This window comes from Adiantum capillus-veneris, chromosome 10 (assembly GCF_014529385.1).
Source record: "Adiantum capillus-veneris isolate H3 chromosome 10, ASM1452938v2, whole genome shotgun sequence".
NCBI classification, from domain to species: domain Eukaryota; kingdom Viridiplantae; phylum Streptophyta; class Polypodiopsida; order Polypodiales; family Pteridaceae; genus Adiantum; species Adiantum capillus-veneris.
This window is the reverse complement of record NC_140940.1, coordinates 111,880,442-111,952,530: the sequence shown is the minus strand read 5'-3', so window position 1 is coordinate 111,952,530 and position 72,089 is coordinate 111,880,442.

Genomic DNA, 72,089 nt, shown 5'->3' with positions numbered 1-72,089 from the left:
ACATCAATGTCGAGCCTACATCAGAAGGTAGGCGTTGAGCTAGCTCCAGACAAGCACTGAAAACAGCCCAATCCTTCTCACAACTGATGCAATGCCTATGTAGTAGTAAACATTGTGCTGCCAATGTCCCAACTCGTGCAAAACAATCCAACACAACATCTCCCATGTCTGTGAAGGTACCTAGTAGCCATATACAAAAAAAAGTAATCTTTAGATTTATTATACCTATGATTTTATAGGAACAATCAGAAAAACTTTCAAAAAATTTCTACCACATGGAAAACGCTGGACTCCTCTCAACACCTCTACGATAAGGCCGGCCCATACGATCAAGCGTCCACTATGTGGAATCTGAACATGGTAGCTTCTCCAACAACATGTTGTCATCTACAGAGAAGCCACATACATTTGTTGCAATCTCTCCATCGGCTCGATCATACCTCGGAAGCTGACACCCACCGGTTCTAGGGGGTGAAAAAATGACCAGCAACAAAGTACCAACCTACGAATGGAAGTAAAACATTATTATTTTGAAATGAAAACATCAAAGTTACTATTCATTATGAGAACAAAAAACAACATACCCCCTCTAAATAGTCATGAACAGTTGTACAACTAGACTCCGACAACCATATGTACAATATCCTCAACAACTGGAAACCAGCTCCCTCTGCCTTCGAAGTGACAATGGACAGATGTTCTGCATGACATGTTGGCACAACCATTCCATCAACCAAAGGAAACTTGGTTTCCAGAAGGAATGTAGCATCCACAAGCTCACTATCCCATTGGTTCCGTAAAGGAACCCCACCCATGCTAGCTGCATGTGGCCTAGTGTGTATGGGAAAGGCCATCTACACCAAACGTACGCCACCCAATCTCAATCTAGGGTTCATCTGTCCTATTCTTGATAGAGAGCCCAAGAATCTACATAGTGACTGCACAGAACTGCATGCAATCTTTGTTAGCACTAAGATTGTGCACATAACTATGATTATAAATTACCATGGCTTACCTATCATTGCACAACACATCTGGAATAGCTTTTGCCAACTCTTTAGCACTAGCATGCACTGGAAGGTGGTGTGGATCTACATGCATATCTGTATGTAGCAACATAAGATCAAATATATCTTTCACGCAATGCTAAAGAGAAAAACACAACATTAACCATTCTCACGTACCTGGATATTTATCTCCCACAACTCTGGCCATGTCTGATAGGTCCTCTCCAATCCTGCCATGTGATGGTGAACATGGAGGGGACTCCTGGATGCCCCCCACTGGTCTTGGAGTGAAGGATAGTGTCGGTACACTGTGGCTCATAGCATCAAGTCTATGAGCACTATTGCTGACTTCTACAGAATACTCCGCAACCACATGCTCGCTCTCACTATCACTTGAAACTACATCCCTCTTCTTTCTCTTCCCACATTGCTTGCCAGCCGGTTGTGCTTGCAAGTATTTCTTTGAGGTCTGTTTCTTCTTGTCCGGTTTCTTTGATGTGTTTGGAGATAGAGCATCCTCTATCACAAGTGCTTTCTTTCGTGATGCAGTATGCTCCGCTATTAATTAAAAAAGAACAGTTATTGAGCCCATGTTGTATTGCTGTATGGAAAAGGTAAAAACTATATAGAACGATACCTATGTATAGCTCTTCCTCTTTGGGTGGGTACTCCTTGTTCGGGTAGTCCAGCCACCAAGGACACTTGAGCCACGCTCCCTTTGGCCGCAAGTCGTCTATCCACTCATCAGGATATAAGCCCGTCTCCTCTCTCTACGACATGCACCATGCATCACAGGGGTGCTCAAGAATAGGAAAGACAAAAGCATCTCTCCACCATCTACAAGACAGACCACAATGTTTTGAGCCACCAAGAACAAGAGTAGTGTGTCCTACTAAATTCTTAATTTGTCAATTAAAGATGTCAAACTTGTCCTTTAAGTGTCGTGCCGAGCAAGCAAAGTGGGGTTGCTCTTCGGGATCCTGTGTGGACTTGATCCAAGCACTCCACTTCTTGAAGGCCTTCTCAAAGTGCTTGCATCTGTATGTCAGTAATGTGTGGGCAAGTGTGCAACCATGCCTACCTTCAGCCTTCTCATGTTGGATAGCAACATCATGATTCTCGGCCTCCATTTTCTCGGCCATCTCAAGCACTCTCCTGTAGCAAATAATAAGTCACAAGTTACATTATCAACAAATTGCTAGCTGGTGCACATAATCACTAAATCTAACCTTTCCAATTGCCACCAATACACGTGATATCGAAGCCACTAGATCCAGGCCTTTTCCGTCAAACCTATGCCATTCTCCTTCAAGGATGCATCACCACCTTGGAGTAAATCAAGCAACTAGTGAGGCGGTCCGGGGCGGGCAACAAGAAGAGTGGCCTCTAAGCACCCTTGTAGGCTCCCGTGCTGCTCAATTGGGTTGGGGTTGGAAAAAACAACAAAGACACACACAAACCCGCAACCTAACCCTACACAAATTCGGGGCACCACCTAGTTTTGGATGCGAACTAGGACGCGTAAAGAGAGAGAGACAGAGAGAGAGAGAGAGAGAGAGAGAGAGAGAGAGAGAGTGAGAGTGAGAGTGCTGCTTTAAAATGTATCAGCAATGATCAAGCAAACAAAATTATATATGTAAGAAAGAGAGAGAAGAGGGAGGGGGTGCTTGTTGCATTAATACCTTCTTACAAATCTGTCATGACCGGTCAAAGTGAGACTAGTATTTGTTCAACATAGCTTGAGTAAATTTCACCACGACACATCACAAGAAAAGCCACCCCAATCATTGTCTTAAGGCCAGGGTAGTCCTCTCCACCCTGTCGCCCTCTTACAATATGTGGGATTTATGGCTAAATTGATGACAACACCCAGACTCAAGCTATCAAGAACTAAAAATATCACCAAGACACTTACACATCATTGCTTTCCATTACTTCACGTTGGAAGAGAGACAAAGTATCCAAGCTAGGTCCAAATCCACCCTCCTTGATTCAACAAATGTTGGGCTTACACTAGTAGGAGGAATGATAGATTTTCCACTCTCAATTGAATGATTGCTCTCTCTCTCTTACAATGGCATAGAGTTCCCGTGCTAATCACCCATATTACAACACATGCACAAGCATACGACGATGAGCTTCCACTCAAGAGCTCCTTCTAGAGAGGTTGAGCTTGGCTTCTCAAGCTATAGCATAGTGCTCTTGCTTATGGCTCCCCCCTTTTTGTGCTAGCTACACCCTCCTTTTATAGCAATTTTGAGGGCTAGGGTTACTCCTCTAACCATGGTTGGGTTAGATTTTCAGCACTTATCTAATTTCTTTTGCTTGGAATTATCAAGAAGTTGGTGGGGATAGATGAAAAAAAGAGAGAGGAGAGAACTGGAGGTGATAGGACTTTTCATACTAGGTTAGTGTTAGTAAATTAGTAGAGTTAGTATTTTTATTGATTTACAAATGGAATTGGATATTTACAAGGGGAGTATCCAAGTAGGATACAAACAAGGAAGCAAAAACTCTTCATAGGTAAGAAAATATGGATTTCTTACAATGTTGATGCTCCAAGTGTCTTGAGTAGGGTCAATTTTGACGCTTGTTGACGGTCCACTAGCTTTGACAATACGTTTTTTCTCCACTCTTGACCTTCCTTGGGAGCCAAGGTAAATGAACATGAGTAATCAATCACCATGATGCTGTCTTTCAAGAGAAGAGGCTGAATTTTGTGCTTTTTTGATAGATATGGGTAATATGGATGAGGAAAAATCAGACTAGGTGGTCAATTTTGGAATGGAAGTGTGTGTAGGAGACATGAGTTCACCATGGTTTCTCTTATTCTTCAAGGTTGAGAAGAAGGTGAGTAGGGTGCAGAGAGGAGTGGTGAGAGAGGTGGGGATGATGAGTGGAGAAGTGTGTGTGAAAGAGGAAAATGATAAAGTGGAAGAGGGAGTGTGGCTGCATAGCATAGGCAAACTGGGGTCCACAAATAAAATCCTAGCTCACAGCTCGTAGCTCAAAAAAATATGAAAAATTTTGAGGTAAAAGTTCAGCTCACGATCTACAAATTTTGTTTGTATCATCTTTTCAAATTCGGGGAGCATGTGATCTTTAAAAATTCAGCAAAACCGACTTTTTTTTTCACTTCACAAGGTCCTTGTGAGGTCCTTCTTTGGATGATTCTTTTGAATACCTCCAAGAGTGAGCTCCCCATGGTGCATGCATGCATTCCACATACCCTTGACGTTATTTGGTAGGTCTATAATTGAAGATATTGTTGAGATCATGATATAAGTGAATAGTACAACTAAGAAAATCAAATATTGAGGGGTCTAAAAAAATATGTACATGTCAAATATAAATAATATAGGTGGAAAAAATATAAAGGGGTCAAAATAAATCTCTCTCATTATAAGTCTACCATAAAATGATGAATATTTTTGGTGTTCTAATTTATGAGAGTAAAAGAGAATAGATGTAGGAAGGAAAAATCACAATAGTGAAAAAATATACACATAAATAAAACTAGTTTTTTTGGATTTTTGTTGGGATGGAGTTACACCAAAAATAAGAGAAGCTTGCATGAAATTATTTTTATATGGAATAAAGAGTATGCAAAATGGTAAGAAAAAATATAGTAATGGTGAGTCAATGTACATAGCATAAATAACACACCATAGGTAGAAATATTTAAATAAATACCAAAATAATTATGAAAAATCCTTTTATTTAGGCCCTATATACAATGAAATATTTACACACAAATGGGCCATAATATACTTATATTTTTTATATTTTTATATTTTTTTGGCTCAACTAGCCCAATGACTTGCTAGCTAAGGGTTTTTACAAAGATATGGGAAAAGTCCCCTAACTCACACACACCTATATACAGTGAAATGGTAGGGATAGCCACAGTGTTTGGATGATTTTGGTAGGGTGGGTTAACTCACTATGGCAATTACGGAGAGCCGAAAAACGGCTATCACTAGCAAAGGAAAAGCGAGACTTATTTTTTATTGCTACATAATAAAAAGAGAAATATATCGAATAATTTAAATAAATTTTACTTACTCTTTCGGGCTAATGCGTGCATGCCCAACCTCTGCCACACTCGAGGGTGTTGAGAGAAGGAGAGAACACAGAAGTAGAACCCCAAAGTGTGTAGAATACACACATGAGATGATGTATATATAGAGGGGACCTGGGTGCCATACATAGAGAAGCCATATATTGAGTAGCTTCACATATAAGCTCAACACCCCCGCTCAAATAAGGGTCCCTAACTGTGGATGAAAAAACCCTTGGGGGATCAAGGGAAAAACCCACAGCTCTATATACACCCACCGTTATATTATAAAAATCATTAAATATACAAATGTTTACGAGGAGCTACATCACTCCTTTTACAATGAATGTTTTATGAGGAGTTACATTACTCCTATCCTATCAAATACAATAATGAATACAAAGGTTCAATAAAGAGGTATAAAAGTTATCGATTAGCTTGTAATCAAAAGTGTCTCCGTGAATCTGCTGTGTAGCTTGTCATCAATACCGCATCACCAAACATGTCTTCATGTTGTCATCAATATGGCATCACCAAACATATCTTCATAAATCTTTTATTGTCACCAAGTTTGTCTTCATAAAATCAATTCTTTGATCAATCCTACATAGATCATAGACTCCAAAAAGAACATGTCATGAAAATTATTAACATCGTTAATGAAATAATTACGTTCACAATGCCATAAGAGATGGTTCGCGACGCCACTCTTTTGACGACATATATACGCACGACAACATATGGTACATAAAGTATAAACGTAAAAGTACAAAATGTGTGATTACGTGATACAAATGATATGTGTATATACTACATAAAACAACATTTATCAATGTAGTGATCAATGAATACCATCAAAGTATTAACAAAATATCATCATTATATCAATAAAAATGAATAAATGACCATGGTATCAACGAAAAGCATCATGATATCACCGAGAATAATCATTGTATCAACGAAACAACATTATGGCATCACCGAGAATAACCATGGTATCAACGAAACATCATCATGGCATCACCGAGAATAACCATGGTATCAACGAAACAACATCATGGTATCACCGAGAATAACCATGGTATCAACAAAACATCATCATGGTATCAACAAAAATCACCATGGAATCAACGAAACAACATCATGGCATCACCGAGAATAACCATGGTATCAACGAAACATCATCATGGCATCACCGAGAATAACCATGGTATCAATGAAATATCATCATGGCACCACCAAGAATAACCATGGTATCAATGACATATCATCATGGTATCAACGAAAATCACCATGACCAAAGTATTAACAAAACATCATCATGGTACCATCAAAATCACTATGGTATCAATGAGAAATTATCAATAAAACAACGTAAACTATATCTCTAAAAGAATAATTATACGAGAATCAATGAACGAGTATATCATATAACAAAAGATCATGTACCAACAGTAGCTCGATAGAATTTGGACGATCATCAACGGCTCGACTGAATCGGAACGATGTGTAACTGGCTTCTGCAGCAAAGTTACGTCAGTAACAAATATATGATTGATGAAGAAAAATATAATTGAGAAGTTTTCAATTATGAGAAAAATCAAAAGCAAAAAGTAAAATTTTGATTTTCAAACATATTCGCAGTCCGAGACGATAACCCAAAATCGGTGCAGAATTTAGAGAAACTTCCTTCTGCAAAGTTATAGACCACATCGATTCCAGTCTCCCATAGCGGGTAGTTTCTTCTGCAAAGTTGTAGAACACATCGATTCCGGTCTCTCACGCGGGTAGTTTCTGCAAAATCGTTTTCAATAAGCAGAAAAATAAAAAACAAAAAACGGAAATTGCTTTTTATGTATGTACACAGTCCGCGAACGATAACTCAAAATTGGTGTAGAATTTGAAAACACTTCCTTCTGCAAAGTTGTAGACCACATCGATTCCGGTCTCCATAATGGGTAGTTTCTGCAAAATCGTTTCCAATTAGCAGAAAAATCAAAAACAAAAAGCGGAAGTTGCTTTTTAGGTATGTACGCAGTCCGCGAACGATAACTCAAAATCGGTGCAGAATTTGAAAACACTTCCTTCTCCAAAGTTGTAGACCACATCGATTCCGATCTCCTAGATGGGTAGTTTCTGCAAAATCGTTTCCAATTAGCAGAAAAATCAAAAACAAAAAGCGGAAGTTGCTTTTTAGGTATGTACGCAGTCCGCGAACGATAACTCAAAATCGGTGCAGAATTTGAAAAAACTTCCTTCTGCAAAGTTGTAGACCACATCCATTCCGGTCTGCCTAGAGGGTAGTTTCTGCAAAATCATTTCCAATTAGCAGAAAAATCAAAAAAAAAAAGCAGAAGTTGCTTTTTAGGTATGTACGCAGTCCGCGAACGATAACTCAAAATCGGTGCAGAATTTGAAAAAACTTGCTTCTGCAAAGTTGTAGACCACATCCATTCCGATCCCTCTCGCGGGTAGTTTCTGCAAAATCGATTTTGATCAGGAGAAAAATGGAAAACAAAAACGTACTGCTCTGATACCATGTTGAGAGAAGGAGAGAACACAGAAGTAGAACCGCAAAGTGTGTAGAATACACACATGAGATGATGTATATATAGAGGGGACCTGGGTGCCATATATAGAGAAGCAATATATTGAGTAACTTCACATATAAGCTCAACAGAGGGTGTCATTTTCGTGGTCTTCTCGCCCCAACTTGTAAATGATATACAATTCTGGAAAAAATCGTTACCATTCTCTAGATTTGCAATGGTGGCTATCTCAAGCCCTTTGCGCGTAAAGTATTTCTCCGTTTGATATAGCGCTAGATTGATGCTTTCCTCGTATGTTTCAAGTGCCAACTTGTAGTCAAAACTCCCTTTTGATGGCAGCCCTTCCGTTTTACTATTAAACATATGATCGAACTCTTCCTATCATTTGCCAAGGACTCGATCAAAATACACATAATAAGATTTTGCAATCAAAACATATTCTGATTTAGCATTGGTTTAAAGCATACCTTCCAAAGTAGTTGCGTAAGGACAGACATTGGCAATTTTAGACACTTTGACTTGTTTGGACCTCTAAAATTCAAAGCCCTTTCTGCTGCCAAACGCGCTCTTTTGGGGAATTTTTGCAAAAGTGAAGTAGGGTCTGCCAACCCCAGCTTTCTCATCATGAAAATATAATGAGCAGTTGTGTGAGGCACTGAAAGTCTGGTGGCCCTGTTTAACACTCGATTGTAATTTATATAGTTAAAAAAATAAGATGCATTTACATTCACACAAAAAAGCTGGGCTTACCTATTGATCATTCCCAAAACCAATAGAAACTGCGTTGTCTATGGGGCTGAAAATCAACTAGAACGCACTCCACCTTTGGTGCCTTCTCCATTGGGATGTCATTCTGGTTCATATACCGCATCCATGTCTCCAATCAGTGATTACCATCCCAAACCACAAAGTACCTCTTGACCATGTGACTAAGATCAGGCATTTGACGAAGCTCCTCATCCAAATCATATGACACTGCAAGATCCCTTGAAGCGTGACCACGACCAGAAAATTGTTTGTGATCCTCCCCAGGAATCTATTCACTAACAATAAATCTTGCCATGGTTGGTTGGTAGCTTTTGTTTGCAATGGAGAGTTGCAAATCGGCCACATGGTCATCATGCGTGCGAATGGCGGGGTTTGAAAGAAGTCGACATAGGGGCAAGCATGGAAGTTTGCCATCGTATGATGCTCTATGAGAATCAGCCCAGCCCAATGAAATGTGCTTGTTGACAATGTTACCAAACGATTCATCTCTTACATCTTCAATAGAGGTACCTGTTTCCACACAATGACTGGGTCCGGTGCTTGATTGTGTTGTTCCATCCACTCCAGTTACGGTGGACACAATGCGATCTAAAGAACTCAAGGCTTGAGATTGTTCGGTATCCTGTGTGCATAGTAGAGATACTTCTTGTGACATAGTAACACTAACCTCATCCATAGCACCAGTATATTTGGATTGATTTCTTGTTCTCATGCTTGCGCTAAAGAATTAAAGAAGATAGATATAGGTATGATTTATGAGAAATTGTAGGTAAGAGTTTGAGATGTGAACAAAAGAAAACTTGATAGTAGAGAGAAAGAGAGAGATCTGTGCAATTGAAGAAAATAGAGATGAGGAAAGTGAAAAGAGAACGTCAATGATCTTTATAAAGATTTGATTTTTATTTATTAATATTAATTTTATTATTTTGTCCTTGTGTGTGTGTGAGAGAGAGGAGGGTGAAGGTGTGTGTGTGTATGTGTTGGCGTGTGCGTGTGTGTGTGTGTGTGTGTGTGTTGACGTGTCCACCTATGTGTGTGTGTGCATGTATGCGTGTGCATGTGTGTGCATGCGTGTGCGTGTGTGTGCATATCGTCAGCATGCGCGAGTGTCTATATACACACACATACACGTTGGCGTTTGTGTGTGTATGTGCACACACACGCACTGCACTCAAGTGCGTGTGTGTGGTGTACACACACACACGCTGGCACACACACGCCAGTGTGTGTGTGTGTGTTTGTGTGTGTGCACACATATGCACCTATGTGGGTGCGTGTGTGTACATTTGTGTGTGTGTTCACACGCACACACACGCTTTTTGCAACGTGTGTGTGTGGACACACACATGTGGCAGTCCACGTGGGCATGTAGGGCCACGCATGCCGCCGCGTGTCCACGTGGACTCCCCACATGTACCTTTGGTGGACAACGGTACATGTGGCAAGCCACATGGCCACGTGCACTGCCATGCAAGCAGCGTGCAGGCCACGTGGCCTGCCATGTGGTGCCTAATAAGGCACCACATGGCGTGCCATGTGCACTGTCGACGGCTGGTAGTACACATGGCACGTGGCCGACATGTTGCCTGTGTGGCAGTGCGCGTGGCCACGTGGCCTGCCACATGTATCATCGGCTAACGAAGGTACATGTGGCAAGCCCACGTGGACATGCGGTGCCTGCGTGGACTTGCGTGTCCATGTGGACTACCACGCATGTGACTGTGTATGTGTACTCTCCCTATGGCCATACGTTGGCCAGAGGCGGACACACGCCCCGACGTGGGGGTGTGTGCCCAACCATTGCCAACACGCTGGCCATGGGTGCTTGGCCACCCATGGCCAATGCCCCGTCCTTCCCCACCTCTGCCCCCCCTTGTGTTACTCCCCGTCCCCGCCCATGGCCAAGGCTACGGCCCGCCCGCCTCCGCCCCACCTGCACCATTGTCCGCCACCCCCCCCCCCATAGCGCCCGTGCTCTTTTCTCCGCCTCCGCCCCAAGTGGCAGCCCTCCACGCAAACCGCACCCTGCCCCGCCCCTCCTTAGCCCGCCTTCGCCCCCGTTAGTGGCAACGCACACGCCCCCACCCCCCTTTCTCGCCGCCCGAATGGCATGGAAGGGGGGTGGGGGGTACTATCTCTTAAACGTCCCCGTTACTTGACTCCCGAACCCTTCGACTTCGACTTACAGCATCTTGCTCCCTATCCTTAGCACACATGATTACTCACACATCTCCTTTTTACACATAAACATTGAAAAAAAATTTAAAATAAATAAATTCACGTGATCACACAGTCACAAACAAATATTTGTAGCAAATATGTTTTAAAAAAAATATTTGTATTTATTTATTTATTTATTTAAAATAATAAAATAATATTAAATTTAAATTTATAACGGCTATATTATTAGACGTGAGTATATAAACAATTTGTTTTAGTTTATACAATGTGATCTTGTGCTTAATAATTTGCTTAGCATATTATTATGGCTTGCTCTTTAATTTCCCTGGGTAAAGAGATTTGTTATCCTTTTTACAATGGTAAATTTATAACATCTGAATCATTTCTTTTAGAATTAATTTCTCCAATGCAATTTACAACTTTAGATGCAGTCATCGAAGTTGGTGATATTGAAATGAATTTGCGTCTTGAGAGGAAGCTCAACAATTTGGGTGAATTCATGTATGTATTGGATGAACAGTTTTCACGTAAATACAAAGGCAACGTATCCCATCAAACACAATATGCAGGCTCACCTAGCATGACTCCCATTGCCATTGTGGATAGTCCGTCAAAGGTGCAATTTGGTCAAAAGGAGTTAATAGATCTATGTACCCCCCCTAGAGTTTTGCTCTCAAATAGCTTCAAAAGGAGTACAAGACAAAAACTCTTACAGGCCGAAAAGAAGGGCACATTGACAAAGCTTTCAATGCAAATACAACAAGTGGAACAAGTTACAGAGAGTCCAAGGTCTTACAATGGTGATCTTGTTCTAGAATTTCACCTACCATGGGAAAGTTGCACCGTATGGATGCGATGGAGCATAAGTATGATCCTCATTTGTGGTCGAAGCCACAAACATCCAATATTGTTTTTCCACGTGTAGTGCATCTTAGTCATTGCATAGGATCACTCAAGTGCATGAATGAACAATGTGTCCGCTTGGTTAATTATCATATTCCAAATACAAGTCATTTCAACGAGTACGTACAAAAGACAACTCCACCCGGACAATATTGTCAGATTGGAGATAAGAGCCTTACATGCCACTTTTGAAAGGCAATTTATTTTTGTATTGCAACATGTGATTGTGTAGTATACCATGTCATGCCATCCCATGAGACTGCCACTAGAGTCATGATTCATCGTGGCACACATCGACACGATGTGTGCAGCGGCACATCCAAAACACTAACAGACAACACCAAGCTGATAGTGCAAAGGATTTTGACTGTTGACCCACACAGAGGAGCCAGGAAGCTTCAAATGTGTTTGGCAAAAGTAATTATAAGTACAACACTTCTTTTCAACAACACCAACGAAGGAATTTTAGGCCAGCAACAACTATTTGCAATCGTTGAAAGGTTGGGGCCATTGGTGCAAGATAATTGGTATGAGCATTTCCTAGATTCTTATTTCGATGCAAAACTCTATGCTATTTTTTTTTTAATCTAAACACTTTTAACATTGACAGGTTTCAGAGGTCAGTATCTATTTTACGTAGAGGGGTTAACAAAGAATCTTTCGGCATTGATGCACTCCTAAAGCTGAAGCGAGACTGCACATATGAGTTTTTCCATGGAAGTCGGTATCCTGGTCAAGGTACGGAGGGGGATAAATGTTATGTCTTCAAAATGTCCACAATTGGTCCAGCATCTGGTGTGGACCTAGTGAATCGAATGAGACAAGATTCGGATGGCAATCTTCAGCGTGTTTCGATCCAGTTTGATCACACCAAACGTGTTAACAAATGGGTCACTACGGCCTGTCATGTCTATGACCCAAGGTACATGGCACACCTTAAGATCTTTGTGGCTTGCCTCGACTCTCTCTAAAACAATTTGTTTGCAGCATGTTGGACCTTTTGACTATTGCAACTTGTGAAATAAAACAGGAAGACATGGAAACGCAATGTTTGTTTTGGGAGTACCTCAATGATGTAATGATATCGTGTGGGTGTGACAAAGCTGATTTCTTTGGCTTCATGGCGGATGAAGCTCAAGCAAATTGGAATGCAGTTCAAATTGTTTTCAATGGTGGTGACAAGACCAATACAATGAGCGGTCGAGAGAGTTCTTGTCTTTTCCATTGGAAGCAAAGCTTGCTCAACACACAATGAAGTATGTGGTGCAAGCTTCTCAACACACACAAAGAAATGTGTGAGAAGTGGAGACAAGCACCAACAAAAGAGGCTGCAGTAGCAGAGGCTCGTCTAATATGCCAATGGTGGTGTAATGGTCATTGCATAGACCATAACATTCCATACATGTATTCATAGCTTAGTTGGTGGGAAATTTTGTATTGCACATTGGGGTGGTATTATGACATGCGTAGAAAGTATCTCTGATGCACCGAACGCTCCACGCACTAACCTTGCGGAGAGCAAGCATGGCAGCTGTCTAGCAGGAGAGGGTTTTCGTAAACGCATTTCATTATATGATGCATGTACAACCGACCTTGCGAATTTTATCTTACAAAGCACAAAGGCCATTTCATACAGCCATGGAAAACACATTGGGAAGGGTCCATCAATACAAAAGCTTACGGAACGCCATGAAAAACGTCCCATCCAAGTGATAAGAGCAGTGAATGCAGCTACTGAGGGCACTCCAATGTATAAACAACCAGCTCCATTGACAAGAGATAAGGACACATCAAGGCAAAAACGCAAGCCAAATGAGGTTATCAACGTGGAAGATGATGTATCGCATAGGCCCGAGTACAACGTGGTCACCAAAGATCACAAGAAGTGTTGAAGACCACGTAAGATCAAATTTGCAGAAAAAGGGATATCACAAACCCCAAAATGAAGTATAGGTTCTGACGGGCAGTATGTAGTTGAGCGCAAGGTCAATGAGGCAATGTGGGCCATACGTCGAACTCCACAAGATAGTAGGGTCACATGTAGCGTCACGCCAAGAGGAGGAAGCATGTGTGGATGTAGTATAGCAGGTTCTAGCCTTGGTATACCAGTCCCATCTTTTGAAGGATATCTAAAACATCCAAATGGTGTGGTGCGTCAATGGTTTTGGTTTTGTCTGGATCATGTCTTGCATTGCTATATAGCAGACCAGAACATTGAGCCGCAACCTCACCATCCACCACACACTTGGCCCGTGCATGTGGGCACCAACCTATCGGAGGATGAGGTGCAAATATTTCATGAAGGGGGGTATCAAGTGGAGATAAACAAAGGAGTATCTAATGTAACGCCAGTTGCTCCTGCACAAAATATGAACAACTCTCCTTTCAAGTCAAAAGATACATCCACTCTTGAAGGTAGTGCAAGACCCACAGTGCGAGATGGTGTGCGTGTACGGTATCGGACTTCCATTTCCGAGGATGCTACTTGCAAGATCAGTTTAGCACTAGCCCTCAGAAAAAAGGTCGTTGAAGAGATATGTGCAACAAATGGTGTTAATGAGGTCTTCAAAGTAGAGACCAAAAGTGAAGATGGTCCTGTCGGGATGTACAAAGTTTGTATTAGCAACCAGCCATCGTGCACATGTCCAGACTTCATGCAGTGAGTGTCAAAGGAAAAACCATATCTTGCATGTAAACATTTGTATTTTATTTATCTACGTGTGCTAGGGCTAAGCCAAAATGAGAACATGTTTATCCATCAACCAATCCTGGCAGATGCTGATATCTTCAAGGCACTGAGCCGAAGCCGGACTTATCCAGGCATGGATGCATAGCTTTTGTCAATTCTCACCTGGACAATTGTACTACTTTCTAACTTTATCTTATGATGGCCACATTTTGGTACATTCATTTGCAAATTTTTTTCATATTTGAGAACTGGTTGTTTATGTGTCAAATCGTGTATAAAGTAATATAATATTTCCACAGTGGCTATAAATTGCCATAGCTTTAATTATTTTTGTAAAAAGCGTCCACTAGCTTCCTAGCACACCTCTCTTTATTTTCACAATGTCCGGTGATCTTGAGAGTAAAATCAAGTCTGCATGGGATGCCATGAAAGACATTCCCAACGGAGAGGCGTTGTATGGAGCCGACTGGTTTAGGGAGGCTCTAAAGGCAACAATCACTGTGTATCGCCTCTATCAATGCCGAAGGAACTCAATATGCGGAGATTACTCAGCTTGAACGAGAAGGGACAATTTGCTTTCTCTTGCTGGAAGAAGATTGGGCTCATCACAGAGGAGGATGAGGAGGAAATGCCGCAGCAGTTAGGGAACGTGGTGAATATTCATTTGCCACTCGAAGGCAACACATCAACTCCTAAAACTGGGCCTTCCAGAAGATGAACGCTTCTTGCCTATGTAATGCAAGTGCAGTAAAATGTAACTTGCTATTATTAATGGGTGTTCTTGTTTTAAGTACCCTTGTCTCTATTGTTTTTGAAACAATTTTTTTAGCTTCCATATCTTTGACTATGTCTCAACCTCCCTACTATTTCTCTCTCTCTCTCTCTCTCTCTCTCTCTCTCTCTCTCTCTCTCTCTCTCTCTCTCTTTGTCTATGTCTCAACCTCCCTAATATTTCTCTCTCTCTATGTGGATCTCTTTCTCTCTCTCTCTCTCTCCCTCGCTCTCTCTCTGAGAGAGAGAGATAGAGATATGAAAAAGACAAAAGAGTCGACAAGGAGGAAGAGAGAATCTTTTTAGGAATCTGCTCACCTGTTTCCTAAAAAGCGCTCACCAAAAATTGCTCACTTGGAAATATCCCCAAATGCCATTGTGTTGTTTTTAATATGCGTTGTGGGCAAGCTCTATAGCTTTCCGTATTGTCGAATGTAGCTTAACCTAACTTAACCTAATGTAGCTTTACCTAACCTAAAGTAACATAACGTAACGTAACTTAACCTAACCTAACATAAAAGATAACCTAACTTAACTTAACGTAGCTTAACCTAACCTAACCTAATATAACTTAACCTAACATAGCTTAACTTAATTTAACCTAACGTATAAGATAACCTAACTTAACCTAACGTATAACCTAACATAACAATGTAGCTTAACTTAACATAACCTAACCTTATCTAACTTAACTGATAAGTTAAACTTAGCCCAAAACATAAACCCCATCAACTACATAATTTGAAAAACGACATAATTCAATAAAAAATTTCTTCAAAACGAGATTTTATCATAAACTTTAACAATTTTTCCCATAGTTTAAATGAAATTTCACATAAAAAATCCTAATTTCTTTTAAAGCATTGAAATTTTTGAGCATTCAAAGTTTAAAGCATGAAATTTTCTTTTTATAATATACAAAGTAATTTAAATAAACTTAATATGCATTTAAATGTTTGAGCACTTACATTAGTCCTATTTGAGCAATGAAAGTTGTCGCCTAAGTCGTAGAACCTGCAAAAATGCACACACAAACACAAACACAAAGTTAAGCCCTAAACCCTAAATCTACAAGAAAAAATGAAAATAATCTTACCTTAGTATTATGTGCTAACCGACAAGGAAGATTAGCACCTCCGATGGTGTGTATCGCAGCAGAGCTATGAGAGATGGTGAAGATGAGAGCTTGAGATGTGGCACAAAAATTAGTAGAAATTTGCAGAGAAAGTCCGCGATTTTGGTTTTTGCAGGTACCGACGATACAGCTGTCGGTATAGGCGTAGGAACAGCCAACGGCAGAGGCGTCGGAATGCGCATTCGCGTTGGCGTCGGAACACCCGCAAAATAGGCATCGGAATTTTAAAATTGAAATTTAAAAAAAAAAACTTGCCTACCTCCATAAATACACACACATATATCGACACCCGCCACTAACACTGGTAATGTGGCGCTGGATTTCAAGTGACCTCTTGTAGTGTGGCTAGAAGTTCTTGGGCTTCTAACTGGTGGGTGAAAGCATAGAATGTTGTCTAAATACTTGGTGTTTATGGACACCAAGTATGATGCTATGGATGGCACCATTACTAGTCTTTTAAGTCAATAATTTTTAAAAGAATATTGGTAAAAGAATATAGGTAAGATAACTGAATTCACAACTCCACTACTCGAATTGAAAGACATGGAGCGGTTAGCATGCCGCGACAGACGATGGAGCACAGCGAGAACACAGACCAACAAACTGTCAATCCGAGGACGTAGCTGACCCGACTAGGGAATGGAGGCAATCTCTGGGTTGTCAACCCTGAGCTAAACACTAACAACACTCTACAGTCACTAATCCTACCACAACACTACCATAAAGCAAAGAAATAGACAACGCATCCTACGAAACACTACAAGCTCGAAACAGTCTCAAATCATATCAGAATGACTTGAAATCCGAGAGGAAGACTCACAAGGACATATCCTACATGGCCAAACACGTAAACTCTGAAAACCATAACTGTAAGACCTCTAATTGCTGTCGCGATAGACTCAAAACAACAATTTCCAAAGTATCCGGAACTGATCTACAAAGACATCAACATGAAGAGCTTCTCACCCTGATTCTAACGACTACTTGATCATTCAGATCGGATGTCGTTTGAGCATCTGTGGCCAAAATACAAGAAACTGAGTCATTATACAAGCATCTTTGGCCAAAATACAAGTGCCGACTTAAAATGTGAGGTTCCCGTAAACATTACAAAAGTGGCCATAATGGCTCAGAATAATAATAACGGGATATTCGATGACGTCCATTAACTCGTATCTTCATGTTGCAGCATCCATCTTCATCTTCATTACTTCATCACCATCTTCATGTGGAATCTTTACAGAATCTTTAATGGAATCTTTATGGAAACGTTGTTGAAAGGGCGTCCTTTCAACACTCTCCCCCTTTGAATTCTTGTCGTCCCCGACAAGACCCTATGTCTTTGCTGGCCGTGACGAGTTCTTGATGTCTTAGTGTTGGTTGAAGTTGTTGTGGCAGCCTCTTCTGCAGGTGGTTGCTTTGCGTGATGTTAAAGTTGCCTTGAAGTTGTACCTGTAGTGTATCTGAAGCCCAGAACTCTCCCCCTCCGATTGGTTGTTGTATCTTGAATTGCATGAGGTTGTATCGACTTGTTGGTGCAGCAGGTCGTTGTCATTGTAGCTCGATTTTTCTTTTCTTGTGGTTGTTATCCGGAAGTCGTACCTGTAAGTTGACTTGAAGCTTTGTCAAGCTGTTTTTTGGCCTCTCCCTTTTGACTTGATAGTAGATTTGCAATTAGTAGTGTGGGGATATCGTGGTTCTTCTTGTTTTTGTTGTTATAAAAGGAGTAAAAGTAAAATGTAGCGTATGTACAAAATGAAGGTCTTGGATACCTGGATAAGACTAAAGGGAAAAACCCAGTGGGAAAAAATGTCTTTAGTCATAATTAAATGCGAGGCTATATGTACTTAGGTTCTGATGTTATAGAGTTATATATAAAGTATGGGCTTGATATACATGGATACGTGTTAGTAGCTTGAAGTCAGAGTCATTGTTGTTGAGCAAAGGCTCATAAAACCTGTTTCCGCTTGGTCATCGTCATTTGTTTGTGTAAGTGCATGGGTGGAATAAAAAAGAGTGCCTAATGCATATGTCCAATGATGGGACATCTATATGCTTGCACAAAGTTATGCATGTTAAACAAGATGCGGTGCGAGAGAAGAGTATTGATGGGTTCTTCATGGAGTTAGTGTAGCAAGCAAAACATATAGCATGAGTGCTTCAAAATCTTTCACTACTCACAAGAAGGGTTTTGCTGTCGAGGTTTCTCCACTCTTCCTCACTATGTCAAGTGCGTGAGTGTTTTTGTTTTGGACTACTCCGCCTTCTCCACCTTATATATTATATGTACTTTGACTCTTATGCTCACCTCTTCCAGCCTGAGCGACATGACTTTATATATGCTCAACTCTCCAGCTTGAGCTTATACCTATTAGCGAGACTCATAGACCACAGAAAAATATTACCTTGAAGCTTGGGTCTGACACTTTGCTCATTTAGTGGCTTAGCTGCCCGACTCTAGACTCTTATGCCATGTAAGTTTAATGGCGACTTGGACTTACCTGATCACGGCCTGAAATCCAATTCCATATGCTTTTGATGTTTAGGCCTTTCTCGTTAGTTTCTATTTGAGATGCCATGTTGTCCAATACATTGGCATATATCTGCTCTTTATTCCTTGGTAGCAAATTGTGGTCGCCTGATGAGACAGGTAATGATGTTGAAGCAATGGTTGATGAAGTCTTCTTCTTCCAGATAGTGTTCTTCAAAACTGTGACCTCCGCATTTATCGTTGCTTTCTTTTTGTTGTTAAGAGGCTATAAAGGAGTTGTCTATCTTTCTTGTTGTTGAGCCTCAATCGCGGATTTTGGAACCCACATTGTTCTTGGGCCTGGTGTGATCTCCTTTGCCACTTGCCTTGTTTCTTCTTTGACTTGATGGTACCTTGTCTTTAATTTCCAAATATGGCTGTTACTTTTGTAAAAGCCTTGCTCTTGAAGTAATTGATGAGGGATCCTTGTATAGGTTGTAGTACTCTTGGGTGTAGCGGGTGGTTGCTCTTCATTTCTTGATGTTTCTTGCTTTTCCTGGGTGATTCCTTGATAAGCTACTACCTTAGGTAACCAGATTTGAAAGTTACCCTCATAGAATCCTTGTGGTTCGAGTAACTCGACTGGAATGAGTCTTTGGACTTGCTTGGAGGTGATCTTCACTTGACTTTGTTGGGTAATCGGGTAGAATTCTGATTTCATTACCCAAACTTGTTGTATGGTTTGTCCAGTGGAAGACCTTCTCTTTTTCTTTCTGTACCTGTCCTTTCTCTTCGTTGAGTTATGTGATTGACGGTGACGACTTTGCTGATTCCTAACTAAGTGGTTGTCATGGGATGGATATCGCAAGGCTGTCATCTTGGGCTTGTTGACCCAAACATCTGAATTTTCTTTCTTGTAGCCTTGTGCAATAATTGACTCGCTTGATGTGATCCATCCTGTTACCTTTGCTTGTTGAGGTTGTTCCTGTGATTGTATCCAAATTGGATCATTAACTTTAATCTATGCGTTGGATACTAGCACTTGGTTGACCTAAATTGACTTCCTTTGGAGACTTTCGGGTGATGGAAACTTTGGTTGATAGACTTTTTGCTTGGGTTTCCATTGTTTTGGTGATGGTTTGGCTTTTGATGTAGAGGATTTGTCTTGCACTTGCATTGGCTGGGCTAGAGACAATGGGCTTAGCTTTGCCTTTTTTAATAGCCAAGAATCTTTGAACTGTTGTAGGCTTGACCTCTGTTGCCACTTGATAGCTTGTCGTGATGACCATTGTTAAAGATTCACGATCGTTTTCAAAGACTTGTGCCCATGGCTTGGAAAAAAATTAAGTGTGTTCCCATTTGTCTAGAATCTACCACCAAGAATGTTTCTTTGACATTATGTGAGTGTAGTTGGACAGTAGCTTCTGCAATCCCCATACTTATAACATCCACTTCAGGTGAGAGATTTACCTTTATCTGAATATCATAAAGCTTTGGCTTACCTAGAAGTAACCACATGCCATATGACATGACATTAGTCATGGAATTTGTATCGATTTCTGCCATAAAATTCATCTCGGCTCCGTCTTGTGCACTTAGAAAAAAGTTTATCGTCTTTGGTACTATATTGCATGTGTTCTCTTGAGTGACGAGCAATCTTTGGCCTGGACTCCTTGTCGTCTTCTTGTTCATTGTTCACACTTCTGAGTTCATCTGTGTGTTCTACCTCCTGCTTGACCACCATTTCCTCTAATATGTCTTTTGGAGAGACAAAATCAGCATTTGGTTCCTGTAGAGTCATAGGCTCTTCTTCCTCGACTTCAGCTATTGAAATGTCACCAATAGTATCAGAACTTCCTGTCACTTGCTGCACCTCTTATTTGATTGATTCCAAGTCTTCATATTGCTCGTTTGTAGGCGTTGAACCTGAAGCATCTTCTTTGGATCTTAGCCCGTCTTCCTGCGACTTTGCTTCATTGACTTGCGGCTCCTCCTTTGTACTATGCATTCAAGTTGGACAGTTTGTAATCAAGTGTGTTATCACACATTGATCGCAAAGAGCACCTATTTCTATATGACCAGTATTCCGGCTAGGTATCTGGTTTTGTGTTATCCCCATAGCTGATAACCCTGTTTCGAACTCATACTCAGATTCTTCATCTGTCTCACCCAGAACCCTTAGCATGTAGTAGGGGACTATGTCATACCCATTCTCATCGCAAAATTTTGTTGGTGTGGTCTCATTAACATAGACATCCAAAGTAGCCAATATATGAGTCCACTCTAGCGGTTCTAATGCCTCTTCTGGAAAAGGTTCTCTGATGTAAGCATCATCTTCTAAGACCCTCTCGAAGTAATTCTCATTTCTCCCAAAGTCACTACACTCCGATGCTCCACACATCCAGATTTCGTTCGTTTTTCCCATCCACGAATGGTCTATTGATCCACTTTGTGTTGCAGAATCAAAATCTTCCACGGGCGTTCTATTACATCTTGGTAACTCTGATTTCTCATATTTACACGTGTTGTGGTTTGAGCATGTCTCAAGTATAGATAATCATAACCCCAATCTTGTACCATCTTGAGTTGTCTCATGAATGGTCTTCCAAGGATGATTTCATAGTTATTTTTCTTGCCAAAGTCAACTATGGCAAAAGTATGTGCATACTCTATACCACAAGAAGACACCACTATCGCTTCTAGCAATCCCATGGGTCTTTCCACATGCCCATCCACTAACTTTAATTTTATTCTGGTTGTTCTAAAGGCGGGCCTACCCCATTTCTCCCATATTCGTTTTGTTGCTATGGCAATTCCGTCTCCGCTATCAAGTATAGCTTTGGTTTCAATCCCATTGTACGCGACAGGCAAAGTGGCATTACCATCTTCTCCTTCACAGTACTCTCCTACTTTGTTCATAGGTACCGGTCTTACATTTGATCTAGGCTTCTCAATCTCATCTAGCTCTTTTTCCTGGAACCTTAACAGGCTTTTGATCCCAAATTTTTCCAAGCATTTTCCTATATCCGTCCACATACTTGGCCTGATTTTCAAAAGTTCTGCCAACGTAATTGTGCACTTCACTGGCGTGGATAGCAAGTAAGTCAAATTCAATTTGTGTCCAATTATTTTGTTCCTCCTAGCCTCTGTGATGGAACTCTCACAATCTCAGAATTTGCCTCAAAATCTCCCATGTACTGTGGCAAAGTTCTTAACGATGCAGGTCTACTGTCTTCGGAGGCTATCAATCCTACGTCACCATAATATGACCTCACATCAACACTCATTTGTGGTCTATCTAATGTAATTTCAGGAAATGGTGCTGGTCCAGCATCCTCTTCTCTTTTTTGGGCATCTCGGACAGCCTTCCATAACTCCTCTGGCCACTGCTCCTCAACTATGGGAACATAGGGTGGGAAATCCCTCATTGATTCATCTGTTGTATTTTGGACTACCCTCGAGTCTTGCGACCTTGGCAGTGGTTCTTCCCTATGATCTACCTCTTCTCTAGGCAATTTGACTACTTTAATTCTCTCGTCTTTGTGCACTAGGGTGACTATCCTATCCTTCACTTCTAGTGGAGGTGGTTCTAGCAATGCTTGAGCAGTTTTAATGAGCTACTTACACATTTCTAGCCTCTGCTTCTCTAGTTCAGGATAAGGATAAGTCATCCATCTTTGTTCTAAGGTCTGTCTATTTTCCAATCTAGCCTCATAAGCCTGTAAAATCGCATCTAAAGGCTCATTCACTTTGTCCACTAGGACAGATCCTCCTGAACTAGCACTCTTGGGTGCTTCAATTGGTTTAAGGGTTTCAACTTCCCTTTGCTGTGTCTGTTGATCTTGAGTTGTTTCCAACTTAGCTGTAACAGCCTTTTCTTCCCCTTTTTCCCTTTCTAGTCTCGCTTTCATTCTAGTCCTTCTTGCTCGTCTAGAGTTTCTATGGCTTTTGTAACTCTTACTAGTCTCTCCATCTGTAGGCTTCTGCTCTTGCACTTTTTCTTGTGCTATTATGACAATGTTTACTGGAACAACTTGTTTACTTTCATCTTCTTGTTATTTCAGCACCTGTTCTTTTGCAATTGTTTCTTGCTCTGTTGTTGTTTTCGTCTCTCCTTTTGTTGCGGCTCTTTCTTTCTCTGATTTGCTGGTAGAAGGAAAGGTAGCATGTGGTTGCATTTTACCTTTCTTTCTTGGATTCTTAGGACAATCCAAAATCATATGTGTGATTGCACACTCATTACAATATACATTTATCATGATATCATGGTGTGGACAATCCTTAATCAAGTGATCACTACTACCACATCTGTCACATGGACGTATTGGTTGTTGTGGCAATACTTGATATTGACGTTGAAGTGGCCTCTGATCTACCGCATTTCTTTCTATTTGAAGCTCATGACTCACATATGCATTTCTACCAGCTATGGGTCTTTCACTTGAGAACACTTGTTCCACTATAGGATGATATCTAGGTGGTTGAGACATAACATGCTCAAACCCTGGTGGAGTCTTAAGTCTATAGTCAGGACAATGTTGCGTCGGATGGTCCCCTCCACATGCCATGCACCTTTGTCGTTGAGGAATTCTATAGGATGGTACTCTGTCAGAGCGGTTGATGCGTTGCATCACATTCTCTATGATTTTCTCCTCAACATTTACTTGGCTTTGTCCTAGATTCCCTCTTTGATCCTCAAGATCAGTGGTTTTCTTTTTCTCACTCGCATCATTCATCTTCTTCTGACCATCTTCATAGAATTTGCAATTGTCAACTAGGTCAACTGCCACTTTGGTCACATCTTCCAAGGTTTGGTATCTTTTCACGTATAGGTCGTTTTGGAGATTCTCATTCCCAAGCCCTCTGATGAAGCATAGGATTTGACGTTCTGGCGTGGGTAACTCTTGGGTAGGACATCTAGCAACATATTGCTTGAAATGCAGTATTGCATGTCGCAATGTTTCTGTTTCTCCTTGTTTAAATTCCTGAATCTTAGGAAGGGTGTTATGTTTTATTGCCCTCTTGGTGAATTCTTCAATAAATTCATCCAACATTTTCTCAATGGTTGTGAACTCTCTCCGGTTCAATAGTTCAAACCATGCTTGTGCATTGTCCTCCAATGTAAGTCCAAAACCCTCATACTGTGTGTGGAAGTCCTCTACTCGTTCTGCTCGTAGGACTTGCTTGAAAGCCAAGACATGGGCGTATGGGTCTCCTATGCCATTGTATTTTCTATTTACCCATTTTCTTAGTTGAGATGGTCTTATACTTTGGGGTGCAAAGTATGGAACCATACTCCTCTCTGGTATCGTTTCATCTCTCCTTATCGCTCTAGGAGGAAATCCAGGTGGTGGTCCCCTCTTTGGAATTCTCTTAGAGGTTCCTGTGTTTGGTGGATGTATCTGAGGTCCTTCATTGACCAAATATCCACTCATCTCTAATTTGGTTCGCGGATTTGTGCTTTCTACAGCTCTATATTCTCGTCCATACTTGTCAACGAATAAAGATGTCCATTGTCGGTCGACCTCGTATGTATAGACATATAAGAGCTTGTACTCTGTCAGCTCATCTGGGTAAGGCTCTAAGCAACTGTAAAGGTTGAATTGATTTCCATTAATATACCTATATAGTCCTTCATGGTTATACATCCAAAATCTCTCCACAAAATTGGTCTTTATGTATTGTAGGTTTGGAAGATCTATTCTGGGCGGGTGCTCATCTATCCCTGCAATCCATGTGCTTGTATAATTAAGCTGAGTCTGAGTCTGATGTAGACATGACTTCTAAGCTTAATAGCTCTAGCTTGCTATAGTAATACCTCTCTCAGTGTGTTCAAGTGTTTTGGTTAGGGAAAATCCAAAACTATGTCCAAAACCGTGAGCGTTTTCTCACAATTCTCTCAAATTGTCGGTTTTAAACACCCCTGACTTCCGGATGTATTTTGAGGCCTTAAACAACGTTTTTTTTCTAAAATGACCCAAATGGTTGCCAACGACCAAAATGTTTGCCGTTGGCAACCATTTTGGTCAATTTACTCTAAGATCTGTAGTGCTACTCTCAAGCTACGTTTTGATAAAAAAACGTTTTGGAATCGGAGTCCGTATGTGAAAGTTATGACCAAAACAGTGAGATGTAATTTGGAAAGTTGCTCTATCTGATGTTTTTGCAAGTGGTCATTTTGAGCCCAAAATTGGTGTGTGCACTCCTTAGGCAATGATAAACCCAGTGGTATACTTGGTTTCAAAAAATTTCTCAAAAAATTTTCCTCAGTTGTCTATCGCGATAGACTCACCAAGTACCCCTTGCAGATGTCCAAATGCACTCAAACTTTGTGTACAGGGTATAATGGGCCTTCTGAACCCAAATATGAATTCAGATTTGAATTTTGAATTTTCTACAGTGAATTCCTAAGTCTATCGCGATAGACTCAGCAGATTCTTCAATTTTCAAAATTTTCCAGATTTCTCTTCACCACTGTGTTCCCTATGCTCTGTACACCTTGCTCACCAATTTTCATTTGTTTTGGACTTTTTCTTAGGTCTCTAACTCCAACTCTAGAATTCTGAGTCTATCTGATCACTAGAAAATAGACTTAGGATGACTTCCCAAAGTCCAAAATCCACCAAATTTTGTGTGTAACCTCCTGAGAGGCTAAACAAGCTATGCTCCACAGGGTTTTGAAAATTTCAATTTCTTTGGCCCTGCTTTGAGTCTATCGCGATAGACTCAGCAAGTACCCCTTTTATAGTTCAAACTTGAACTTTGACTATACCACTGTGTTCCAAGACCTCTCCTTAGTCCTCCTACCAATTTTCAAGTGGTTTGGACTTTTACTTTGTCTGTTAGACCAGATCTGGTGTTTTCTATAAGATGAATCCTCTCAAATGGTCTTTAGACCCACTTTCTGATGTCCAAATGACTTTGAAATTTTTATGTGTCCTTGATAGCACCTTTCCAAGCTATGCCACAGAGGTTTTTGTAAAATTCTGTTTCTATCACTGGGTTCTTAGTCTATCGCGATAGACTCACCAAGTATGCTAACATGACACTTTTTTCAAATTTTCTCTTCACAGATGTGTTCCCTACCCTCTGTAGATCATGTATACCAAGTTTCACAATGTTTGGAAATTTGGTCAAGTCCCTTTACCCAATTTTGTCTCTGAAGTCTGACTCTAAACACCAGACTTGAGGTTTAGTGGTCAAGCAGGTGTCCAAGTACACTCAATTTTTGGGAGAAGCCTTGTATTGATGTGTTTTACCTGTGGTATGAGGGGTTTTTCCTGATTGTGAGTCTATCTCCAATTCATCAGTCTATCGCGATAGACTAGGCAGAGAGCCACTGGAAAGTATTTTTTTCTCCGTTTTTGGACAGTTTGGTTCCCAATGCCCTTAGAATCTTATCCCCAAAGTTTCATTCAATTTGGACTTCTTTTCCTTTGGATTCAAGCATTTCACGATTCACTTCCTTACACTCAGAAAAAGCAAACTCCCACTTAGATGCTCAAGCACTGATGCAAATGCTTTGAAATTTCACATACAAGCTCTAGAGCATATGCAAAACAAGGTCTTGAGGTCCAACTTTTTTGAAAATTGCAGATTTGGTTTCAGTTTTTTTTTTTTTGAATTTTTAGAGAGTTTTTTTTTTTTGGATTGGACCAAATCTATGTTTTCCCCCTACCTTAAGGTCTCCAATGCAAAAACAAGCACTCAAATCGGCTTTCAAACGACCATTTTAGAGCACTTTTACCATAATCAACACAATTCCGCCTTTTGTGTTTTCAAACACATTTTCATGTCAAAATTGCTCTAGATCAACATCAGATATCCTACACTACCTAAAGTCCTACTTTAGATGGTTGAATGGTTGTTTTTGCTTTCTGGCAAGCACACAGCCTCCTGCTTACCTTTTGCATTTTTTTTTTTCTCTTTCAAGTTCTTCACAACCATAAGTCACAACCAAACACACATAAAACCTAATCTAAACACACAATAAAATAATATAACCATACCTCAACCTCATGGTGGACCACCTCGGCAAGACGCAGGCTCCCTGGCTATCCCTCAGTTAAGAGATCCGCTCTCTGACTTCCCACTAAGAAGGCAAATTGTGACAGCACTCTAGAAAACTCTATACTGCCAAACACGAGTGATGCGGTCTACGCTAGTTTAGGCGCTTCGTCCCCGGCAACGACGCCAATGTTAGCGGGTACGCCGCGACGGACAATGGAGCACAACGAGAACACAGACCAACAAACTGTGAATCCGAGGACGTAGCTGACCCGACTAGGGTATGGAGGCAATCTCTGGGTTGTCAACTCTGCGCTAGACACTAACAACACTCTACAGTCACTAATCCTACCATAAGACTACCATAAAGCAAAGAAACAGACAACGCATCCTATGAAACACTACAAGCTCGAAACAGTCTCAAATCATATCGGAATGACTCGAAATCCGAGGGGAAGACTCACAAGGACATATCCTACATGGCCAAACACGTAAACCCTGAAAACCATAACTGTAAGACCTCCAATCGTTGTCGCGATAGACTCAAAACAGCAATTTCCAAAGTGTCCGGAACTAATCTACAAAGACATCAACACGAAGAGCTTCTCGCCCTGATTCTAACGACTACTTGATCATTCAGATCAGATGTCGTTTGACCTACTTATGACCAAATATAGCTCGTAGCAGGCGGGCTCGCGATGTGGTCCTCGGCTTGCATTGCTTGCGTCGACGCGGAGAGCTCCTCGATGCTAACACGCTGCTACTCTCATATCTACAATGTGATTAGTGTGCATGACGATGTGTGTGCGTGAAGCTCACTACTGTGTGCTGCAGAACCCACGACTGTATAGTAATTGAGATAACGTAATGTGTCCTTTACAAAGCCTTAGGTTTTAGCTTATATACCAAGCCTTCAAACCTAATGTCCGGCCAAATGACCTGAATTGTCCGTAGGCTTCTACAAAGCTTAATTACAAGAAACTGAGTTGGATTTACTCATTATACAAGCATCTGTGGCCAAAATACAAGAAACTGAGTTGGCTTTACCCATTATACAAGCATCTTTGGCCAAAATACAAGTGCCGACTTAAAATGTAAGGTTCCCGTAAACATTACAAAAGTGGCCGTAATGGCTCAGAATAATAATAACGGGATATTCGATGACGTCCATGAACTCGTATCTTCATGTTGCAGCATCCATCTTCATCTTCATTACTTCATCACCATCTTCATGTGGAATCTTTACAGAATCTTTGAGGAATCTTTAATGGAATCTTTATGGAAACGTTGTTGAAAGGGCATCCTTTCAACACTCTCTTGGATGGCCTCCAATGCCCATCTCCATCTCTCTCTCTCTCTCCTACTCTCCTGTTCAGAATATGGATGATGGAGACTCCCTTCCTCTCACTTTGGTTCCAGCTCATACCTCCTCACAAGCAGCAATGGAGCTTCTTGAACTCAACAATGCAGCAAAAATGGATTTTAGTTCACTATTACAATCAAGAATTTTTGTACGACTTCATTCATTTCAAACTACTGCAGACTGTTCCAGGATGGTGGACAAAGGATTTTATGATGAGGCACATGGAATAGATATAGTTCATACGCAAGTGCACTCTAAGAGAAAGGCTTGTCTAAATGAGGATGAAATTATTGCAGTGAGTAAGTATGAAGCACATGCTAAACGTGAGTATAGAAAGCGATGTCGTGCAAGAAACCAAGTATAGCCAAGCGTCAACATTGGAGTGGAAGATTGTCATAGGGAGGACATCGATGTACACACAAAGGAAGACAAGAAGCAACATACTATTCAGAATATTGTTCAACACATTGTGAGATAGTTGCATAGTTACGGGAAAGAAGATAAGAATGCAATTCTTCAAGGTGTTTTCAATGATGATAGAATCTTGCCATTCTGTGAAGATTCGTATCTTCTTGCAAATGGCCTTATTTCTGCACTCAAGGTCTCCTTACAGGAATTAAAGATTTTAAAATCAGCTGATGAGATGTTTTTAAAACGAAGCACATTCAGCATGCTTGTGAATGGATTACTGCATGATAATGGGAGCCAAGGTAGAGGTGTTACTCTGCATAAAGTGGCAAAGATATTAAATGTTCATCCAAGGAATTTATATTCAGCTTTGGGTAGACTTGACAGTGATTCTATGTCAAGTACGCTGAGGTTCGACTTATGCAAAAGGAATTCTGGAAATGCTGGGTCCTTATCGGAAGAATTGAAGCAGACAATTATTAGATTTTGGATAGAGAACAGTAGGGTGTCTCCAAAGAAGAAAGATATTTGTCAAAAACGATTGGGCTGAAAACATTATCAAGAGCATCCATACACTTACTTGATGAATCTCAGGTAAACATGTCTCATTCTTACAATGGATAACTCTCAAGTGAAACATCTCACTCTTATGAATAGCTACCCATTGGGTGATATGTATCCAAGTAATGTGTCGAAATAGTCCATTGTCTCTACCTATGCTATTATGTGTGCTATATTGCACAAGTGTAGCCCAATGTCCCTGTCTATGCTATAAGTGTGGCATGTAAAAGGACTCTACTGTAGTAAGATAGCAATATGTGTGGTGCTGTACAGTAAAAGTGTGTGTAAGAATAGCACAATGTTCTTGTCTATGATATGATGTGTGGTATGTGAAAGAGCTATATTACATATTGAGAGCACTATGTGTGACATATAACGTTAGTGTGTGTAATAAGAGGCCAATGTCCCTATCTATGATATTATGTCATAGTATTTCTTGCAGTATGAGTGCTATATAGCATAACTATGTGCAATAATAGCCCGATGGTCGTGTCTATGCTATTATGTGTGCCATGTAGCAGGACTCTATCGGAGTATGACAACATCATGTCTGCTATATAGCAAACATGTGTGTATAATAGCATAATATACTTATCTATGGTATTATGTGTGCTATCAGGTTATATAATATTATGAGAGCAGTATGTGTGCTACATAGCAGATCTTAGTGTAATAGTAGCACGGTATCCATGTCTATGCTATTATGTGTGCTATGCAAAGTGTGATATGTGTAATAATAGCACAATATCCCTGTCTATGCTCTTTTGTGTGTTATGTAGAAGAAATGTGTTATAATATGAGAGCACTATGTGTGCTCTATAGAAGACGTGTGTGATGTGTGTGTAATAACAGCTAAAAATCCCTATCTATGCTATTATGTGTTATATAGCAAAATTGAGCATGTAATGAAAGTTGAGTTATCTATCTATGCTATTATCTGTGCTATGTAGCATAGCTATATGTATTTATACCAATGCATCTGTAGCTATGCTATTATGTGTGATATATAGAAAAATGTATTTCTAATGCTTTTGTTTTTCAAGCAGACAGAGTATTTCTTGAAGTTTAAAGATAGCCACCCACATGTGACAATTGGGTAAAGGTCCTTTGAGAGGATGAAGCCTTGGTTCGTGCGAAAGTTGAAAGATTAAAATACTTGCTGTTGTGTTTATCATATCAAACTGACGTATCTCAAAGATGCGTTTAATGTTATGCGCTCATCTAATTTTGTTTTTCATGGGAGGTCATGTACATGTAAATGCAATGTTTGCAAATCAGATGGGGTGAATGCAGAATGTCTTGCTATTGAGCACTCGTTTTTAGGGATCACGAAGTTGTGGGAATCATGTGTATGTACACCTGCCTAATGGGCCAATGCAAAAACTATGGTGTGGAAAAGCTCATCCTTTATCCACGAGAATGTGCAGAGATGACAAAGATAGTTCCACTGCAAGTCGTCGAGGACATTAAAGTTCAAACTAAGCATGGTCTAAGTAAGAGAAAGATGTTGTCACTCAAATAGGTGGCTTTAAATGAGCTGACAGGGAGGATAAAAGACAACCTCAGAATCTTCATCGAGCACAATTTCACTTACAGATGGCAGGCACATCAATACAGAGAATGTTTGAAGGTGTTTCCTTCAGAAACCATTATATTTGTAGTAGACTTTGCTGAAAATTACTTGTTCAAAGAGCAAAATGAAGTACAATCCATGCATTGGCATACAGATCAATGCACCATCCCTGTTCACATAACGTACATGCGTGACAACAAAGATGACAGTATTACCAAGCATACGCATTTCTACATCTCCGATGATAGGCAACATGATACGCTATTTGTCCAGCATTGTTTTCTTCTTTGTGATCAGTGGCTTAAAGACCAGGGGCTGAATCTCAAGAAGCACTAGGTGTGGTCAGATGGTGAAGCCTCGCAATACAAGGCTGCAAGACCATTTTATTTTGCTGCTAGATATTACCAACTAACAGATATAGAGATGACATGGAATTTTTTGTCTCTAGCCATGGCAAGGGGGAGCATGATGGCACTGGAGCTGTGATAAAGAGAGCCCTTACACATGAACAACTCAAGAGTAATGGATTTGTTCTTAGGCAAGATGCAGAAGTGGTTGCATTTTTTACGAGAACAATGTACAATGCTGCATGTAGATCTTATGCACAATCCACTAAAGCAGGTCCTACTATAAATAGGAAATTTTGGCTAGTAAAAGAGACAGAAGTGGACAGGTCTAAACTATGGGGTTGTGAGAGAGTACCAAGATCTCGATCACTCCATTGCATTTTAGGCTTTTGTCCTACTCAATTAAGGACCAAGCGGCTTTCTTGTTTTTGTGATGCTTGCATGAAGGGCCATTGGAGGACTTGTTCCAGCAAATCATATGTAGGCAAGTGGACACATAAGGCATTGAAACCACTCTCTGAGGTACCAGAAGATGAAGCTGCAATGTTTGAGGGATCCCAGGATATGCTGAGTGAGTATCTCATTGAAGGTGATAACTTTGCAGTCAATGCAGACGCGGGCAATGCAGAAGGTGTAGAGTTCTTTCTTTTGAGATGTACAAAGAGAAAATGGATGACATATTGCATCTTAAGAGATAAGTGGAAAAACAAATGTGATAAAAACACTTATGTTGTCACAGGGTGTTATTATCAACAGCAAGAGGGGGACCCAAATTATTACACTCTACTTGATGATAGGAGAGTTACTAACATGTACTCTCACCTTGTTCGGGCAATCAAGTTTGACATGCCTTTGGTAGATGCTACCTCAAAGACATATTATTTATCTCCGGAACTACATGAAACCATTTACAATGCCATGCCCTATGAAGTAGCATGATACCTATTTAACATGCTTATATTATGTTATGTATAGCATTCACCATTCACTACCTCCTTACACATGTCCATTGTGCTATGTATCACATAGCACACAACCAAACAACGCACATATCACAGAATCACACATATTTCAGATAATGAGGTTACTATTCTGAACATGTTGTACCTTGAAAAAAGTTAACCAAGATATTTGTCGGAAACGATTGGGAAGAAAACATTATCAAGAGCATCCCATTCACTTTGTTGATGAATCTCAGGTAAACATGTCTCATTCTTACAATGAATAACTCTCAAGTTAAACATCTCACTCTTATGAATAGCTACCCATTGGGTGTTATGGAGTTGTGTACATGCTACTATATGTGATATGTAGCCAAGTAATGTGTCAAGATAGTCCATTGTCTCTACCTAGGCTATTATGTGTGCTATATTGCACAAGTGTGTAATAATAGCCCAATGTCCCTGTCTATGCTATAAAAGGACTCTATTGTAGTAAGATAGCAGTATGTGTGCTATACAGTAAAAGTGTGTGTATCACATAGCACAATGTTCCTGTCTATGATATGGTGTGTGGTATGTGAAAGAGATATATTACATATTGAGAGCACTATGTGTGCCATATAGAGTAAGTGTGTGTAATAAGAGGACAATCTCCCTATCTACGCTATTATGTCATAGTATTTCTTGCAGTATGAGTGCTATATAGCACAACTATGTGTAATAATAGCCCGATGGTCTTGTCTATGATATTGTGTGTGCCATGTAGCAGGACTCTATCAGAGTATGACAACATTTTACCACCAAAATAACTTACATCATATCACCAAAATAAAATTACATCATTCAATCATTAAGTTTAGAGAACTTTGAACAGGTCAGTTTTTTGTACAGTAATCGCAAGTACATTGAGTGCGCAAAATTCTGTATACATGATTCCATAATCACAATCAACCTTCCATACATACTTCTCATTGACTTCTATAGTGGCTGATGACATGAGCAGACACTATGTCCGAAGGATTTTCAAACTGGTTCATCTTTGCATAAGCATTAGGGCTGGGTGAGACTATCCACTTGACTAACCAAGGGAACAATGTGCTAATCAGGTAAATTGGGTTATGACAAAGGAGAGACCCAAGTCCCGGGAGGGTTGAGCAGACACTTGTAGAGTGTGTCATCCACCACCAGTGTATTATAAGAGATGAAATTAGGATAGTGCTTCCAAAAGTCTTCCAAGCACTTGAAAAATATGGGCTTTGCATTATCTCTACATGGAGGGATCCTAGGAACTTCATTTAGCTTGAAGCTCGCCTCTCTACACCTCTCTTGACCGATAATATCGAGGAAAAATTGTTTGCTCAGCCTAGGAAAGCATGCACTCAAAGAAAGTGTTAGATTGTTCTGGGTCATGCAGCTCCATAGTGCAACTTGTGCTCTTTGCAGAAGTGCATGCAAAAAGATTGATGCATTGGGCCTGACCACATATTCAAATTGCATCTTTCCCGTAGCATTTGGCCCAATGACTACCTGATACCTTGATCTTGCCCAATTAGGAGTACTACTTCTCGATATTCCTTTGTAGAAGGAGACCTTATACCTCCTTATGAGAAGCCCATTCACATCCAATGTGATGCATAAATTGTCCCTTCTCTTCTTGTCCTCAAAAGACACAGGAGGTAGTGCAACAATCTATAATGGCATTATCACAAGACACTCTGGCCTCTCTTGCCTCTCATATTCATGTCCATTTTTGGCCTCTTTATCAGCATTGTTTGTACCTGCCTCATTTGTATCTGTAGCAGCCGCTCGACCCATAGGGACCTCTGGAATTTTACCTTTGGTATTCCCAACAATGGGATCTATACAAGACTTAGTTGTATCATGTGTCACTGCCTCTTTCGTGTCCATAGCAGCCATGAAATGTTCTCGCATTGCCTCTCCCAATTGAGCTGCTCTGTCAGTGGGCACCTCTGTGCCTTTCCCTGCCTCATTGTTTTGCTCTATACATGCCTCAGTTGTATTATGTGTATTTTCTTCTTTCATGTCCGTAGCAGCCATGACAACTTTTCCCATTGCCTCTCCCGATTGAACTGCTCTTTCACCTGCCTCAGCTGTGTCGACATCACTGTCACCCACTACTAAGCCTATTCCAGGTACTCTCTTAGTGAGGTCCTCCTCACCCAAGCCTCCCATATCTTCAACAGCGGCATCTGTACCCTTTGCCTCCTCTACATCAACAATGTCATCAACTGCATCACTTGGACAGACCACCTCGGCTTGGGCTGTGACATCACTTGCACCCACTACCTCACGTGTTCCACCTTCTCTCTCAATGAGGACCTCCTCACCCATGCCTCTGGTATCCTCAATAGTGGCATCTGTACCCATCGCCACAACTGCATCAAGAAGGGCATCTATTACAGCATGAGCATCTGTGCTAGCTAGCATCAACTTCCATAGCATCCACAATGTCATTTGTGCAGGCATCAACTACCGTAGCATCAGCAATGGCATCTGTGAAGGCATCAGCTGTGGTAGCATCATCAATGGCATCTGTGTCAGATTCAATAGTGGCATCTGTACCCATAGCCACAACTGCATCAAGAAGGGCATCTATGACAACATGAACAATACCTTCTGTTCCACCGTCATTAACATTGCCATCAGCAGCAGCATCTGTGCTAGCATCAATTTCCATAGCATCCAAAATGTCATTTGTGCAGGCATCAACTACCATAGCATCAGCAATGGCATCTGTGCAGGCATCAAGTGTGGTAGCATCATCAATGGCATCTGTGCCAGATTCAACAGTGCCATCTCTACCCATAGCCACAAATGCATCAAGAAGGGCATCTATGATAGCATGAATAATACTTTCTGTTCCACCATCATTAACATTGCCATCAGTAGCAGAATCTGTGTTGGCATCAACTTCCATAGCATTCACAATGTCATTTGTGAAGGCATCAACTAGCGTAGCATCAGCAATGGCATCTGTGCAGGCATTAACTACCATAGCATCATCAATATCATCTATGCCAGATTCAATTGTGGTGGGGGTGGGTAATGTACCCTTTTCAAGTTTAGCACGGTCAACATCTGTATGCACATCATCATGCACAACCTGCACATCAACTGCATTAGGCACATTTGGACCAAATTCAACAGTACTAGTAGGTGTGCAAGGATCAACTGTATCAAAAGACTCTTTTTTTTTTCTGTAACCCCCCTGGAAGCTGTAGCACCCCCTCTTGGATTCTTCACAGGATAAGACTGAGCCACTGAACCTACCGTCCCCTCAACTGTATCAAAAGACACTTTTTTCTTGCTTGTAACCCCCCTGGAAGCTGTAGCGCCCCTTTTTGGATTCTTCACAAGATAAGACTGAGCCAGTGAACCTACAGACCCCTCATCTAGAAACCCTGAAGAGCGAGTGCATCTCATGCAAGTTCATCTTTTTTCATCTTCTTGATTATCTACGACAAGAGAAAGTAGAAACATATTACTAAACATGTACAAAAAATAAATCAAATAGTTTGCAACTACTCGATGCAAAGAATTAAGAGTCATGTCACTAAAAAATTCCAACACTTGATTCATCAATGAGCATGGATACAATAGGGGTGCAATGGATTGCACATGCCTTCTAAAGGCATCTTCTAATTGCATGAAGTTACAACAAAAACACACTCATTGCTTTGCATTTGGTTTCTTCCTCGTCCTAAATGAATCAAGAGGTATATCCATGTTGGGACTTCCACCTAAGTTCTTGGGAGTCGATTTCTTGCGTTTTGGTGTTGGCTTCTTCCCTGCTGGAGGGGGTGTTTCTTTCACCGCATCTGCAACTGCCTCATCTGATGCTTCATCTCTAGTGTCCACACTTGGTGATGCTTTGGCACTCAATGGAGAACCCAACAACCTTCTTGGAGTTAGTTGTTTCCTAGGTGATTTGACTGCAAAAGACTTTGCCATCAAGATGTCTTCAACTACTCCACGTACTGCATCCCCTACCGACAGAATCCGCTTCAAGGGTTGGCTGCATCCCTAGGGTAATCAGGCCATTCTTCCTTGTGGAATGCATCATCTTGTTGGAGCAAGCATGCGATGATTGTTCTACAAAGCAAGCTATTTACAAAGTCTCACTTGGAGTATCCCAAAATACACACATAAATACTGATTTTGGTACCTACCAGTGGTCTGCGTAGAGACTCTCTCTGTTTTTGTCCTCAATGATTCTTGTATATAGGTCTTTGCTGCGATGTCTGTACCTGCAAATCATTTCATTAAATGTAAGAGTTTAAACTACCAGTGAAAAGTGGGCCTACAATAGTACTAGTAAATAATTGACACAGTGACTACCTACACTTAATTCTTTCATCTCACTCTTCACCTTCAGACCAATCATATGCTTAGCTCTAGGGGTAACAGACATGTTGCAATCTAGTGCAACACAATAGCCATAGTCCCTACATACATGCGCGAAGCATAGCATATGGTACACATGGGTGCAAGGCAGGGAGAATACATCCAAGATTCTGGCATCGAATTGTAATCACAATGGTAGAACCCATTAAGTGCCACCTCGCTAATGCTCTGCTCAAAATCCACAGGAGGAAAAGGCTTCATCAAAATGGCCCCCACGTTATGTGAAGTCCTCTCCATGGAAACACAAAATTTAAAGTGTTGTGATTCCTGTGCTATGTTGGTCTCTACTTCTGCAAGTAGTGCCTGTGAAACAAAGAAGACAACACATCTAATTTAAGTCTCAATAACCCAACAAAAATAGATTGGTGATAAGAATATGCAGCGTGAATCTTATCCCTTATTTGCAATACCACATATAAGACAAGAACTTACTCTATATGCTATAAACACAAGCTTTATGTGGTATATGATATGCAGTGTGCTATGTAGCATATAGCACAGTCCAACTGTAATGTGCTATAAGTTCTACATAAAGTATGCACTGTAGATCATAGCGGAGAGACTTTTTAAAATACCAGATATAGCTCAAACATTGTCTCTATAAGCTATATTGCACAAGCTTGTTGGGTATATGATATGCAGTGGGCTATATGAGACATAGCACATAGCATATAGCACAAATATTGTGCTATGTAGCACATAGCACAATTAGAGATGGTGCTATGTAGCACATAGCACAATTAGAGATGGTGCTATGTAGCACATAGCAAAAATAGAGATTGTGCTATATAGCACAATTCACTATTCCACACACTCCAGGGCTATATTGTGAACATATAACACACAAAATGTTCTATTTAGCACATAGCACATAAAAAGATTGTGCTATGTAGCACATATCAATATTTAACACACACTTCAAGGCTATACTGTGAGCATATAGCATACAGGTTATGCTATATAGCACATATTACACATGTCCATTGTGCTATGTATCACATAGCACATAACCACACAGAGCACATAGCATAGAATCACACACATTCTAAATAGATGAGGGTACTATTCTGAACATGTTGCACCTAAATTGAACTATAAAGCACATAGCACATAACCACACATGGCACATAGAATATAACCACCCACTCTATGAAGATGACGGCTATGTTGTGACCATATAGCACATAGAAAAAATAGAATATGCTCATATAATACATAACCATACAATCCAAAAAACTCTAACCACATAACCACATGGAAGTGAACCACATACTCCGAAACAAAGTGAAGCACATGTAGGAGGGTATGCACCTTTGCTTTAGCCACATTGGCTTCTAATTCAGTAACGTTCTCTCTAGTAGTACTCGAGAATTGTCCAATCAAATCAATCAGGCGTTGTCGAGCTACAGGGTATTTCACGCAATCAATCTCCGTTTGCAACTTTATGGCCAAAGTGTTTGAGCTTTGAGCACCCTCAGCCCTATGCAATTCTCTGACTTGATCCTCTATCTGCTTCTTTGCACCCTCTAGTCTTGACTTATAGTCTTGCAATCTACCCTCTGCAACATTCTTCATTTCTGCAAGTGCCCTACTATCCTCCTCTGCCAATTGTATCAGGCATCCTCCTATAGGCACGCTTAACAATGGTACAGACGTACCTTCTGTTTTCAATGATGATCTAGTAGAGGCAGTAGTGGTTTTGGAACCTCTCCCTCTACCACTCATCTACTCTTCCCACCTCTTAATCTTGTTTTGAAAGTTGTGTCTTTCTTCTAAGGCTCTCATTGCCCTCTCTGCAAAGATAGCCCGAGAAATTTGATGTTTGCCAGATTCATTGCAGTTTTCCAATGCGAAGGCCTTTGCAAATTGAGTCCCTACTTCATACATGAAGGGACTCTCATGGTAGACATCCTAGTGTCTCCACACAAGCTTTTGTAAGAACTTCGACCGAGCATGGTATGCCTTCACTTTCTTCTGGCTACCCAGAACAGGCTTTGGGCATATAAAGACAGCTTCCCAGTCCTCCTCAGAGATGTCATTTTTTCTTGTCAAGCTACACGGATCGACTCCCTCCAATGGCAATCCAGGCTCCATATGAAATTTCTCGGCAAGACGACAAAACTTTGTATGCAGAGGTGGTTCGATGTTCCTAACTAGACTGCTGCTTGCTTGAATCGGATGCTTTGAGGAAGGTGCCATGATGCAGTCTTAAGTGATATACTTGCGCATCATCTAATGAACTTATGAGATGTGGTGTGCCCTCGCTTATCATCCCTGCTAAAAAGAAACAAGAACTTCATGGGCCTGCTCTTGTAAGAAAGGCATCCAAGGCGATGTGCTATGGGATTTGCCCCAAGGTTGCATGCAGCTTGTGGACTAGAAAATTACCTCACGAGTCTATGTCCTCTCATGCAGCTAGGAGCAGCATTAGGTTTTGCTCGCCTCTTGTTGCAAATGAGCAAGGTGTGGCATTCATGCAGCTCCAAATGCAGCTTAATGTAGCTAAATGATCCCAGGTGGGGCGCACGTGCTCAAGCAGTAGAGAGTGTACATGTTCAATGGGAAAGACATACCTCGAAGAGAAGAGGGCGGTTACTGCAATCGTCCTTGAAGCAGCCAAGCTTGCATAGTGGTAGCTCTAAGCATAGTAGACCTTGAGCATGCGCGCGTGAGAGAGAGGGGCGGGGGGTCGGGGGGGGGCATGGTGTTTGAAACTGCTAACTACTCATGAAACAAAGTGGGTGTGTGAAGGCTGAATTTTTCAGTATAACATTTTTTAGAATATAAATTTGGACGCCTGAAATATGGCACCAGTGACCACACCCCCAATGTCATGCTATGCTATTTAATTATATCACATATATAGGTTTCCACCTATTCATGCTTTCACCCTCGTGTAGCATTTTCTGGCACTAGAGCTGAGCTTGATGAATTTGCAGCTCCCCTCTTTGTAGGGTGCTCACTATAGCATGCTTCATTGTGAGAGCTCAAAACTGTTTGGCTCTAGTTGAGTCTTACCTTTTGGGATTGTGAACGAAAAATTTGGATAGCACAATTGATGTTTGCCATCTGTAAACCTTCTGCATAGTTTCCATATATCTCAATGAAGCATGATAGATTATTCCCCAAGTGAAGCTGTAGATAGCATTATCTTTTCCCTGATATTGTCTATCCCATGGGTCTCCTATGATATGAGCTTATGTGGTTTCAGGACCCAAGGCATCATAGATGCTAGACTCTCGTCTATATCTACGACTATTTTGGTCAAAGTATATGCTATTTTTGGTCACAACATCGAAGCTTAGTTTCTAATGCAGGAGAATTTGGCTCTGAAGAGATTTCTGGGTTCACTCTGGTAATATAGTTCAGCTCTAGAGAGGATGGGCTATAATAGATTCTTTCCTTTGAAATGAACCATCCTTTCTGATCTATCACTAGACGCACTTCTATGAGCTGTTATGTGGGCTATTCAAACACTGGTTGATCCTTTTTGTATTCTTTCCCTTTTTGGTCTACATAGTGTGCATATGAATTATGGCTACCATACAAAGCTAACATCATTCACAAATAAAGAGAGAGCTATGGGGTATGGTTACAACCTTGAAAAATGGGAAAGAGTACCTAATCGGTGCATGTGTGGTTGTAGAAATAGATTGTCTACCACTTCTTGGGATGATTACAAGCTGCTCAACGCCAGACATTGCTTTGTTGTGGTGGATTGCATACATTAAGCTCTTAGATCCCAAATTTAAGTGCATTGCAGGTAAAGACAATAGAGTGGCAGATATGCTATCAAGGGCAAGGTATGAAGATGAGTCACAAATGATTGGCGATAGAGATGATGTAGGCACAAAGTCTCATTTGAAAGGTAACAATGTTTACATGTCTAATCTACTTGAATTTTCCTTGAAAGAGATTTATGAAGGTGATTGGATTCTTATTGGAAGCTATTTGAGTACTCTAGCAAAACAGGATGATTGGTCTGAACACGAATTCAGGAGGATACACGCAGGAAAGCATATGGGTAGTTTTTGAGGGATGGTTACTTGTGGAAGAATCCTAAACAAAAGGGTGCAATACCACAACGGGTTATATGTAAAAAAGAGACTCAAATAAAGCTCATGCAAGAGTTTCATGAGAGTTTATGGGTTGGAAATAGGGGTGTGTGGGCAACATTCTCCAAGTTGAAAGAAAAATACTAGTGGGAGGGTATGTATAAATATGTATCTCAATTTGTAGAGTCGTGTCTAACTTGTCAAATGTATTCAAATGTCCAACATTGTGTGGATTGCACCCTACATATCCACTGGCCATGCACTATAAATGGGTTGTGGATCTAGTCACAATGCCTTTAGGACTTTGCAGATGAGATACTTGGTTCTTGCATGAGAGGACCTAACTAACCAGGTTGAAGAGCGAGCATTAAGAGAAAAAACCACAGAAGCTGTATGCAAATTCCTTCTTAATGAGGTGATTTTCCGTCATGGTTGTGTGGGAAAGATCATTGCAGATAGAGGTGAACTGGATGCCGAGGAAGCAAGGGAGTTCTTTTCCAGATTAGGAATCAAGCTTTCTCTTACTACAGCTTACAACCCTGAAGGCAATGGAAAGAGTGAAAGAGGGCATCCTCCTATCATAAAAGCTTTGGCCAAGTCTTGTGAAGGAAGAGTTGGTGAATGGCCAAAAAAGTTACCATATGCTTTATGGGCTGATCGTACAACACATAGCTCAATAGCTGGCTACATGCCTACGGAGATAATGTATGGTCAAAAGCCAGTGATGCCGATTGAAGATACAATTCCCACATGGAATGTACTACCTTGGAAAGAGGGGCTTAGCAGGGAAGGTCTCCTTGCATTGCATATAAGGAAACTAGAGAGAAGACCAGGAGACATCGAGGTTTCAAAAGAACAACTAAAAAAATGCAAGGTTAAAAAACAAGGACTACTTGATAAGCGACATCGGCTCAGGAGCAAAGAAATTGACAAAGGTGACTGGGTTTTAGTGTATGATAGTAGCCTTGATAACCAGCACACAGTCATGTGTAAGTTCTCAAAAAGATGGTTTGGACCGTATGTTGTAAAGCATGTACATGAAACTAATACTTATAGCTTGTCTGAACTAGATGGTACAAAAGTAAAAATTTCCATTGCGCAGGAAAAAAATATCAAAATGTCTAAGAGAAGAGGAGACAATGATCCAGAAGATGTTGATGAGGAGGAAGAGCAAAACATAGGTGAAGATCAAAGTGAAGATGAAGCTTTGAAATTATCCAGTGCAGACGAAAGCAAGTTAGATGTACAAGAGGGCTGATCTTACAAAGAGAGAATGTGGCACATACCGGAAGATGTGCAGGTTTAGCGGGGTGAATGTCGTGCTGTGACACGTACATAGTGGGAATGCATGCTACAAGATCTATCTTGTAACTTTTTAGATACATAATTATGTTTCTTATAATGTTCATATGCATATCTAAGTATAATAATAAGCTTTCTATCTCATCCTATTATTTATCTCAAGCGTAACATATTCTTACTTAACCATCAAAAAGTACTATGGAAAAAGTATCAATAGCTCCGCCTCTTTAACTTGGGGAAAAAAGTATTGATTCTTTTTTTCTACTATCTCATTATTATCTCATACCCTAGCTAGATACTATATCTAGGGTAACTTTCAATATATATATATATATATATATTCTATGTATTTTTTATATTTTTCATATATCTCTTTTTAATAGCTACTAGAAAGGAATCAAATCCTAGTGGGACACTAGGTCGCATGATTTTCAAAGATACACCTATTTTAATGCATTATTTCAAGCATGGCATGTTTACAAAACTTTGTCAAGGAGAAATGTCATGATCTCATATGGCATGAGGTGTCATTGGAATCAAATAGAAGTTTAGGTTAAGGGGACCACAAGAAGACTTTTGCTGCAAAAAATGTACCCTATTTTGATGATGTTTTACACAAGGCTCCAATCTGAATTGGAAAAAATATATAGAATGGGAGTCGTAGCTACTGAGATGAATTTTTTGCCCATATATCTACTTTCTTATTTGGAGCCATGGTTGAGGAGATATGATCAAAATACTGGACCCCAGTCTGCCCACATCATGCAGTGACAACTCATTTCAAACTTTGCCAGTTTCTGTTCAAACTAGCTCTTCTCTTCTTGTGTAAACCCTTGGGGATTCCCTTCACCTCTAAAAGGTAACCTCTTATTTCTTGAAAACCATTAAATCAATTCATGAGATGATCCATGAGTGAGTGAGAGGATTGTTCCTAGTTGTACTTAGCCATTAACATAAGCGTAAGCCTACACTTGCTCCTAGAGGAAAACTAGCCATACTTGTAGGCTATCCTTGCAAGATCAAGTATAATCAAATAAGGTCTTGAACTTGGTGCATCAATCAAAGTTGAAGTCTTTCCTCTTGTTCTCTCACCATCATAATGGTGAACAACTCCCGAGAGTTTGTCAAGTAAGATGTGTTTTACTTTGATATTTTGTTGGTTTCTTTTTCAACTCTAATCCAACGTTATATCTCTAATCCAACATATATCTCTAATTTCATCTTCCTCTCTAGCCAAACCTATCTCTCTCACTCTAGAAATTCATTCTCTCTACAAATTATAGGTCCTCTTTGCTACAAGTACATCTCTCTTCACAGTATCCTTATTGCCTACGTGTAAGAATAGGGCTTGGGAGGGAAACTTCTCATCTCTTCACTTCTCTCATATCTAAATTTCTCACATACTATCTTAGATGAATAATACACATGATGAAAATTTCTATCACTTCCACTCTGTGCGATCTATTAGGATTAACATATGAATTATCAGTAAAATACACTTTCAACAGTGTTTTTACTTTGGCCCAGGAAAGCTCAATGAAATACTTCTTTCACCGGATCCCATCATACTACCTCTTATAAACTATAATTTTTTTTTTAACGTAAGTGTAGTTATCTTGCTATGAACCAAGAGGATTTGTACACACAATTAATCCCAATCACTAGACAAAACATATATATTATGGTAAGCGCAAAACTACAATTCCAAAGAACAATTCGTAGCCTGTTTGGTCGGTAAAGATTGAATGCCATTAACTCCTCTATTAACCCTTTTATATTACCCGTAATACAATATGACCATAGCCTTGATCTTTGTATCTATGTGTTGTTTTGATATTCTCTTCTATATTCTTTCTTTGAGTGTGTGAGTGCAAGGGAGAAAGAGTGGGGCTTCTTGATTGCACTTCCTTCCAAACCCTAAACTTCATGGAATCTATGATTTAACTCCTTCATATAGTTTTTAGAGCTCTTTCACAAACTCTCACAGCCAAAAGCTCGGTGCTTTTCTGGCAAGACCTTTTTTTTCACAACATACATGAAGTATTTTGTCTGGAGCAATTGAACATAGGATGCAGCTTGTTTCTGGTACAATATTGTTTCGATGCTTAGTAGCAAATGCTCTACTATGATCTATGTTGAATCGACGCTTATAGCATATATGAGTGGGATGATCAGATCATCCACAATATTCACAAGAGGAAGAAGAAGACTCTATAGATAAACGTGGTTGTTTCGTGGTAATATTGTGTCCATCATATTGACTTGCCCAACAATCATCTTTAGTATGGACATTTCTGTAGTAGTAAGAACATTTCTTATTAGGAAATTAAAGACGAGAGAAAATATTACGGCGACGGCCACCTCTGCGGTTTCCTCGTTGAAATGGACGCCTCGAGCATAAAAGGCACGTTCTATCTGTTGTGACTCAATCTCCTCTTGTGAAATCATAGGTGTATCATGACCAGGATTACATCGTTCTTGACATTGAGAGTATTCAATTAAAGACATATAGGCTTGGTCGAAATCAAGACCATCTTTATTAGAGAGAATAGTAACAATGTTATCATAAGAGGATTCCTTCACCGTATCAAGAAGAAGTGTAATCAGTTGTTGTTGTGGAACAGGATCACCGGCAGTAGCAAGTTGATTAATAATAGATTTGAAAGACTCAATATGTCCCGTCATGGTAATACCAACTTCATATTGTAACTTGTTAAAAAGCAACCCTCTCAAATAAAGTATTTTTGTAACAGGTTTCTTCTTAAAGTTTGTAATAAGGTACTTCCATACGTATTGGAAAGTAGATAGTTCATACATATCAAGCAAAAGGGATTTAGTAAGAGCAAAAACAATATACCGACGAGTTGATTTATCACGTCATTGCTAATCCGTATACACAACATTCCAATCTTTAAATATATGTCCTTCAATGATAACCATGTTATCACGATCCGTATCAACAGGCTGAGGCGTACAAACACGATTTCCAAAAACAACGTGAGAGAGTTCATCGCCTTCAAGAATTAACAACATCTTTGCTTTCTAGCTTCAAAATCCTCGGCCTTGGAAAGGAGGAACAAAACACTGGCCATAAGGAAAGCCATTGACGAGAATAGTCATAGCCATATCTGGTTGCGAGAAGACATATAAGATAAGATAGCAGAATCTGCGCACCATATATGGTGAAGGCTACAATTAAGAATGAGAGAAATATAACGATTGTGTTCTGTCAACGATAAACGCAAGCAAGATGCTCAATAAACGTCCAAAGATGTGAGAGATGTCACCCAAAAAATCAAGGAAAAGGAGATGTTAATAATAAAAGAGTTCTCAAAATAGAGTGACGTAAGAGGCAAGATTGATGGCCATGATATGAATAGCAAAAAGTTAAATTTGCTCAAAAAAGTTGATGTCAAAATTAGAAAAAGGATCACGGACGCTTCACGAAGAGGCACGAGGACGAAAGCTGCGTCAAGTTCAATTACAGTAAAAACATCATAACTGTCTATAGCGAACTCCGATTGACGCAAACCTAGAACTCAAATCAAAGAGATCGAGGAGACAAACAAGTTTTGGATGAAAAGTACCACTGCCATTGTGCTGCACTCCATTTCGCTTTTCCTGTTTCTTCAAAATTTGAGCAAAAGACCCCCTCAGGGTGTCAAAAAACAAATCAACAAGAAAATGTAATCAATGATTCATTATATCCATTAGCAACAAACACCACAAAAAACACTAATCATATTCTTCTTAACACAAAACAACCAAATTAGCAAGAATCAATCCTCAAAATAAAATTTGGAGCAATTTTGAATCTTACATGCGAATCACATACACATACTGTTTTGTCACCATGAATTGAATCCGCGTGTGATCGTTACCACTCTGATACCACGTTGAGATGTAGATAGAAAGAGAGAGAGACAAGACAAGAGACACATCATGTACGCTCCCAAAGACTGATTCATATTGACGAGCACATACAAATATATAGGTGAGACCAAGTTGAGTAGAGTGAGCCATATATAGCTCCAGCAGTGCATCCATAAGGTCGGGACTTTAGCATCTCCTATTAACTAACATCAGAGACCCGTGTGATGATGTAATTACAAGTCATGTAGTGGAGTCAAAACCAAGCGAATAGGGGTTTAGAGGCTTCCCAAGGTCTCCCTTTCCTTGCTTCTGACCTTTGCTAATGAATTCAAGTTGTAGCACAGTCAAGTCCAGGCAAATATGGGGTTTAGTGGCTACCCAAGGTCTCCCTTCGCTTAGTTCTGACCTTTTTTATGCCTTTTGGCTATCAAAATGCTCAAATTTAGTGTTTTGCGTGGTTTTTACATTCAAATCAAGCACAAAATTATAACAAGCAATGCCAAGCCCAAAGTTTAAAGCACACTCTTTGACCAAGCATCACGGAGTATTCTTTCCTTTTCTGTGGCAAAGGCCAACTCCGGCATAAGGTCATTTAAAACATCTAAAAGACACGATTTGGTTTTCTTTTGTTTTCCCTCTTTTGAAGGAGGGTGGTGAGAAGCCCCTTGTATTCCATTAAAAAACAAGAACTTTAATGTAAGCATAGTGTACTGCTCTGGCTGCTGATGCATCAAGGCATATGGACTGGTGCCAGAGCTGTCAGGATTGGAGTAAGCAATGGGATCTGCTGCAGGTGCAAAGCAGCCATAGAGGACTGTCCTCACTTGTTCCTTAACTGCAGAAGTAACAAAAGGATATCTTGTATACTTCTCAAGCTGGCTAAGCTTGTCACTAACAGGATTCTGGGATATAGAGACTTTCTCTTGGGGGATTGCAAAGGTCTAGATGTTCCCCTATGGAACAAATGGAGAGGTGCTATAATCTGGTACATATGGCTTGAGAGAAATTCTGCTGTTTTTGGAGAACCCTCTTCCTTCCCATTTCAGCTGCTCCTTCATGATATGTTCAAAATAGCTACAAATCTGTGTCTTGAGGTTAACCAAGTTTTCTCTAAGGAGAACAGTATTACCTCTCTTCAAAAATCATTGAGATGGCAGCTATGGGATAAAGTGATTCCCAGATTCTACTCCCCAATCAGATTCAGAATGAAAGATTGTATATGACTTTTGTCTGGGGATGATCCTCCCCCCTCCTGAGGATCCTTTGTATCTCTTTTCTGTTTGTCTCTAATATTCAATTTACACTCTCTTCAAAAAAACAAGAACTTTTTGTTTTATTTCAATTTTTAATGCTCTGCGGGATGCAGCTGTGCGAGACAAGCCGAGTCAGGGTGTGATGGAAAAACTCATGGGCGTGTGATGGAGTGTGAGACAAGCCGAGTCAGGGTGTCACAAGCCATTTTTTAAGGCTGGAATGAGCCAGCAAGCCAGGCAGGTCCACAGGGCATCATGGGTGTGTGAGTGTATTGTTTGGCTTGTACTACATATGGTAGCCGACCTTGGTTTGGCTTCTAGTTGAACAGGGTGTGTGTGTTGATGTAGCCAAGCTTGGTGGGTTGTGTGGCGGAGTCAGTGCGAGAGAGAGAGAGAGAGAGAGAGAGAGAGAGAGAGAGAGCATTGACTCAAGCTGGGCATGGATATCTTCTGTGAGTCGAGGACTTTGCAAGAATGGGAGCTTGTGTGTGTGTGTGTCAAGTTCCAGGCAGTGGGTTGTGTATATTGTGCAGGTATTACCCGATAGCAGCTAGGAAAGAGACAAGGTGGCTGCTTTAGTGTGTGTGTGTGTGGGTCCAACAACCAGTGCAAGAGCAACGCGTGCGACTCTGGAATTGGAAGAGAGACAGTGAGTGTGTGTGTGTGTTGTGACTTGTGAGCTTTTGAAGGCATGCCAAGTTGCAAGCTCATTAGGCTGTAGCAGGGTTTGGAAGGAAACTGCTTATGTGCTATGGTAACGCCGCGTATGCATCGTGCTACAAAGCAGGTCGATAGGCCTTGAGAGATTTTGTGTGTGTGACGTGGGGTGTTCTCAGTAGCATTGTAAAGGCAAGAGAGCAGAGTCATCAACACTTTAAAGCAAGTGGATTTCATGGGTAGCAAGGGAGTCAGGGGTTGTCGAGTCCATGAGAGCCGCATCTATGGCTTGGCTTGTGGGGTGTGCACCAAAACGGGCAAGGCAACTGGGTGGGGTCACGACGAGCAAGTAGCCAGGCGAGAGAGTGTGTGTGAGTATGGATGTGTGTGCCCTCCAATCCAAATCAAAAAGTGTCAGACCGCAAAAAGGATGTGGGAGCGCGCGTGTTCGTGGAAACATCCCCAAGTATACGACGGAGGAGGAGCTGGCAGAGGTTCTTTCAGTGTTTGGGCCTGTTGCGTGTTTCCGGCTGGTGGTGGACAGCGCCTCAGGCCGCCACAAGGTTTCTGCCAGTTTAGCGACGTGGAGACGGCTGGCAGCGCGCAACGCAACCAAATTGGCGTGGCCATCTGCAAGGGGCAGCAGCTACGTGTGAACCCCGCCTTCTCAACTCGTGAGGAGCGCCAGCGTGCCAAGAAAAATGCGCAGCAGGAACGTGCGAAGGTGAAGGAGGAGGAATGGGGGCTTGCGACGAAGCAGGATGAGCAAGAACTGGATTTTTTTCAGCTTCGACAAGCCAGAAAGCTGGGCATACAAATTCCAGCATCAAAGAAGAGGTCCGCTTTAATACAGCTAGAGAGCGCAGGTCTGATCGCACACGGACGAGCAGGCGATAATATTGTGCCTAGCAAGAAGGTGTGCATTTATAAGGTGGGCTCAGCTGCTGGTGATACGCATATTGATGAGGCATCTGCAACCCGAGCGCCTCTTCATCATGCAAGCCTAGCCCTGGAATTAGCTACAACTAACCCTAGCTGCCAGCGCCATGAAGCAATTATAAGCAATACTACGGTGCACATAGAGGCGGCAACGGCCGAAGCAAATCAAATTCCCGGCTTCTTTAGCAAGGAGAAGGCCTGCGAGCTGCACACCCTCTTGCACTTGCTTCAGGGCGCTGCCTACAACAACATTCAGCTGCAACTTCATACAGTGCTTGCGCGCCAGAAATCAATGCGCTCTGACACTTTTTGCGGTCGGGCATGGGTGTAGAGGGAAAACGTGTCGGGCCATAAAAGTGTTTCCACACTTATTTTGTGTGTGTGTGGATCCATGCAACACCACTAGGATCTTATTCCTCCTTTTAACCATTTTTTGAATACACAAACTCTAGACCTTTATTTCAATTTTCACCCTTGTGTTAAGCACAGACATTTTGAGTTCTCATTCATTCTGCTTTCACTCTTATGCTTGATTCAACATACCCATGTAATTGAGATTTGTATATGCATAAAGCCCATTCCCAATGCTTGTAGCCGTTAATAATGTGGCCTTCTACACACACATGAAAGCAAGATGCACACTTGATTATACAATGAAAATTACGTCAATTGCTCTTCAAAATTTCAAAATCTCTTATCCATCTTACTTCAAACGGGTGATTTGTTAGACTCATGCACAAAGCTTTGTTTGCAAATCCACCAATTGAGAAATGCCTATGAAAATTTTGAGTGATTATCTTCTTCTTGACCAACCAAAGCACATTTAACCATCATCACAAAATGAATTGCTCATTCAACCCTAATTAGGTTTATCATAGCTATACCCGTAGTTCGAGTTGGGCCACAAATAGGCACATTGTTCAATGCAAAAGTTTTACCCTATCAAATCAATTTGGTTACGTCAACTCATTGGTATTGCATTAAATCATCCCCAATTATGCACAAATGTAGTCATTCATATCAAATACCAAATCGATAAATTATGCACACACCAATCTTTAGGTCTACTAATCATCATAATTGGTAATTGCTACCAATTATACATCACCAATTTGAATAGCAAATGCCATTGAGTAGGCACACATACCCAACTTTAGACCAAAATCATATGCAAAAAATCCATCAATTGCACATTGCAATGCTCAAATTGCAAGCTTGATCAAGCATAATTGAATGCATGCATGCTCAATTTCTAAAAAGTTAACACTATTTTGACCCAATCAAGCAATGCACACATTCAAAATTTAAGCACAAAAGTTCAAATTTGGCTTAATTGGCAATGCATTTAAGCTATACCTAATGATTTCACACACTTTTCATGCAAATTTCACAATCAAAAACCATTTGAGGTGCCTCAATTGACCATCAATCATTGAAAATCAAGTGGTCTTGGATGGGCACACACACTCAGATTTTGCCCAATTTTTTGGCATTTAGGATTATCCAATGATTGAATTAGGCTAACATGCACATCAATTACATGATTTCATGCTCACATATCATCAAATTCCATCAATTTCTATGCATGCAGACAATCAAGATTAGGTACACACACACTTAGTTTTATTGCAGTTTTTTTCCTCTTTGGTGCATTACACACACAATGATTTTTATACACACATGGATTCTTGATGAGAATTAAGCATTATCTTGACACACATAAAGTTCATTAGTCAAAATTTGACCATCAATTTCATTCCAAGTGAATCAATATTAGGTGCAAAGTGTAGGTCAATTCAGTTACACATCTAATTTAAGTAAATAATTAGACCACAATGAACCTCATTAATCAATCAAGAATTGACATGAGCAAGTGAGTGCACTTACATTGTAATCACATTCCAAGATATTTCTTTGCTCCACGTGAAGACGGTGTGCACCATCAAATCAGCCCAAAAATTGACCATTGTAGGCCAAAAATCAAACACTCAACTTCATCAAATTAGGCATAAATTAGCACAATTCACTTTATTAGAGTGATAATTCCATCTCTTACAAGGGGATTTAACATACATTACACTTCAATTTTAGCGGTTAGGTAAGCGAAGCTAGTCAAAAAATAGTAAAAAATAACATAAAATTATTATAGTTAGCATGAAAATGAAGCAAAATTAGTAATGGTTAGTATGAAATTAGTGGAATTGGGGATTTGATGTATTCATAACTCAAATTTTAGCTTCAATTACTTGCACAAGAATCATGAAATCAAACCAAATATTGAGTTACCCACACTCAAAAATCGATGAAATTAGTAGTGAAATTACTCTTTTCTTAACATCCTATACTCACTAGCTTAGCTTATCGATCCCCGACAGTAGCGCCAAATGTTGGAAGCAATCGTAGCATAGCCTAATCAACCCAAGACCAACAAAATTATCAATCCTATGATCGGCAACCTGGCTAGGGCATGGAAGCACGAGCATTGGATGTATCGAATGAGAGGATTCAAGAGTATGCTTATCCAATGCAATAGAGTTTAGCCATGAATCACTTACTCTAATCACATCATCAACCAAGTATCTCCTACACACATTAATCCCACCAAAGTCCGACCTGCCATAGACTAGAATCCCAAAGTACACTCATGACAAGCACACACTAATTGCATTGGTGTTGGCCTCTCCAATCACCACATGCCAATCAAAACACCTCATCGAAAGATACACACACAAGGTGAATGGTGCTAGAGTTTCATGAAACCCATCCACACACAAGCAAACAATAGGACACACACACTTATCACAAGATTAAGAACCAACTTAATTAACCTAGTTAGAGATGTTAAATATCGCAAATCGAATGCTCATAGAAGGATAGGACTGGTTTATAAGCAAGTAGTCATATCACACACTCAAATCTAGAATAATGAGAAAGGTGAAACTACTTCATAACATAATGGAATAGGAGAATTAAGACTTATGAGAAAATAGAGATTAGGTTAACACTATGAGAGATCGTGGTGTTTACAGCGGACCATTACCGCAAAACAAGAGAGAGGAGAGAGAATCCTTTTGATGCTGAAGCCGCACTTTACCGCAAATATTACCGTGCAAATTTCCGCGATTATTGCCGCTCACATTACCGCTAAGACAGGTTGGACCCCCTTCCCCCTCCCTCTCCCGCGGGTTTCCATTTAAATCCAATACAACTCCTACACTCTCCAGAATGCTTGCTCACTTCACTTAATCTCTCTTTCACTCTAAAAATTCTATACATAAATCATTGAACTCACAACAAAACCATTACAAATACTATTCATAAGCACATAACGAAACATTTGCAAATTAATCATATACTACACCAAGTGAAAGAATGGAGAGTTTTATTAATTCTCATCTTGTATAAGATCTCTACAAGCACTAGGATCCATATTTAGACCCATAGTATTCAAATCAATAAACAAATTTAGAGATTCTTCCTCCTCTCCATCACCTCCTGTAGAATCATCATCGCTTTCTCCCTCTTCCTCCTCCTCAAGATGACTATTTGCAAGGCTTGGCTGACCTTCTTCAACTTCTACCATATCTTCCTTTGCATCTTGTGGTGATGGTATGATGGGATCAATTACTGGCTCAATGTCCGTCTCTGCAAAGATAGATATACCCCGCGGCGTGACTGGAATGACATACCAAAGTCTTCTTTGATATATACATGGCACATAAAAGACCTGTACGTCACACACTAAGAATAAGCTGATATACATAACTTAAATTTTTAATTTAAGTTAATTGCACATAGCCTAAATTACCTGCTCACAACTACTAGGATACACCAAGTTGTCAGTTTTTCCCCGATGGAATTGGGTGGAATCCACCATAATGAGCCCATTTTCATGTCTTTTGACCTCACCCGCAAACCATCGACACTCAAAGAGGAATTTGTGAAAAGATCTGAAATCCACTTTGATTATTCTCTCTATAGTACCACAATATCTGACCTCATCTGTTGTTGTGTCAAACTTTCCCATCACGCCACAATCATAGTGGTCCGACGCTTATCTATCTTGCGGGTGCGAAAATGTCGGCATTCGGACCAAATGGAGTTGAAAATGAGACCCTACAATCACAATGCATAAGAGGTTACATCGCATTTCATTAAGTGATTTGCATACATGCATACATAACATATACACACTCACCATGCGCAAGCATCCTCACGCATACTCCCATTCTTTAGGGCTTATTTGTTCTCCTTGTGCTTTGGCATTGGTCATGGCATTATGGATCCACTCTACTTGAATCAAGTCAGGATATTTTGCAAGCTCTTTAGGAAAAGGAGGTGCACGTCTACCTCCATGGGACCTCTTCCATGTATCTCTATCCCTTTCTCTAGCTGGCTTCCAAGTACATATTGACCCATTTGGTCATGATAGTGGCATTGAGTAAAGAGTAGTTGTTGACTATGGCATGAAACTCTCTATCCATGACCAAGAGTGAGCCTTTTCCACTGGGAATGGTTGAGTGCTTCCTAGGATCCTCTTCTTCACTCCACAGACGAGGCAATGATGGATCCACTGTGATGAGATACTATGAGACATACACAAATGCCTCTTGCACCACCCAACCTTCTGCCATGCTCGCGTGAAAACATTAAAACCACATATTTTTATTAGTAACTCCATAGCGTATAAATGCTATCTATATTGTATTTATTTTGCATACCTTCGGTTGTGACCTCAATCTAACAAAATCCTTTAAAGTCTTCAAGAATCTCTCCAAGAAGAACATCCATCTAGAGTGAACCACCCCACAAATGGCAATCTCCGCAACAAGGTGAAGCAATAGGTGTATTTGGCTAACAAGGATTGTACGTGGGAATGCATCCTCAATAGCACACACTGCCTCTACTGCGAGCTGATGGGCTACTGGTATGGCTTCTACTTCTATCTCCTTGGAGCTCACAAATCTACAGGGCAAACGTTATATAGTAGATGAAAAAATTTTCCAAAGTTCATGCATGCACAACATGATATAGTACTTGAAAAAAACCCATTACCTCACAATCTCACCCACTTTGAATATTGCAGCCCTCACCTTAGTGTCCCCATAACCACTAATAGTTATGGGAAGTACAAACTACAAGCAATAAAATATCTTAGTGAATGTCAACCTATATATAAGGACACATAGACACCACAAACTGTTCTACTCTTACCTGAAGGATTTTATGCCAATCATGGGATTTCAATCCATACAATTGAGTGGAGCCACCCTTTTTGGTTTTTGTGAAAGCACCTTTGAGTGACCGCATATATCCCGTTGGAGTTCTGATGGATGCAATAACTTGCTTTGTCCGCTCATGGTATGCCTTTGACATTATCCACGGTGCTTTTGGGAGAATCATCTTTCCCCGCTCCCCCATGCGGGACGTGGCTGAAGGGGAGAGACGTCTAATGGCTCTTAAATCTTCCCTAGCACCCAATGAATCCTTGTTGCCAATTATGTGATCCCATATAGCTTGCCCAACATTTTTGAATACATGCATAGGGTCCAATAAGTGCTGAATTTTCAACGAAGACCAATAGGGGAGCGACAAGAAGATTGAGTACCTCGACATACCCTTTGGTATCCCATTGGGAGGCGGTGAGGTACCATGATGCTCCTCCCAATGCTTCACCCAATCAGCCATGTTCCAATGGAACGGCTGCACTCCATTGATAGGGGGAGCATATCTACGATGTGAAGGAGGTAGGAAACGATCGTTGTTGGGATAGATCACCTTCCCAAGAAGAGGAGGTCTCTCTTTCACAAGGAAAGGGCCACAAGTGGGACACACACTATGTCCAGATGTTGCCAATCCTGCCAAGAGGTAAACAAATGTTACACATGAAACGATAAACCTAAAGCAAAGAGTACAATTAACATGTGCATACTTACCAGATACCTCTCCAAATCCTGGGTAATCATGCAAGGTCCACATGAGGATGCACTTGATGATGGCTTTGCGGTCTCGTGGTGGCTGTGAAATGTCAATGACATCTATGCCTCTCCATAGTTCTTCAAGCTCATCAATAAGAGGCTGCAGATATACATCCATGTTTTTTACCTTGTGCTTTCCTGGAATGAGAAGTGATAGTAAAATGTTTCCCTTTATTGTTGCCTCCCAAGGCGAAATATTGTAGTTTACAACAACCACCGGCCAAGTGCTCCATGAAGTAGAGCGGTGCCCAAATGGATTCACTCCATCACTAGCAAACCCAATCCTCAAGTGACGAGGCTCATCCCTGAACTCTGGCCATGTGTCCTCTATGTGCTTCCACGTTGGTGAGTCAGCTGGCACTCTCATAATACCATCTGTGGAGCGATTTTTTGCATGCCAACTCAAAAGCTCGCTCGTACCCTTCGATCTAAACATGTGTTGGATGCGAGGGATGAGTGGAAAATGCCTCAAAACTTTACATGGAATTTTGTTGCTCTGCATTCCTTCTTTGAACCTAGGCTCCCCGCACGATGGACATGTGTCACAATCGGCATGCTCATTATGAAAGAGCACACAATCGTTCACGTAAGCATGAATGCGATCATCATCCATCCCTAATGCAGTCACCACTTCGCGGGCTTTTTGTCTATTCTCTGGCATGTGATTGCCAGCTGGCAGCATCCTTCCTAGCAATCTATCACAAGAAGAAAGTACATTAGAAGCTAATTTATGCACTCCACAAGCATCCTTCACAATCTGTATACATACCTCAAAAGTGTGTCGACACTAGCATTGCTCCATCCAAACATCGCCTGAAGGTTAAGGACTTCGGGAGATGCCCTTAAAATGGAGTAAGAGCATCTATCATATAGTGCGGTGTGTGACAAATCGAGTAGCTCACTCGTCGTTCGCTCGGAAGCTTCTTCGCATGCACAGTCTGGTTCATGCTCCTTCTCTCGTGCAAAGAGATCCTCAACTATTCTATGCAAATGGTCGTCTTATGCATCCACGTAAGGAGATGGGATGTGGTCACTCGGATAAGAGGGAGCAGCAGTACTTGGCTGATTTGATGTGCTTCCTCCCTCTCTAATGGATTCTTGGTGCATGCGCTCTTCCACCCTTCTTTCCCCTCCTCCACCAACCACATGCCAATGAGGGGTGACGTCAATAGCCGCTACAATTCGCGGATCGTTTGTTTCCATCCGTGCACGCTTGCGAGGATCGTCCCATAGTCGATAATCTTCTACATGGCTCAAGCATATCCGTCGAAGTCGAGCAATGGCGCATTTGCACCACACGCATGGGCATGGTAATCGCTCGGCCAACCACCGTGATCTATCCGGTTCAGTGGACGAGCCAAAATCATCCCAAGCAACCTACATTAATAAATTACATACACTAATTAAAATCAAATCACCAAAGAATGTTAATAAAATATCAGTAAAAAGTAAAAATTAAACTTTTAGGTAAAAATGTCATTTTCAAAGTACTATGAATACTTTCATTTTATATATATTTTATAAAAAACATAGTACCAATAGATTTTGAGGATCAATAGTAATAATGTCAGAACGTGTCCATTTGTTTATATGGCCCGAATTTGCGCCACGGTAATAGACGCGGTAATGATTGCGGTAATCCACGCGATAATAGGAGCGGAAAATCAAATTTCAATTTTTTTTATAAATAGGGGCACCTGCGTGCCCCGCGAAGATGAAAGCCCTAAAATTCGAATTTCATCGTCTTCTCCACAGAAGCCGAGAGCGCGAACCTCACAACCTTGAGCTCTTCCTCCATCTCTACTCTTCTACTCTCCACCATCTCTACTCTTCCACTCTCCTACCCTCTCCCAACAAGCGCTTCAATTCCATGTAAGTTCTGTTGTTATGTTTTTTGAGTTTTTCACACGCATACACACACACGCATACACACACACACACGCATACACACACGTATACACACATGCATACACTCATACACACGCATGCACACACATGCATACACATGCATACACACACACTAATTAGTGCACGTGTACGTTCTTTACACACTAATTAGTGCATGTGTTCTTTACACACACTAATTAGTGTGTGCATTATTCTAATGCACACACTAATTAGTGTGTCTAAAGACACACCAAAACTTAAATTTGTTAATTATTAGTTACTTGCAAAATCTAAACTTGTTAGATTTGTCAAATTTGTTAAATTTATTACTTGCATAACCTAATATGTTAAATTTGAGATTGGCCATGCACACACTAATTAGAGTGCGATTAGTGTGTGCATTGGCCAATGTGATTGGTCAATGCACACACTAATTAGTGTGTTATTAGTGTGTGCATTGGTCAATGTGATTGGTCAATGCACACACTAATTAGTGTGTTATTAATGTGTGCATTGGCCCACTTATTAGTGTGTGCATTGACCAATCACATTGGCCAATGCACACACTAATTAGTGTGTGATTAGTGTGTGCATTGGTCAATGGGATTGGCCAATTCACACACTAATTAGTGCTCATTAACACACACTAAGTAGTGTGTGATTAGTGTGTGCATTGGCCAATGTGATTGGTCAATGCACACACTAATTAGTGTGTGATTAGTGTGTGCATTGGCCAATGTGATTGGTCAATGTACACACTAATTAGTGTGTGCATTGGTCAATGGGATTGGCCAATTCACACACTAATTAGTGTGTGTATTAGTTTGGGATTAGTGTGTGCATTGATCAATTGGATTGGCCAATACACACATTATTTAGTGTGTGATTAGTGTGTGTACAAGCCAATTGGATTGGCCAATACACACACTATTTAGTGTGTGCATTGACCAATGGAATTGGCCAATGCATAGTCCAATTACACGAGCCAATGCACACACTAATTAGTGTGTGCACACACTAATGCACACACTAATTAGTGTATGTTAAAACACACTAATTAGTGTGTGTTAACATACACTAATTAGTGTGTGCACAAGCCAATTACACAAGCCAATGCACACACTAATTAGTGTATGTTAACACACACTAATTAGTGTGTGCACAAACAAATTAAACAAGCCAATGCAGACACTAATTAGTGTGTGCACAATCTAATGCACACACTAATTAGTGTATGTTAAAACACACTAGTTAGTGTGTGCACAAGCCAATTACACAAGCCAATGCACACACTAATTAGTGTATGTTAACACACAGTAATTAGTGTGTGCACAATTCAATGCACACACTAATTAGTGTATGTTAAAACACACTAATTAGTGTGTGCACAAGCCAATTACACAAGCCAATGCACACACTAATTAGTGTATGTTAACACACACTAATTAGTGTGTGCACAAGACAATTAAACAAGCCAACACTAAAACACACACTAATTATGTTAAATTAAACAACAATCAACACAAAAACAGAAACATACCTCCATGATTAAGTCATAGGTGACGTATTAGGCCCCAATGACCGTCCAAGTGATCGCGCAATCGGTCACACTAATCATAAACACAATAATCTTTTATTAGTCAATAAATACACTAATATCTTATTAGCACTCAAGGCTTTGCAAGACTCTTTTATAGGTTGTAGACACACATTGGATTCTTTCCACATTGGATTCTTTCAACATTGGATACTATAGAGAATCCAATGTTAAAAAATCCAATGTTTGAAAAAAATCAATGTGTAAATTTTTAATCATATATTCAAATTTTATACCCTAGTTTAATCTTTGTCGTAATAAATGCAGACCATATCTTCTTCTTCCACACCACGCTTTCGCAGCATTGAGGATTTCATGGCAGACGGGATGTCATATCCCGACGCTCTCTCTGCCTATCATTCACAGCCGTCGCCTCAGCAGCCATCATCAGGGTTCTGCTGGTTTCGGGACGCTCTAGGTGGGTCCACTATCGTACCTGTGACCGATCCAGATGTGGAGAGGGCATTGCATCTTCGGGCTGACTGGTTAGGTTCACAGCAAACCCTTACGCAGCGCTATTCACCGGCGCAGCTAGCAGCTTTTGGATTATCAGAGGTCTCCACTCCAACTGGTGGCACTCCATACCTGCAGAGTTTTCTAGCTACAACTCTAGGTTCACAGCAAACCCTTACGCAGCGCTATTCACCGGTGCAGCTAGCAGCTTTTGGATTATCAGAGGTCTCTACTCCGACTGGTGGCACTCCATACCTGCAGAGTTTTCCAGCTACAGCTCTAGGTTCAACTTTTCCTTCACAGGGTCCAACGCCGTTGGGTGCGACGCCACAGGGTCCGACGCCACGGGCGTCCACCTATCCATCACCTATCCCACCTTCTGCCCGAGATTCACGTCGGCGCTCTTCTGGCAGTCAACGTCAGGGCAGCTCGCGTGCTAGCGCCGTTCGATCTCGACGAGGGAGCAGAGCTAGTTGTTGTTTTGGGGGGGGGGGGGGGGGGGGGGGGGGGGGGAAGTACTACAAATTCTCCTCCACAGTCACCGCTCCCTGCTCCAGCTGAAGATGAGGACCATGACATGCCTTCACCAAATGCTCGCAGGTTATACTACCAGGTTCATAGAGGAGGTATGGTGGATCTCGGGACAGCGCAGGGGCACGAGATTCCGCACACACGTCAACCAATTAATCCACTCCACATATATCAATTGTTTTCTCAAATTTGATCAGTAACATCCCTACAACCTCACATATATAGAGACAACCATGCACATACGTTTCCCCAACCCTGAGGGGCAACAATTCTCAAGGAAATGGTTGCAAGAGCATGTCAAAACATTTCTGAAGAACAAAAAATCTAGTGTGAGGAGAGCGGAAAAGAAGACAACTGAGTCTCCAGAGCATAGCTATCGGCCAAGAAATGTCCATGATGTGGAGTGGGAAACCGCTATGGGCGAGAAAGAGGATGAAAGGGCAACGGGTGCGAGGATGTATACGTGTCAAGTTGAGGCCAGATCCCATCAGACTCCTACGCATTATGGTTCGGGAGGAAAAACGGCTTGGAAAGACAAATATGTAAGTAAAAATATTATTTTTATTGTAAAAAATCTAATGTTTTTCATTTAATTAATTGGTTGCTATTTTTTGTCAGTATAACATTACCATGAGTCGCCCGACCAGAGATGTGCAGAGATATAGAGAGAACCATACCGAGTATCAAACTTGGTGTTGGTTGTTTGAAAATCAAATGATCTCTCGAGAGGAGTTCGAAAATGCGTGCAGAAGTCTGCAACATGTAAGTTTAATCTTATCTAAATAATCAAATTGTTGATTTTATATCAAATATTAAATAACAAAGTGTTAATTATTTCTTTTTTATGGTTTTGCAGAGTCAAGGAGTTCCACGTGAAATGCCGCCAACTCTCCCATGAGCATCCTCTATTTTGTATACGCGGGTCCCGTTTGCCCTATCCCACATGACCATACTCTATTTTGTACACGCGGGCTTTTTTTGCCCTTTATGTAAATGCAATACCTATCATTTTTTGGCTCAATACCTCCCCCAATTGTAATTCCACTTATGTAAATGAAATTATCAATCTTTTTTTGGCTCAATGTATTGTCCAATTGTGATATTTTGTTGTAATTAATAATAATTTTATAAAATAACTAAAATAAATAAAAAAATAGATGACCTTTTGGATGGTCTTGCAAACGACAATCCAAACGGTCATTTGTTTTTTTATAATAAATCCTGCCGCGGTAATGCTCGCGATAACTCTGTCGCGATAATGTTTGCAGGTATCTGTGCAGCAAAAGGCGCGGTTATGTTCGCGGAAATATTGCCGCAGCCATTACCGTGGTAGTTACCGCTAGACCATTACCGCAAACTTTGCCGCAGTATTTTCCGCATACGAGAATTTTTATATTTCAAGTTTGTTTGTTTTTTTGCGGTAATGTGAGCGATAATACCGCGTATATGTTATAGTGTAATAAAAGCTTCTCTAACTACAATGGATTAGAACTGTTGAGATGTAGAGAGAAAGAGAGAGAGACGAGACAAGAAACACACCATATACGCTCCCAAAGACTGATTCATATTGAGGACAAGATACAAATATATAGGTGAGACCAAGTTCAGTAGAGTGAGCCATATATAGCTCCAACACCCCCACTCAAACAAAGGTCTCTAGCTTTGGATGAAAAAACCCTTGGGGAGTTCAAGGGAAAAACCCAAGCCCCTATACAATGTGAAATATGAACCAGCGGTGATGATGTGAAAGTGAATTGTGCATCTATGTACAAATATTCAAGTGACTTAGATATCACAAGGTGCAAATGTGGAGTGTGCATAGTGCATGGTACCTAAAAGATTACAATGTCATATGTACAAAGCTATTACAATAGCAAAGAAGCTAATTTAGAAAGAGTGAGGCCGAAGCAACTCCAAGCTCCGAGCGCAAGAGGATGAAACGTGACTCATTGAGGCCTTTGGTCAAAATGTCTGCAATCATCTGGTCACTTGGACAGTGTTCAACCATAATGGTTCCTTTGCGTACTTCATACCTGACATAATGATAATGGACAGCAATGTGCTTTGACTTATTATGTTGAACATAGTCTTTTACAAGACTAATAGCACTTTGGTTGTCACACCGCAAGGGTGTGCTAGAAAGAGGAGAGTGACCAATATCAACCAGCATTTGTCGAAGCCAAATCACCTCACGAGTTGCAAGTGATGCCGCAACATATTCTGACTCAATCGTAGAAACTCCAACACAACGTTGTTTCTTGCTGGTCCAAGAAACAAGACAACCATTTATAAAGAAGCAATTTCCACTAGTAGATCGCATAGATAAATGTGAGCTTGCCCAGCCTGCATCTGTGTAACCCAAAAGAGAAAGAGATTTCAAAGAATCCGATGTGAGTTGTCGTCGATAGACTAAACCAAAATCTATAGTGCCTTTCAAGTATTTCAATACACGCTTTTTCTCCTTTAGAGGTGAGAAAAAGATCAAATTTTGTATACTAGGCTCGCGAAGCTTGTTTGAGACCATATAGTGCCTTATGGAGTTGATCAACAAGGTCTTCTTTACCTGGAATAACAAACCCTTTTGGTTGTTCCATATAAATTTCCTCTTCCAAGTCACCATTAAGAAAAGAAGTTCGCACATCCATTTGATGAGCTTCACTACAAGAGGCTATTCATATTAGCGATGCTCAAAGAAAAAAATCGCGGCGTCGCTATGAGCGTCGCAAATTTACAAGTAAATTTGCGACGCTCATAGCGACGTCGGCTGGGCTAAAGAAAATAACAGAGAGCGCCCAAAAACTCAGATCTCAGATCTGAGTTTTTCGGCGCCCTCAAGCAAGGAGCAGGTAACGCTCTCCCTCTCCCTCTCTCTCTCTCTCTCTCTCTCTCTTTCTTCTCCACACACACACACACACACACACGAGGAGAGGAAGGAGAGCCAGGTATGCTCCTTCCCTCTCCTCACTCTCATGTTCCCTTCCCCTCTTTCTCTCTCCCTCTCTCTCTCTCTCTCTCTCTCTCACACACACACACACACATAGTGTTTTTGAGAGAGAGAGAGAGAGAGAGAGAGAGAGAGAGAGAGAGAGAGAGAGAGAGAGAGAAAGAGTACAAACATAAACAAAAACGCACACACACATGCATAAACAAAGAATGCACACACACATTGAGAGAGGAAAAGAGAGAGAGAGCATGCATAAACAAAAAACGCACACATTGAGAGAGGAAAAGAGAGAGAGAACATGCATAAATAAAAAACGCACACATTGAGAGAGGAAAAGAGAGAGAAAACATGCATAAACAAAAAAACGCACAGACATTGAGAGAGAAAGAGAGAGAAACGAATTTAACGTGGTAGGAAACTAATTAAAATTAAAAGACCTAAAGATCTAGCCGACGAGGAGTTGAACTCAAGACCTATTATTCAAGAGGGAAATGGCATAACCAATCTATCATACCTTGCATGGGTGATAGAAAGGTTATACCATTTATCTCTTTTTATTGGCACACACATCCACACACGCGCACACACACAAGAAGAAGAGAGTTATAACGTCGTACGAAACTATCCTAAAAGACGTTAAAGATTAGGTTAGATGTAGACTTACGTTAAATTAGATTTAGGTTTATTTAAGTTAAATTAGATTAGATTTAGGTTTATTTAAGTTAAATTAGATTAGATTTAGGTTTATTTTTAGTTTGATTTACGTTTATTTACGCTAGATTTAGATTTACGTTATATTAGATTAGATTTAGGTCTCCATAGACTGCGATGCCTGCATGAAGCGGGTGAAGAAAGCCCTCAATGGAATATAGGGTATTGCTGCCTTCACTCATGGTGGGCTCCATCGATCCAAAAGTACTGGTGAAATGTCTTCAGAAGATAGGAAAGAAGGTGGATCTTCAGGGCGGCAAGAGTCACTACATCCCCGACAATGACCATCTAGACAACCTCTAGTCATTCAACAGCAACTTCAAAGTTAGTAACAAGAGCAAGAACGGTACAAAGGGCCAATTGCTGTCGTCAGATGTGGATGGAGATGAGGCAGTGTCACCGCCGGAAGTTAACTCTCACATCTTTAGTGATGAGAATGCCAACTCTTGCCGAGTTATGTGAAAAATCCCTGTTAGTTTAGTTCTTTGTTTTTAATATAGCATAATTTACGTTAGATTTAGATTTATGTTATATTAGATTAGACTTAGGTTTATTTAGGTTTACCCACACACACACACACACACACACACACACACACATACACAAGAAGAAGAGAGTTTTAACGTCGTAGGAAACTATCCCAAAAGACGTTAAAGATTAGGTTAGATGTAGACTTACGTTAAATTAGATTTAGGTTTATTTTTAGTTAGATTTACATTTATTTAGATTTAAGCTTATTTACGTTAGATCGAGTCCACGCAAGAATTACTTACGGTTTAGGGTTTAGAGTTAGACGAACAGTGAAAAGATCTACTGTGAATGTTGAGATGTAGAGAGAAAGAGAGAGAGAGACGAGACAAGAGACACACCATATACGCTCCCAAAGACTGATTCATATTGAGGACAAGATACAAATATATAGGTGAGACCAAGTTCAGTAGAGTGAGCCATATATAGATCCAACACCCCCACTCAAACAAAGGTCTCTAGCATTGGATGAAAAAACCCTTGGGGAGTTCAAGGGAAAAACCCAAGCCCCTATACAATGTGAAATATGAACCAGTGGTGATGATGTGAAAGTGAATTGTGCATCTATGTACAAATATTCAAGTGACTTAGATATCACAAGGTGCAAATGTGGAGTGTGCATAGTGCATGGTACCTAAAAGATTACAATGTCATATGTACAAAGCTATTACAATAGAAAAGAAGCTAATCTAGAAAGAGTGAGGCCGAAGCAACTCCAAGCTCCGAGCGCAAGAGGATGAAACATGACTCATTGAGGCCTTTGGTCAAAATGTCTGCAATCATCTGGTCACTTGGACAGTGTTCAACCATAATGGTTCCCTTGCGTACTTCATACCTGACATAATGATAATGGACAGCAATGTGCTTTGACTTATTATGTTGAACATAGTCTTTTGCAAGACTAATAGCACTTTGGTTGTCACACCGCAAGGGTGTGCTAGAAAGAGGAGAGTGACCAATATCAACCAGCATTTGTCGAAGCCAAATCAACTCACGAGCTGCAAGTGATGCCGCAACATATTCTGACTCAGTCGTAGAAACTGCAACACAACGTTGTTTCTTGCTGGTCCAAGAAACAAGACAACCATTTATAAAGAAGCAATTTCCACTTGTAGATCGCATAGATAAATGTGAGCTTGCCCAGTCTGCATCTGTGTAACCCAAAAGAGAAAGAGATTTCAAAGAATCCGATGTGAGTTGTCGTCGATAGACTAAACCAAAATCTGTAGTGCCTTTCAAGTATTTCAATACACGCTTTGCAGCAGACCAATGCTTAAGAGAAGGACATGCAAGATGTTGTCCAAGATAGTTAGCAGCGAACAGAATATCAGGACGAGTGTTCATGCCAACAAACTGAAGACATCCAATCAAGTTAGCATAAGGTTGATTTGTGACAAGTTGACCGCCATTGTCAGAAGTATTCTTCGTAGAGCTCGCAAGACAAGGTGTGTTGGCTGAATGTGCAGATTCCATACCAAATTTTTGAATAGTATCTGCAATAAACTTTGACTGTCGAAGGAATAAAATACCTTTTGTACGGTTCCGTTGGATTTGAATGCCAAGACAAGAGTGAATCTCTCCAAGATCCACCATATCGAATGCAGAGCAAGAATCACAAAACTGCTACCTTGGCGTTTTATGTATAAGTTCGGGTCTGACGAGCAAGAGATGAATCCTTTAGAGGTGAGAAAAAGATCAAATTTTGTATACCAGGCTCGCGAAGCTTGTTTGAGATAATATAATGCCTTATGGAGTTGAGCAACAAGGTCTTCGTTACCTGGAATAACAAACCCTTCTGGTTGTTCCATATAAATTTCCTCTTCCAAGTCACCATTAAGAAAAGCAGTTCGCACATCCATTTGATGAGCTTCTAAATCAAATTGAACAGCAAATGCCAATAAAACTCGAACACTTGTAATGCGAACAACTGGTGAAAAGGTCTCTTGATAATCAACACCAGCTACTTGGGAGTAACCTTTTGCAACTAAACGCGCCTTGAACTTGTCAAAAGATCCATCTGCTTTTACTTTTGTTTTATACACCCACTTACATTTAACAGCTGTAGGACCAGGAGGTAATTCAGTTAGTATCCATGTACCTTTAGAGATAAGAGAATCGTACTCTGCTTCCATAGCCTCTTGCCATTGATCCTTTTGTGGTGAAGAGATAGCTTCATCATAAGTAACGGGATCTTCAGAAGTAGAAAAAGCATTATCAGCAATATCGTCATCATAAACATGACATGAGCCATGTTCAAAATCAATAGGCAGATCAACAAAAATATCAATATCATCATTGGTAACATTTGGAATGGATGGTTGTGAGGAGGAAAGCTGCTCTATAGGAAGTGTTTCATCTTCTGAAAGAAATGGAAAATCCTGAAGCAATGATTTAGTATCATCAGAATCATCCATGGACCATGAGCCTCCCATAAGCTGTTTGTTAAAAGTAGCATCACGATTCACAGTTACTTTCTTGGAGGAAGGGTCATAGAATTTGTAGCCTTTGGAAGTGTCAGAATATCCAATAAAAATAACTTTAAGACCAGGAGCATCAAGCTTTGTTCGTGTTTCTTTGGGAACATGAATATAAGCAATACATCCAAAGGTTCGAAAATGAGATACAGAAGGAATGTCACCTATCCATGCTGTGATGGGTATCTTACCAGAGGGTGCAGTAGTAGGAAGATGATTCTAAATAAATGTTGTTGTCAAAGTAGCTTCAGCCGAGAAAACACGAGATAAGCCAGAATGAATCAGCATACATCTTACAACATTGAGAATAGTGCGATTCTTTCGTTCAGCAACACCATTCTGTTGAGGCGAATATGGAATAGTGTATTCATGATGAATTCCAGTGTCAGCACAGTAACTCACAAACTCTCGAGAAACAAATTTGCCTCCATTCTCACTACGAAGCTTCTTAAGGTGACGACTAGTTTGAAGTTCCGCAGCCTTGTGGAATTGTTTGAAAACAGATAAGGCTTCAGATTTTTGTCTAAGTAGAAATACAGTCGTATACCTTGAGAAATCATCAATGAAAGTAATGAAGTAGCGATATTGTGATCTCGAACAAGGTAGAGGTCCACATATATCAGTATGAACAAGATCCAAGATGTCATGAGAATGAGTTGTATTTGAAAGAGGAAAGGGTTTACGATTGTGTTTCCCAAGAGCACAAAATTCACAAATTCCCATATGGGGATGGGCTTTAAGATCCATGCCATGAACAAGATCACGACGTTGAAGATCAAGGAGTTTTGAGAAATCAGCATGAACAAAACGGTGATGCCATACTTTGCAATCATGATCACCTGGAGCAGTGACAATTTTTGCTACAACGTCGTTGAGAGAGAGTTCAAATAAATTACCGTTTCGAGGAGCAGTGGCTATAGTCTGTCCATCTTTCTCAATTCGGCATTTGGTATAATCAAATCCAACAAACAGACGAAGATCAACAAGTCTAGCAACTAAAAGAAGATTACGTTGAAGATCTGGTACATGTAATTCTCGTCGCAAAATTCGAGTGAAAGAAGATAAGGTACCAAGATATAAGTCTCCAATACCCTTTACTTGACAAGTAGTATCATCAGCAAGATAAACAACACGTTGAACTGGCAGTGGATGATAGTTATGGAGCCACTTAGACTAATATGTCATATTTCCTATAGCACCAGAATCGACAATAAAAAGTGATCCATCACGTACATGAAGTATTCTGTCTGGAGCAACGGAACATAGGACGCAGCTTGTTTCTGGTACAATGTTGTTTCGATGTTCAATAGCATATGCTCTATTCCGATCTGTGTCGAATCGACGCTTATAGCACATATGAGTGGGATGATCAGATCGTCCGCAATATTCACAAGAAGAAGAAGAAGAGTCTCTAGATAAACGTGGTTGTTTTGTGGTAATATTGTGTTCTTCATCATATTGACGTGCCCAACAATCATCTTCACTATGGCCATTTCTGTTGCAGTAAGAACATTGCTTATTAGGAAATTTGAGACGAGAGAAAATATTACCGCGACGGCCACCTCTGCGGTTTCCTCGTTGAAATGGACGCCTTGGAGCATAAAAATCCCGTTCCATCTATTGTGACTCAGTCTCCTCGTGTGAAATCATAGCTGTATCGTGACCAGCATTCCGACGTTCTTGACGTTGAGAGTATTCAATTAAAGACATGCAAGCTTGGTCAAAATCAAGACCATCTTTATTAGAGAGAATAGTAACAATGTTATCATAAGAAGAGTCCTTCATCGTATCAAGGAGAAGTGTAATCAGTTGCTTTTGTGGAACAGGATCACCGGCAGCAGCAAGTTGATTAATAATAGATTTGAAAGACTCAATATGTCCCGTCATGGCAGTACCAACTTCATATTGTAACTTGTTAAGAAACCCTCTCAAATAAAGTATTTCTGTAACAGATATCTTCTGAAAGTTTGCAATAAGGTACTTCCATACGTCGTGGGAAGTAGGCAGTTCATACATATCAAGCAAAAGGGAATCAGTAAGAGCAGAAAGAATATACCGACGAGCTGCTTTATCACATCGTTGCCAATCCGTATAGGCAACATTCCAATCTTCAAATATAGGTCCTTCAGTGATAAGCACGTTATCATTATCCGTATCAACAGGCTGAGGCGGACAAACACGATTTCCAAGAACAACATCGGAGAGTTCATCGCCTTCAAGAATTAACAACATCTTTGCTTTCCAGCCTGGAAAACCTTGACCTTGGAAAGGAGGAACAGAACGTTGGCCAGAAGGAAAGCCGTTGACGAGAATATTCATAGCCATATCTTGTTGCGAGAAGACGTATAAGATAAGATCGTAGAATCTGCACACCATATATGGTGAAGGCCCCAATTGAGAATGAGAGAGATATGAGTACTGCGTTCTGTCAACGATAAACGTAAGAAGGATGCTCAAGGAACGTCCAAAGATGTGAGAGACGTCACCCAAAAAAGACAGGGTAAAGGAGACGTTAATAATAAACGAGTCCTCAAAATAGAGTGGCGTGAGACGCAAGATTGACGGCCACAATACGAATAGCAAAAAGCTAAATCTTCTCGAAAAAGTTAACGCCAAAATAAGAAAAACGATCGCGGATGCTTCACGAAGAAGTAGGACGAAGAAAGCTGCATCAAGCTCTATTGCAGTAAAAACAGCATAAGTTTCTGCTGCGAACTCCGATTGACGCAAACCTAGAACTCAAATCGAAGAGCTCGAGGAGACAAACAAGTTTTGGATAAAAAGTGCCATTGTGCTACGCTCCATTGCGCTTTTCCCGTTTCTCCAAATTTTGAGCAGAATAGCAAGAAAAATTGAGATGAAGTTCAGGGTGTCATTAACAAGAAAACGTAATCAACGATTAGATTGATTATAAATAAACGCCACATAAAACACTAATCATATTCTTCTTAACACAAAACAACCACAGTTAACAAGAATCAACGCTCAAAAATAAAATTTGTAACAATTTTGAATCTTACATGCGAATCGCATACACATACTGTTGTCACCATGAATTGAATTGGCGCGTGATCGTTGCCGCTTTGATACCATGTTGAGATGTAGAGAGAAAGAGAGAGAGACGAGACAAGAGACACACCATATACGCTCCCAAAGACTGATTCATATTGAGGACAAGATACAAATATATAGGTGAGACCAAGTTCAGTAGAGTGAGCCATATATAGCTCCAACAGTGAAAAGATGTTAAGATGCTGTGAAGTGCTACAACTAGAGAAGAGGAAAAAGGGTTTTGTCCACTACATGCAGTATCATGTAGACGTGGGTCTGTAGATTTCTTGTACCCACAAATATAGGTATTGACCAATAAAGGATTATAACCCAGTGGTTCTGATCTCCGTGCACCTCTAGACCGAGGTGTGCGGGGATTGGACATGACTAGAGAATGTGAGGTAGAGAGAGAGAGAGAGAGAGAGAGAGAGAGAGAGAGATAAGACGAAGAATGCCAATAGAATATTAAATTTTTTGTCTAGGTTATAAGATTTTTATCCTCATTATGAGTAGGGACGAGGATGTGGGACCGTCCAACCAAAACACCTATCTCTCAACAAGGGTCTTATGTCCTTGTAATCAATGCAAGCATGCTGTGCGAAGGACAATGTGATGCCAGATTCCCGAGATGAAGCAAGAAAGATTTTGCGAAACTTGGGGATGGATTACAATTCTATCCACGCTTGTCCTAATGACTGCATTCTTTTCAGAGGGGAATACATAGACATGGAGAAGTGTCCGAAATGTGATTCCGAAAGATATCAAGTAGATCTCCACGGGACAAAAATTCCACAAAAGGTTTTGCGACATTTTCCTCTGCTTCCTCGCATCAAGCATTTCTTCGAATGTAAGTCCATGGCCGCCCTAGCATCATGGCATGAGGAGAATAAATCTTCGGATGGTGTGCTACGAATTCATGGAGATTGCGCAGCCTGGAAACATATAGATGGAACATGGTCGGATTTTGCCAGGGAAGCTCAAAATTTGCGCTTAGGCCTGGCTATGGATGGCGTAAATCCATTTGGTCAAAGATCAAGATCTTACAGTGTATGGCCCGTTGTCATCGTCAACTACAACATTCCCCCCGTGGTTGACTACGAAGAAGGGGCACCTATGGCAAAGTATCTTCGTCCACTATTGGAAGAGCTACAACAATTGTGGATTGGCATAGAGGTGGTGGATATGAGCCGACACACAGAACGACGGAATGCTTTGACCAGAGGCATTCTCATGTGGACCATGCATGACTATCCCGGGCTAACAGAATGCTCAGATGATCTATTGACACTCCTCACTCAGACACTGTAAATCTTGTTTTTTCCCATAGTTGATCTATTATCATGTGTATACATGCAGGGCTTCAAACAAGCGGATACAGAGCATGTGTCACATGTGGACCTAGACTGAATGCACGTAGGGCGCCCTCACTGAAGAAGAAAATCTACGAAGGTCATCAAGCGTATCTTCCAGAGAATCATGTGTTACGCGACGGCTTTTTGGGAAGAGAGCCACCAAGGATGTCTGCACAAGCATGGTTAGAGCAGAAGGAGATGTGCGATGACGGATTGCCTCCAGGGATGAAGAGACTATCTCTATGGTACAAGTTACCATACTGGCCCCGACTCATGATCAATCACTTGCTCGATCCAATGCACATATTCAAGAATGTGGGTAATCTACTATGGGACCATCTGACCGGCAAGAAAGACACTTTGGGAGCCAGAGTTGACCTTAGAAATGTGGATCGTATGGAGCAATATTGGCCGCAAACAGCGTCTGATGGATCGATAAAACTCCCTAAAGCACCATGGATTTTCACAGGAGCCCAAGAATGCAAAGTAAAAGAGACCATTCGATCTTTGCGGACCCCCACTGGTGGAATGCACTCGCTCTGAACGTGTTTTACTAAAGAAGGAAAGCTTACCGGTTTGAAGTCACACGATTGGCATAAAATGTGTCAGGTACGTTCATAGTGGACTTTAATATCATTGCATAAAATGTGGACTTTAATATCATTGCTGCACATACTTTACAGTTTATTTTACTGGTTGGCATTGAGGGATGTTTGTCTCTCGACATCCGTAACACAATCTACAAACTTGCAAAGCTGGTGCAATGGATCTCACAAAAGGAGATCAACGTAGACTCCATACCATTCGCCAAACTAAATGTTGCGGAGCTTGTGTGCATGTTTGAGAAACATTTTCCTACTACCATGCTAACCATTCAGGTGCATCTTCTTGTTCACATAGTTGATGAGGTGGAAATAGCTGACACAGCTCATTCCAGATGGATGTTCTTCTTAGAACGTTTCATGAAAACGCTTAAGGGATATGTGCGTCAAAAGGCACGTCCGGAGGGTAGCATGGCAGAAGGTTGGTTGGTATCAGAGTCCCTAGTGCACATTGGAGAGTGGCTAGACGGATTTGATAAAGCCCGGGACACGCTATGGCGAACCATAGATGATGAGCGCATATCTGGGATTGTCATGTGCAATCTCGGTGTTGAGAAGAAGATGACAGAAGATCTAGAGGCTAAAATCAACCGATTTTGCATGCTTCACAATCCAGTGATGCAAAACTGGATTTCACAATATGAGGATGCAAAGCAAGAGCGACAAAGGGCACGAATCGAGTGGAGACGGGGAAGACGACCACCGATGCACTATCCGACGGGTCTGGAGAGCCTACCAACATTCATGAGCTTAAGATGGTTGCACAACCAATTGAAAAGCGCACAACAATGCGGTGACGAAGTGACTGAGGAAGAGTGGGAGTACTCTCGGGGTTGCGCGACCAAGGTAAGTTTGCAATGTACGACTAGCTAGTGACTTTATTTCTAAACGTTTGAACGGCCACTCATAATCTTTGTTCGTTGTAGTATAAGTCATACACAGCAGCATGGTGTAAAGGGCGACATTTTAGGGTGGAACGAATCGACAAAAAGCATTTTACTCAAGATTGTGGAATCATGGAAAAATTTGAACAGTCTAGTCGACGACGTTCCTTTGATGCAGATCCTATGGTGGCGGAACTCACTTACTTCGGCACGCTGCAAGAGATTTTGAGGATCGATTACAGAGGATTTTTTGTCGACTTGTTCTACGTGCAATGGTTCAAGATAATCATGGAGGGTCGCAACGCTACTGTGCGTAGAGGAGAGTCTGGTTTTCTTGAGGTGGATTCTACTAAGAAATGGACTGACCTAAGAGACACTTTCGTACTACCCGAGCATTGTGAACAAGTAAGTATGTAAATAGTTAACATCCCCCTTTTACAAGTTATATGCTTGAAAGCTCTCATGTAAGTTATGTGGCTCTGGCAGGTAATATTTCATCCTACAAAGTCTACATCAAACTGGTGGTACGTCATAGAGGTAGCCCCTCGTAGTGCAAGGACGTATGAAGGCTACCATGTGCCAATCACAACGGCATCAATGGAGGAGGTCAGAGAAGATGCTCAATCAGAAGCTGCTGCGGTGGTGCTAGACGAGCATCAAGATGCTACTACTCTATATGGGGTGCATGCAGAGGAGCTACAAAATGAAACAGAGGATATGTGTTTAAACGGAGAGCTCTATATAGATATAGGAAGTTATGCTGAGTTATGCGAGGATGAGAGAGAGATCTCTTAAAGCCACAAATATTGTATTTGAACAATTTTGCTCCGTGTTGTAAAAGCTCTGGCTCTCTAAGTACC